Here is a 72,089-nt window from a genome sequence, read left to right as displayed (position 1 = left end):
TACTCATTGGAGTTATTGTTTCTAGAAACGGCTCCTGTCCCCCCAAACCTACCCCTCCTCCTGGGCGGTTACGTGTGTATAGTTGTGTGTGCGCGTGGATCTGTGTGTATGCTCGTAGGCGTGTGTGTATGTGTGTAAAGGTATGTGTGTGAAGGAATGTGCGAGCGAGCGTGTGTATAGGACTTGGATTCCACCGACCAGGAGAAGTGGTTTCCGGGGGACAGTGCTCAGGACTAGAGGAGCCGTGCCTGCAGAGGACGGTGGGCGGTGGTGCTGCAGAGACCCCGGTCCAAGCTGAAAAAGGCACGGACATCAAAGACGGTCAAATGAGAAAAATATAGGTCAGTTAAATTAATTATTTTTAAACTGGGCGCAGATGAAAGCTCGAATTCTTCTGCTAATGTTATTAAATCCTTCTTTCGAGCTTAAGAAAAAAAGAAATTTAAATTTTTGGCATTTTGTATTCAAATTATGTTTTTCGCAATCACGAACGTGTGAGGCGTGTGTGTGTGTCTTTATGCGCGCTTTTGTATATATGTATGTATGTACACGTGGGTATGTGTGGTGTATGCCCGTGCGTGCGTGTGTGTGTGTGTGTGTGTGTGTGTGTGTAAGCATTCGTGTGTGTGTGTGTGTGGGCGTTCGTGTGTGTGTGTAAGCGTTCGTGTGTGTAGGCGTTCGTGTGTGTGTAAGCGTTTGTGTGTGTGTAGGCCTTCGTGTGTGTGTGTAAGCGTTCATGCGTGCAGGCGTGTGTGTGTCTGTATGTACACGTGTGTGTAGGATATGGACGCAACCTGGAAACTTTGCTCGCTAGAGGAGCAGCATCGGGAGGGACCGGTCGACGGTGATGCTGCAGAGGAAGGTGGGGAAAAATCAAAAGAATCATTCAACAGTCAAATAAAAGCAATTAAGCGATTTGTGATTACTCAATAAGTAATCGTGATTGCTCAAAAAACATAAAGCATAAATTCAGCATAATTTTCCTGGTCATTTAATCAAATGTGCCACCAGAGAAGGGGTTGGGGGGATCTTTAAGTATATTATTTCATTTTGGGAGGTGAGCTACTGTTCTTGTGGGGTGGACAGTGCTGATTTCATGCATTTTAAATTTACATGAAATAATACTCATCTTTTAAATGGAAAGGAGGGGGAGGGGAATTGGGGCATTATTTTATTTGGGGTGGGGGAAGTGTTGTAGCTTTGGGAGGAGCTGCGCTATCGCTCTTGGAGAATGGACACTATTGAATTTTAACCTTAACTTAGCATAAAATACAATTTCCACTTGAAATGTACGGAGTTGGGTTCGGGGGGAACTGCTTCGTTTTACGAGGAGTGGGGGGCTCTACAGCATTGGTGGGTTAGGTTAAACGCCTTTAATTTAATGCTTTTAAATGTAGTATGATATAATATTCTCACTTGCAATGCACTCTAAAAATTACGTAAAAGTACCTAAAATAGCAATTTTTAAATGCTCCCCCCCCATTCGAAAACCCGACACACAATAGGGTGGGACATTTTTCCTGTTCTTATTGGGAGGGTAATAAACATTTTGCAACTTGTTTATTTATTTATTTATTTATTTTATTTTATTTTTTTGGATGTTTGTGGGTATGAACCCCTATTTTTACTCTACTAAAATCCATTTTTGATCACGGTAATTGTTGAATAATGCTTTGATCAAAATTTGTAGCCCGAAGAAAATCATTGGGAAGAAAAATCAGTTGCCACTTTTTTTCTCGAATAAAAACAAAGTGCTGGCTTTCGTTTTAGCCTTTTCCTGTAATCGCGGGATTGAAATGTTTCCTTTTTGGTTTATTTTTCCGCAATCTCTCGGGTAACTTTACAGTTTTTTTTTTTTTTTTTTTTTGCTCAAGCCTGATTGTTGAACACGCGTCACTTGACCTTACTTTTATTTTACAAGTAGACCGTGCAAAGCCGGGTGACGCAACTAGTATAGTAATAAAATTGTTAATTGTCGGTGGGGTTACTTCTTTTCTGTTGTTAGAGTTTCAGTACTTTATGTACTACAGTAATCGAAACAAAATGCATATTATCATACTGTCGTATTTTCTTTGTATTACTCTATGAATATAGCAGGAGTTCCCAAACTTCTCCGATTCGTGCCACCCTCCACAGAATTAGAATGTTTTTGAGGCACCCTGCTTATTTCTTTTATACATCAATATATTGAAACTATGGGCTTTTTGTGGCACTCGTCACTTTCTCCCTCCGGTACCCCAGGATGCCGCGGCTCCCACTTTGGGAACCCCTGGAATATAGTATGAAGAAATGTGGGGACCCTATTTCTGCTTACATCTACCGTGTGTTGAAATTATATGTCCACCCGTAAAATCGAGTGTTATGTTGGTAAAAAAGGATTTATGTTGTGTACAAAGTACTATTTTATAAACTAAATTGCTTCATTCAATGTAAAATAATGCATGAAGAGTATACAAATAATAGAAATAAGAAGTTAAACAAAATTTACATGAAACAGCTGTTCCAAAAAGATAGGTCCATTGAGCCAAAATCAAATTAATGTTGAATTAATAAGAAATTTTTGTACTTTTTTTCTGAATAAGCTCATATTCGGCATGGTTTCTACATGTTTTTTCATAAAATGTGTTTCGATTTTGACCGGTCGGTGGAAATAGCCTTTTCCAAGTCTGCAATACTGTTGTACTGCACTCAGCCTGCATACACCGCTATTGCGAGTACACCCCACTGCCGTTTTCTACCGGATTCAGGTCGGGGCTGCAAGATGGCCAATCGAAAACCTGTACACGATTATCCAGAACCATTCGAAAGTAGACTTTGCAGTGTGCACAAAAGCATGATATTGTAGGAACATGAAGAATGGGCCCCCAATGTACTCTGATTGCGGAATAAAATACTGTTTAAGCATCTCTTGATAGCATTCAACCAATTGTCTACAAATGCTATATCAGTTTTTCCAGCACATCCGAATCCGGCTCATACCATAACGGAACCAGCACCAGTTTGCCTCTTCGAGAATATCTGTCTATCGTCACGCAGATCGTACCAGTAATACAGCCAGACATCTGGATCATCCAGGTTGAATTCATTTTCATCTCTGAATATCACACGATGTCAGTCTTTTTTCCAGGCCATCACTTCCTTTGCGAAACTCAATCCCTTTTCGTTGTGCTTTTTAGTCAATTTTGGAGCTGCTTTTATCTTTACGTAAACTAAATTTGCGAACTTCTTTGCTACTCTATGGACTGTAGATTTTGATATTGGAGGGTTTTGTTGTCTGCCTAAAATGGATAAGCTTATGGTTCCTGATATTAAGACCTTTACGACAGTCCTTCTATGTCGGCGTGTCACTTTTAAAGGGCGGCCAGATGATTTTTTACTGCCATAAGCATTTTTAACTCGTAAAAAATTGTTTCCACATTATGCGATCTATTTAAAAGCAAACCTATTTCTCTATTCCATTTTCCACACTTTTTAAATGCTTCAATTTTTCCTTGCTCAACCAGCGAAAGACTGCAACGACAGCCCATTTCGTTTGCTTACAACGTGATGCTTAAATCCGTTTAAATACCTCGACAGCAGCCAGCCTAATCTCGCAGTAAGACTAAGCAACGAGATTTCTGCAATTGTTTTTTGGAAATAAACGTGGTTAGAGCAAAATTTCTGAAGGTAAACCTATCTTTTCAAAACGGTCTAAAAATGAAAATTTGCAAAAAAATAAAAATGAATAATTTATTTTTTGAAATTTCTTTATAAATAGTTATAACTACAAATTAATTATCTGTTACAAAAAGTGATTCTTATTCTCAATTAAGAGTCAAAACTTTGAAAAATGCGGGTGAACCTATCATTTCGATACGCACTGTATATTCTGCTATAGTTTACGCTATTCTATAATCTATATTCTGCAGGTTGAAATTATATTTCAGTTAAATATTGGCATAAATTTGATCACAACCAAAGCATTAAAAAAAAGGAAAACATTTGATATTAGCTGCGAAAGGTACTATAAATAAAAGGGATTTAAGATCCCTTTCTTGAACAGAAAAGGCTTTATCGAGATTTTGTCTCAGTTAGTCTTTAAAAAAAGTTCGGGAGAATGTATCCCCAACTGAACACGATCAAAGAAAATAGAAAATACTTGCCTAATTGTAAGATAAAGCAGAAAAAAGCGAATTAAAAAAAGCAGTTGTAAATAGAAAACTAATAACAAAAGTATTAAGTAAAAGAAATAGAAAATACACAATTGTGTAAGATGAATTAATAAAAAAAGAAAATTATAGCATTTTACCTTGCGTGAACGTAACGTGTTATTAAAGTAAAGGATAGACTTATTACTCATGGAATATTTGCATAGATTTTTCTTTCGCAATCTTCTCTAAGCCATTTTTTGTAAACATTATTTTTCTTGACAAATGTTAATAAAAAATTGGAATGACAAAGAAATGATATTTTTCGAAACAGAATAGAAAGATAATCCGTAAAGAAGGACTAGGTTTTTGTTTTTATCAATAATTAAATTATTGATCAAAATCTAAATCTAAACAAGAAGATGTTTTGTTATTTATATGCTCGGTGCATAAAAAATATCTTGCGTGACCATGCAGCTACCGCAAGTTAATTAGCATTCTAATAATTTAGTAAGATGAGAAAGTTATAAAAAAAAAATAATTTTTAACTATTAAAGGTGAAACAAAAATGGACATGTGATATATGGCCTTGTTCTTAGTACACATTATCAGAATTTTGTTTTTTGGCCATTCTTACTTAAAATCAATTTTTGGGATTAGTGATAAAACATAAGCTAAATTTTACAAACAATAAATAAAGAAACGAAACGCTAGAATACTTCTATTTATTTATTTATGTATTTATTTATTTTTGTTATTTATATGAACCCTTCAAAAGTGATTTTTCATTAATCTCCTTTGAATTTTGCTCGAACTAGCAAGTTGAGATACTTTAAATATGATTATATATTGTAAGAAAAATAAATGTTCTAACATTGTTTGAAATTAATTTCCTGAAAATAAATGAATTTTTCTAGTAAGATCATGACTAGTTGGTTTACCATTAAAAAAATTGGGAGGGTGGGGGGTGTCTTATGCTTCAGAAAAATGTTAGTTCTCAATTTTGCAGTAATTTTTTTCCAGTTATTTAAAATATATATATACTATTAGTATTTTATTGGCCTCAAACTTACAATCCAAACTAGTTTTCAACTCGATATTTAAGAAATATAAAAATAGCGCGATGTATCCAACTAAGCATTGAAACGTTGTCCGGGAACAGTAGTCAGCACCAAAAATGCATCCGACTCAAAGATAGCTGTTTCCAAAGTATTTTGCCTCGCTAAACACGAAAATCATCATACAATGTTCAGATTAGCTCCAGTTTTCAAGATACAGAGCCAGCTAAGGCTGAAATCTCATTAATGCTCTGTTTTCCCGGCAGATAGAAGCACCCCCCACGGGACTGACTGTCTTAACTTAGACCCATGTTTGAGATAGAAATTCTCACTACATCAAATCGAAGTGGACTTCAGGAAATTTAAACTCTGGAAAAAGAAATGCCCAAAATCAGCCTCCAGTAGATCCACCCACTTCTGCTTAAATCCCATGCGCATTCTGCTAGGAATAATGAACAACTGTGTGAAAGTTGTGAACAAGGATGGTTTTCTAATACCTTAGAGGGAAATTTCCAAGATATATTAAAACTAAATTTAAGGAGAGAATTTTTAACGGCCCGTCAAATACGCGTAATTATGAAAATCATTGTTTAAAAAAAATAATAGTAATAATAAGGGAGATAAAAAAAACACCTAGGAAGCCTTTAAGGGTGTATTAAAAGTATTTCTAAGCAGCGGTTAAGACGAGAACTCAAAACTGTTGGTCAAAAAATGCCCACGGAAGTTCTGAGACCGTTGATGAATGATATGCCTCTGAAACTCAATTTTTTCTTTTTCTCCAGGATAATTTGTTTAAAAACTGTGAAGCTATGAGTGATGGGCGTGAGGAAGGGTTTTGCCAAGATATCCTTTCAATGGATCGCAGATATCAGAGTCATTGGGATGATTTAATAAAGGTCATCAAATGTTGCTGAACTATTGCAGGAGGTTTGACGTATAAAAAGCAATCGAAAATGAAGCGTTTACTGCAATAGGCCAAAATCAACCACTAATTTCGGAAAAATTAACATTGTTTAATAATACAAGACCTATTTAATAACCTTTATTGCACAGGATTTTCTTTTCCTTTTAATCTTACCTTCAAATCAATGTGTGGTTGTTTCTTATCTTTCTCCAATGGACTTTAGTGTATATTGAAACCGAGAGCTAATAAAAAAAAATCCACTACCATACTCGTTTTCTCGACCCAAAATTAGTACGAATCGACTATTTAAAACCAAGATGCAGACAAAAAGTTGCTTTTTGTTGACTTGTGTAATAAGTAACGTTTATTTTGGAAGGTTTCTTTTGAATAAAGAAATGTTTCTCTTCAAATACTCATTGCAAGTTTAGTACAAAAAGCAAACGCATTAGGTTTAACATAAAAGTCAGTACATTTTACTTTGGTTCCCCAGTAATTTACAAGCTCAAGATAAATATTTGTAACTTTACGTAGCTTAAAGCTTAAAAAATGCAATTAAAAATAAATTATTATCACATTTAAATTTCACATGTTTTGTTTTTCAGGCAAAGCGATGCATTAAACGAGGCGTAAATACAGCATTCTGAGAAAACGATTTGGCTGCTTTCCTAAAATAACCCCCACCTACATGCTTCATTACTATAATGGTGTAAGACATCAATACTTCTGGCGAAAAACTTTGCGGTTTGTCGTTTTCAGGAATACGTTTTCTTTTGACAATTTTGTGCGAAACGTAGGCTGCAGCATTTCATTCACGACCATAAACTAGTCTCGTGCTGTGTGATAAAACTAATTCTTTTACTGGCAAAATTCTTGAAGATGTGTGATTTTGAAAGATCGTTTGATGTGGAACTTCAAACGATATAAAGATGGAATAATCAAACTGATACAGTAATTTCGAAATTCTGTGGTGACAAAATATTTATTTCTGTAATCAATGGTAAAGGGACATTCTCATAAAAAATGTCTGACACTTTTAATTTTTTTACCTATTTTAAAAGAACGTATTTCTTTAAAAAGGTGAAAAGTGTCCTTTGCATCACAGAAAAAAAATCTTAGCCAATTCGTTGACGTATTTATTTATTTAGTTTAGCTAATCAACTTCAAAATTTTATATTAAAGAAATGTTCCTTGTTATTCAAATCTACTGCTTGTTTCCCTTATACCAGTGCGCTATAGTTTAGCGAAAAATTTGCGTATATTTAATACATCAATAAGTAAAACGTTTAATAACTCGTAATGGGGTGGTTTCTTTCAGTCAAAAGTACTACTTTTAGCCATTAAAATGGATAGAATGAGCAAAAAAAATTTCTTGGACCCAGAAAATACTTTTATTTTCCCCAACAGTTTTTTTTTAATTAATTTTTTAAAATGTCTGATTTTTCAAACAAGGCGTGGTCTTTATGACGTCACAAATGATGCAATTTGGCGCTACGTTTCCGCGTTATGATAATCAAGCAGCAAATTAAAATTGCGCTCTACGCTTGCTATCAACCCTATCGTTACCAATACACGTAAGTAAAGATGCGAATTATATATTTTGTTCTGCGAATGGGCAACATTGCATGGCATTTCCTCATTTGTGATATCACACGACAGAAGTGTAAACAATGAAAGCGCACAGATTTAAGCAATTTTTTAAAAATATTAAACTTAAATAAAGTCTTTAAAAATGGCCAGATCCTATGTTTTTAAGCATGTTCTTTCAGAAAAAAAAAATACTTTTAAAATTTTGGAACCGACCCCATTACCACAAACAGAATATCTAAAACTATGCGTGAATGCATTTGATAGCAATGTGACATTGTCTTTTTTTTTTTTTTTTTTTAATTAAAAGAGATACACATCGTTTGTGCTTAGAAATAGTTGTGAAAGTTTAGATCTCCAATAACCAGTTTTAGTGTACAGGAAACTTAGCTTCTTTAGTTTTGGACGAAACTTCTTGTTTAAAATGCGCTTGGGCAAAACAACAAACAACAAACCATGCAACAATATGCGTATGTAGATTTACGCACTATTTTCTTAAGGAGACTAGATTGTTTGTTCTTTGCATTGTGTTATAGTGGCGGCATCTAGAACTACATAAGCAAACTAAACTGACTTAAAATGCACCTGTTGCTCTTTCGTTTTTGTAGTTTATAAAAACAATATGAATTACAAAACTAAAGCCTAATTTAAATTAGTTGCTGCTTTGGTACAAAGTTTCTGAACATCTGAAAGTTCTTAAATGTTCCAATTGGAAAACGGAAACGGTTCGATTAAATTTTCAAAAATTTTCATGAATTATACTTTTTGCTTTTCGCGTGTGTAAATTCAACTCATAATACAAAGGAGAAGATTTTGAAGAGAAAATGTCATTGTTTTGGGCAATAAAGTTAAATTTTATAAATAAGGAAATGTAAAAAACATTTTTTCAAGCATTCGCCTTTTAAATCTTTTTTATGTCTATAATACACGTTTAGTTTACAAAAATACTAGTAAAAATTGAAAAGATTTCAAATATATTTGAGTCTTTAAATTAATATTAGTATTTGCACTTAATGTTATAAATCAGTGATGAATTTTTTTTTAATAGTATAACTGCGCCTAGTATTAAGATGAATCTCACACGTCAGAATACATATAAGTTTTTAAAATGGTTGAAAATTGTCTGGAAAATATGGGAAATTACACTGTTTTTTTTTTTTTTTCGTCGTTCCTTGATGCCATAATGTAAGTAATTAATTTGAAGCTTACATCCGTTTTTCAGAAGCATCATTTTAAAAATTCACCTTTAAATTTGTAACATTGGGACTAATATCTTCTGTCAAGAAAACCTAGATAGTTCGAGGGGGGGAAATCAGTGGTGATGGAGTGAAAAAGCGATTTGATTATAAGGTAATGCACTAGTAGTGGCCACAGTTAAGCATATTTTATGTCTTTTTTAAACTGTGGGTCTATAATATTAATTTCAATTTTTTAGCTCAATGAACGTATTATAGCCCAACTATTCCTGAATCGTCCCTTTTTCTAAAAACGCCAGAATTTAAATTTTTTCAATTCTTTATCCATTTTTTCCCAAACTTCAAATTTGATCCAATAGTAGCCACTCCGAAATCTGAGATTTTCAGTAGTGGCCATCTGACATCCTTTCCTTAGAATTCACAGTACTCACTTTAAATTCAAATAACTGATGGATAAAATTGATTCAATATGATAGTTACATTAAGTACCAATACAATTAATCACATTTTTATTGTACATTTCATCTTCAAAGTACATGCGTACTTAGGATAAAATAAAAAGTTTTTAGTAGAAAATTTGTATTTGTATTTTTTGTACGCTAATGTAAAAAATAAAGTAAAAGAAAATGAATGTACTTATATAAGCATTCTACATATGAACTTTGGTAAGTATGAACTGAATAATTATTATCACTACAAAATCTTTACTAATAAAAAAGCTGAAAGTCTGTCTGTATATCTGGATCTCGGTTTGTCTTGATGTCATTGACGCGCATAGCGCCTAGACCGTTCGGCCGATTTTTCATGAAATTTGGAACAAAGTTAGTTTGTAGCATGGGGGTGTGCACCTCGAAGCGATTTTTCGAATATTCGATTTTAATCGTTTTCTATTCCAATTTTAAGGACATTTTCCCGAGCAAAATTATAAGATGGATGAATAAATTACCAAGTCATCATAACGTGGAACCGTAAAATGGGCAAGCCAATTGGCGAGAAAGTCACCGTACATTATTTGTAAATACATAGTCGAACCAAAAGACCTTTTAACTTTTCTGCTACGGGCAAACCCGTGCGGGTACCACTAGTTCATTAGAAAATAGTAAGTACACAATTCAATGTAATTCTAGGACAAGTTGTTTCCCACAACTTACCAAGGTATATCATGGATATAGGAAATTGGTAGCATAAGTTTTCAATACTACTAAAGGCAGGGTGTCCATGCAGCTAGAAAGTCATGGATTTCGGCTATGATCAAAAATGGTCAAGGAAAATCATGATTTTCGGCAAAAAGTGCTCAAAAATCATGGAAATTGACAATTGGTCATGGATTTTGAGTTCAAGAACATGCGTATTTATCGAATTCTACACATTAGTTTAAACTTACGCATCTTGGCCATTTTTTACGCTATTACGTGTTAATCCCAATTTTTCACACATTTCTAAAGCTGATTGCATCCGCTTCTTTAATACTCGATCAGTTTTCTTTTCCTTGTGATTTTACCTTTTGGATATTTATAATTATGTATTTAGCTTTATTTTTAACCCTTCTTATATGTCTTATTGTGTAGCTGAGGACTTTTAGACTTCTAATTTTGCCAATCGCATTCGATGCAAAAATTTTAAGTCATCCATGTTGATTCAAGAGACTCTTAAAAATTATCATTAATTCTCAGCTATGTCTTAAGTTAATGAAGATTTTAAAAAATAAAATTGGTCTCAAGAATTAATTACGGACGTTCTGTACATAAATAAAATACAGAAATCAGGGAATTTTCGAAGGTAAAATTTTTAAAAAGTTCGTAAATATTACATATTTCACAACTTCGGAAATTTTACAACATTTGTAACCCCATCACAAAACTTTGGCGGTAAATATTTGGTATTGTCTGGTAAATTATTTTTTAAGTTCTTTAATATTCTATTTTTTTCTGATTATGTATGCTATTTATTGCAAACATGATTTTAGTAACTACTAAATTATTGCTAGTCACAGATAATTTAGAAAACTACTAGTAGTACCATGCTCCTATTTTTTATTCGGTAAGCTTTGAAGTTTTATACGGTAAACTGATAATTTCCCCCTTCCCAAAAATTTGAATTTTGAGCGTCCCTGACTATTAGCAGTCATAAATAATATGAATCAATAGATTATAAATTGCAGAACACATACTTACTGACATGATTTAGACTACCAAAGAGAAAAATTGTTCCATAAACAAGTGTTATAACTGGGAATTTTATGTATCATGGCTTTTTCTAATTTTACTGTGTGTGACTTACTTCTAATAAGTGTTTTACCTTAAAAAAATCTGTGTTTTCAAGAAATGATTGCTTAAATCTAAGAAATTAAAAATTATCTGCTTTGCTTAGAAAAGGGATAACTTCGATCAAGCATAATGCACTTCCCCCTTCATTTTTTTGCCTGCTCAGCTAGCAGGTTGCAATCTCTCTCTCGGTTTAAGTAGAATGTTTCTCCTCTTTTTGTACTAGAGCGCCAAATTCCTGTGTGGTTTTTTTTTTACCAACAAGCTATTTAATAATCCCCCCCCCCGTGATATGCGCCCCTAGGCCAGGGCGTATGGCCCTAAGGGGATGGCCTGGTGAGTAATCCGGACCTGTTCATAGAACAGGTAAACGCACTAGCAGTCGCCACAGTGAAGCATATTTTTGTGACTTTGTTTAAACTGTGGGCCTACACTATCAATTACCATATTTGAACTCAATGAGCATATTATAGCCCTTCTCTTCCTTGATCGTTCCATTTTTTAAAAATGCCAGAATGTTAATTTATTCCATTTTTTCAAACCTCAAATTTGATCTATCAGTGACCATTATATAATGTACATGAGTCAGTAGTGGCCATATTGCTGTTTAGAAGTGACCACCGGGTTGCCACTACTAGATCACACAATAATATTATGTCAGAAATGAGGCAGGTTTTCATGTAAAGAGATTACAACCTATTAAAATTAAAATTGAGTACATTTATGAAAAACCTTCCTGATTCAGTGGTGGCCACTCGGTGGCTACTTTTGAATTTCCCAACTTTTTTGGTACCAGTAGTGGCAAGGTAAACTGTCAGCCAAAAAAGCAACTATTTCAAGTTGAAAACGCTCCAAACATGATCTTTCACATTTCATAACATGGTTACAGCTCTAAAAATATTATTTTTGAGCATTGTTCTATTCATAATACGACATAATGTTTATATACCTCGTTACGGAGAAGCGTTAGAAGACATCTGAAAAAACATCGACAATCCAGGCGACCCTATTAAATAATTGATAACAATTTTCCATGATGCTCCACCTACTCCTCCTTCAACTGCTCACTACACTATAGCCTGAGATCTACCTCCAGCAAGTTTGAATCCGCTGCGACCCCTAGAATCCTTATTTTAAAAGTATAAACCTTAAAGTGGCTACTACTGAAGCAGTGGCCACTACTGGTGCATTTACCTTATGCCCTGAAAAAAAAAAATGCAGTGATAGTAGAAAATCCGTGGCTACGGATCGGAGTCGTGGTGTCAGTGTTTAACTCATTTTGGTATAAAGGGGCTGGAATCGGTAGTCGAAGGTTTAAAATTACAAGAGTTGGAGTCAAGAGTCGAAGGTTTAAAATTACAAGAGTCGGAGTCGAGAGTCGGAGGTTAAAATTTACAAGGTTCGGAGTCTCATTTTACAGCAAAGTCCGCAACTCTGCTAGTGCTTGCGGAGTCAGAATCAGGCAGATTAAGGGGTAAAGGAATCGGAGTCGAATGCTCTAAAAGTCCTGAAGTCGAGTCAGAACCGGTCATTTTCCCTCCGACGCCACTGGCCTGAAAAAATCCCTAGGAAACTAATCTTCCTTAAACTCTTTTAGTAGTAATACATATTCTTCTTAAGCAGGGCGTTGAACACGTTACTTTAAAAGCTTTACCGTTCTGGAAACATTTATGTAAGTCTGAGCTACCTAGATAAATCACTGATTTTTTTTTTGTTACTAGGTGGCACTGGCAGTTGTTGTTGGGTTGTCATGGGCAGTTTCTCAGTTTTTTTTTTAATGTTCTATGTCATGGCGTTCGATTAGTAACATTGGACACATTAAAGGTGAGTTTCGCACGAACCACGATGCCCCATTGGCTTTAGATTTGACACCACTGGTGATGCGATCTGGTGTGCATATAATTATTTTATTTCAGTATTTTTATTTGTATTAATCTTAGTAACGTACTTTTTTTCCAAGAGCATTACAAAAGTTTAACAGAGATGGCTGTTCAGAGCGTAGTAGTTTTGCTGCGGGAACCTGCGTTCTAACCACATCTTACACGTTATGTCTGAAATTTGCATTTACAGCAACATCTTTTTGTTAAAACCAAGTACTTTGGGCTGAAAATGTTTCAAAAAGCACAACATCAGTTAGCATAAATAAATTGTCAAAATAAGCTAACCGGTTTTTTGGGCGAACAAATATCTAATGCTTTTAATCTTTTAATGTCGAAGTATTAAATCATGTTTTTTATATTTTTTTGAAAATGATCTAATAAGTTTTTTTTTCCTTTTTCTTTTTTTTTCAGAGAGAACAAAAATATAAACTTTGTGCGATGGTTTATTTGTTAGTGACTTTTAAAAAGAAAGAATATTTGTGGTACTTTTTGATTGATGATACAAAGTCGGGAAAGTCAAGTCATTACTTTTGAAAGAAAATAACAAATTCGTGATAAAAGTCAAAATCAATAAAAAATATAGATGTACTTAATCTTTTTTTGCAAGGAAAAAAAATAAAATCCTATTTTCTTTTAAGAATTTCATTAAAATCTAAAGTATATTGAAAAAAAAAAAAAAACTTCAACAATAGTATCCAGTTTAGCAATTTTCTGGAACAATACTGTACTGATACACGGATTCATTCATTTATTTATTTTTGGTGTAAAGAAGCTACTTTTGGTGATCCCCACAGCCATATATGCGTCTATATTTGACTGCAAAGTTTCCAACTCAGGACCCTCCTCTTTCGAATGAAAACCCTGAAATAAATTGGTAGGAGTGTCATTTGTATACGAAAAGAAGTTCGGAATATTCGGAAATTGAATTTTATTTCACTCTTCTCCACCTGCTTATTTTTCAACGCTTATCCTCCGCTCATCTAAGAATTTCTTTTCATTTTTTTCTATTACGTAAGCCGTTGAAACTTTCGGTACATGCTGAACCGGCTTATCGTGGTCGTTTCGTTTGTATGTCATTATTTGAGAAGCTTGTGTGAATACTAGTAAGTCACAAGACAGTAGATTTATTTTTAAATTGACTGTCGTTTTCTCCTGTTTTTCCTTCACAAATAAAAACCAACAGCAACGAAAAAACTTTGGACTCTGTGTCCGTCAAAGATTTTGCTGCCGGATGAGTACTTCTTTTATTCCTTTTTTTTATAGAGTATTAATAGTAGGAAATGAATTAAAAAGTACATAAATAAAACTTTGCTTAGGTGTTAAAACCCTGTTCAAAAAGGATTTAAATGTTAAAAATAACATAAAGAATTACAGTAATAATTACACAGAAATAATAAATATTGCTGAAAAATCATAGAAAAAAAACGAAAATTAATCCCGGAAGAATCACAAAAGACATCGAATAAGGTATTACTACTATTCAATATTATGAGGTTTTTTTTTTTTTTTTTTTTTGAGTTAGAGAAATATTTTAACGTGGACAAGCAAAATCGTCTGAGTACCGGTCAGGGTCAGGGCCGGTTCCGCTAGACCACCTGTTGAGAATTACTGATTTAAATCACTCAATTCCCTCTCATTATAGGTAAATTCTGCAAATTAAAATTTAAGTACTATTTATTTGTTTGCTTGTCAAAAAGATATATAATTTCGTTTTCTTATGTAAATATTCGCTTGGATTTATCAACATGCTTCTTTAACTTTGAGATATCCTTTACTCCTTATGTATGCATTAAACGTATGTATACACTGACATTTTACTGCGAATTTCTATTGGGGTTGTTTCCTTCAGCCAAAAGTACTCTTTTTAGTCACTGAAATTGATAGAATAAGCAAAATAGATAACACGGACCCATAAAATACTTTCATTTTCCCAACAGTTATTTTTTAATTATTTTTTTTAAATGTCCGATTTTTCAAACAAGGCTTGGCCTTTATGACGTCACAAATGATGCACTTAGGCGCATATTTCTACTGTGTTTCCACGTTATGATAATCAAGAAGCGAATTAAATATTGCGCTCTACGCTTGCTATCAACCATATCGTTGCCAGTACAAGTGAGTAAAGATGTGAATTAAATATAGTGGACTGTGAATGGCAGCACTGAATGGCATTTTATCATTTGTGATGTCATCGGCAGAAGCGTAAACAATAAAAGCGCACCAATTAAAGTTTTTTTTAATATTAAAATTAGTCAAATGATTTAAAAAATGGTTAGATCTTATGTTTTTAAATATGTTCTTTCAGAAAAAAAATACTTTCAAAATTTAGGAAACGACCACATTCTCAATATTATTACTTGTCTTTTTTCAAAACTAAATAAAATTGTTTTATTAATTGGGGGGAGGGGGTGAGGTTTCTCAGTCTATTATCTGGTACTCTTCTAAATAAATAAACTACTTAGCATACGATTTTTTGAGATAAAATATAGTTTTTAGTTTTAAAATGATAACGTTTTTGCAATTAGCATTTTAAGTATTAATTGAGATCAACTATTCCTAATTGCAGTAATTTTTTATGTTATGGCATGTTTTGATTTTAAATGTTTAGTACATTTTGTATAGTGCACCCGGAGAAAAGTGAAGTAATTCATTTGGTTTACCTATTGATTCATTTATTAATCGGCTTGCGAATTCCATCTTAAGAGTATTTTATTTATTATTTTTTTTAATCTGGACAAAGTGAATGGGGACCTGATGGTTGACACCTTCAATTTTCCTCAAACTTTTAGGATAATTTACTAGTATTGTGATAAGAAAAAGGTAAGTTTCTTTCCTCTCTAATTTGACTTGTTGGCCCTCGAGTGGATGTCTAAGTGGTCGTGAGAAAAAAAAGCTAAATATATGTGTTTTGCTTCAAAAGCAATGAGTGAACAAAGCCAATTCTTTTAAATAAGTTTACTGCTTGATACTAGGTACATTTTAGTATAAATAATTTGGTGACTCACTCATGGCTTTGAAGGCGAAGGTCAATTGAAAATGCGACTTTTTAAACATTTTTTGCCTTGTTCGGGGCAGAATATCTGCTAAAGCTGTGAGTAACCCTCGGAAATAAGTATATGATTAACTACTCACTTCAGTATAGTACTAAGAAAAATATGAAAAAGGTTTCGTTTCTCTTGGCTTTAGTAGTTAAATGGTCTCAAAGTCGATGATTTTTTTTTAAAAATGGCGAAGTTCAGAGGTCAATAACTTTGTTCGCAACGATTCAACATTTTTGGGACACAGCTGTAGTCATAGTCCGATTGGTGTAGTTTATGGTCCAGGTTAGAAAGCCATGGCTTTCAATTTTTTCAGTTACGCGGTCTCAAAGTTGATAATTTGAAACAAAAAGAATCAAAGTTTTAAGTCAATTACTCTAAAACGTCTGAGTCAATAACTTTGAGCAAGAGCGTTAATTATGCTCTACGTGGTGTAATTTTAGACTCATGTCAGAAAACCATGAGATCTAATCATCTTACGTAATTAATCGGTCTCAAAAATGACGATTTCAATATGAAAGAGCGTTTTTTCACGAGTTTATATGCGCGCTACTCAAAATTTTATAAGCTCAAACTCACATAAATACTAGAACGGATCAACAGACAAATGTACTTTAAGCTCCCAAAATTCCAAGCTTCCAGCGTAATAAAATTTTCTGTAACCTTTCTCTCAACGTGGCAATTCTTCTCACAAAGCTGATCCGTCATTTTGCAGCACTATATTTTGGAGGTCCTAGATCCTCAGGATTCGGATCTTGGAAGCTGAGCATTTGCATTGTTTAGCTTCAGTGACATATCTACACCTCTATGAGATTTATTCCATTCGGGGATGATCGAGCTGGGACAGTTTAAAAAATTTAGATCAGTTGACGTGGAATTACTCTGGTACAACATTGCGACATTTCACATGCATCTTTTGTTATTTTTGACTTTACAATGATCATAAATCAATGCTATTGTTTAGGAAGAGGATTACAATTGGGTAAGAGTTGAGTTCATACTGAGACACACACATACATTTATACAAGCCTACATAATAGGTAGATAGCTGATATAACATTTTGCATATATTTCGAACTCAGATTAGAAATTCAAACATCATTTTTTTTTGCTTTACAATGCATTTGTGTTAAATTTATCTTATGAGACTCAAATTTCATAAATTTATAAAGTGTAGCAAATAATAATAAAGGCTACGGATCCTTGTTCTAATTATAATCGATGGCCAAATATTAGGATTTCAACTGTATTCAGTGTAGTTTCAATGTTCCCGAAAAATTCTCAGGTTCTTAAGAAAATGAAGAAAACTCAGCATAGAGAAAGATAACGGCTCAAAGAAAAAATCTAAAGGATGAATTATTTATTATTCAAGTCGGTCTAATACATCTTCGGAAATGATCTTCGTCTGAAACCTTTATAATGGAGAAGATGCAAAAATAAAAAATGACTACGGCAGAAAATTTGGATGTTATAAAAAAAAGAAAAAAGCGATTCATTCATGAGAGACGTATAGAAGAGTATTTATTGTACACATAATATAGTTAGCTTTTAAGTTTAAGTTTTTACTCGATGCCTTAGATCATTTTTGGTTAATTAATTTAAATGAGAAATTGGCAGTTTTAGATATTTTTAAAAATGATGAGTCACAGTCATTGCTAGACTCTAAAAATTTTATTTATTTTTGTGTTTAACTTTTTTTATTTCATTTCATTGTATCGTACTTTTAGGTATTGTTTAGGAGTATTGTTAGGAGCTTTTTTTTTGTTTAATGAGAAAGTATTGACTATAGGGTTTGTTCCAAAAGAAATGAGCCTTTTTCAAAAAAAAAAAAAAAAATAGGTTGATTGATTAAATATGTAATACAACTTAATACTCTTCAAAATAGTCAACTCCTGAATCTATATGCCTTTACCAATAAAGTTTTCCATGCATCGTAGGCCCTCTGGAACTCGTTCTTGGGAATGATGTTAAGACACATCGTCGTGGTGTTTTGAATGTTGTCCAGGGTCTCCAGATGCTTTCTTTTCAGCTCTCTTTCCTTCCTTGGGAACAAGAAGTCTGCCGAGGCTACTTAACGAGTGCTCGCGACATCGTGGCTATAGGGAGGTGCTGTGGCACCGTTGAAACACCGATACGGGTTAGAAAGTGTGAATTGGAAGCCTCCAAGTCTTTTGAAACAATTCGATGAACATCCGTTTTCGACAAATTTAATTGTTCTGACATCAACCGAACACATTCGGTGGCCTTTGTTCACCAAATCTCACATACGAGTGACATTATCGTCCACTCACGATGTTGATGAACGCCCAGAACGGGTCTCAAAGGTCAGTTCTTGCCGACTTTCCTTGAACCTTGTGCCACTTTTCAGTAAGTTACCGCCCTATAGCCAGGGCAAAGGCAGAAACACACATTAAATATACTGCCAGCTCAATAATTCCAGCCCAGGACTGCAGTTTCAGGCTTTATTAGCACTCATCAGCCCTGCATAGGAAGTGACTGAGCTGGAGGTGGAAAACCTCTTAAGGAAGCCAAGAGTGCCAAACAAACTGGTAGCTAATACAGAATTAGCTCTGACCAGACAAGTGACCGAAGCAATGGTTCGGTTCAACTCGAAGATTGAAGGCAAGGCATGGTATATTCAGTAAGTTACCGGGCCCTATAGCCAGGGCTAAGGCAGAAATACATGAGATACACCACCAGCTCATTCAATTCCGGCCGAAGACTGCAGTTTCGTAAGTATTAGCAACTCATCAGCCGGCATAGGAGTGACTGAGCTGGAGGTGGAAAACCTCTTAAGGAGGCCAAGAGCTTACATATCATTACCAAAAATATGATCAAGCAGGTATCTTCCATCTATTACATATGAGGCAGTGAGAAGCAAGGGGATGCAAGTGGCAAAATTAAAAATTTGTAGATAACCAGTACAAATGGTTGGTGAACCTCTACTCTATCTTGAGGCAAGAGATGGTAATAGTAGACCTGGTAGTTGCTTCTATACAGCATGATTTAGAAAAGAAAATCAGTGAAAGCCTACCTAGGATCTTATCTTTAAACGCGTTTTATTCAAAACTTGAAAATGTCCACTTACATCCCTTTGTTTTTCACTGCCTCATATATGACACCAGCTGTTCGTTCTGTGATGGTGGATGAACCTTTTGCTTCAAATAATAGCAATTTAACGATACAAGATTTCTTTCCTTCTGAAACCAGATTCATCGAATACTGATGGAGGATCAGCGCATAACTCGTACCAGAAGTTTTAACAATTTGTTATTCCATCTTTACTGTTCATACCATTAGGTGTAAAAGATGGTTTGAGCTTACACATCTTTACAGATAGTAACTACTCTCGTAACAGAAGCTAAAGACATAACTGTATACCTCCTTTGCAAAGAAATGCCACAAATTTGTTTGCCTTCAATATCCTTTGATGTTACTACCTGAATGTTAAAGGTCTCATCGCAACTCATCTTATCATCAACGAGCAATAACACTACCAACTTGAGATGGAAGAAACTTCAGGGGGTTTTAGAAACGAATTGTGATTTCCGAAGTAGAAGACAAAAAGGTGGAAATATTTAGCATTCTATTGTTGTATTGCTCATTGCTCTCATCAAGACTTGTTCTATCGTTGAATCACTACAGGTTCTAGACCACCTGAATTGGTCACTGCGTTAGATCGTTGGATAGCTGATGTTTTAGCTGATGTTTGATGTGATCAATTTTTTTTATCGCATAATGTACTCAAAAGTTTCAGATAGTGTTGCAAGTATATATCTGCATATTTAGCATAATTCACATAACCAGCTGCGTAAAGAAGAGGTAGCTCGGTGTTTGCCAATGAGACCCCCCACCGACTTAGAGGGTGCAAAATTGCAGCATTGCCAGTCTCACTATTGGCAATTTCGGTTTGTCTCCCCTTACGGTGATGGCAAAAGATTTTAGAAAAGTTGAAGTAAGTAAATCAAGAAGAAGTAGGGAAACTTTGGTCAATTTGGAATTTTGTTTTCCAGCGCCCTAAACAGTTTAATAACTCCAATCACAAATAATTTGGTTACTGAGCTCGCTTAGATCTTTTAGAATTATCATTCTGACATTACCATATCATTGTGTGGCATTTTGTACTTCGGAAAAGTTTAAATCAGGGAAATTTTTTCGTGAACTTCACTGCAATAGTTGATTTTAGAATGTAAATTCAGGATCCCCCCCCCCCAAAAAAAGCGATGACGCACCCCTTAAGTGTGACGGAGTGTCCATCCAGAATAAAAGCCCTCAAAAAAGAAAGAAATTCCCCTTGAAAAAACTGCCTTAAAAATTTCAATGACGCAAAGGTGCTCCATGACCCCTCCCCCCATTCCCCCGCCCCGCCTGTGCACCCCTGTTAATTAAATTTTTTTTCTGTGAGAGTTTATTATTTTACAATTATAGAGTGGTTTCTGCGAGGTTTGAGAATTTTTTTTTAAGTAATAGGAATTATTTTAATATAAATAGAGGATTATTTCGTCCCCCCCTTCCCCCCAAAATCCGACGCGCAAAGTGCAGGGAGTTTTAACCCCTTCTTGCTAGAAGGGTAAGAAGTAAATTTAAACAGGTTTCACCTTTTTTTTTTTTTTTTTTTGATGTTTGGGTTTGGTCATTTTTTGGCCTAATTTTACTGTACTATTTGCACCGGTTTCGCAAATATACGGTGTACAGTCGCGTGGCCAAAAAAAAAAGAGGCTCATTGGTTTTGTAAAACTATGAAATGATGGACCCGCCTGTTCTACGTTTTTGAACAGGGATAACAGAGTAAAAGCAGGATCGGGACTTCGAACCTTAATAAGAATAAAATGCAGTTGAAGAAAAATTAGTTACACTGATTATTGAAACATAAACAACAACCAAGTATTTTTTTGGTTACACTAAGTGGCATATAATTGCATACTTTTGCGTTTTCAGCTACATCATTATATAGGTTTACTAAATAACTGTGTGAACAAGAACCTTTATATAAGGACGAATTTATGAACTTTTTAGAACAGCGGCAAACTTTATAAAAGAAGGAACACGCATGAATTGAGTCAGACTTCTGGTTTAAAACATATATTCACTTAAGAAACACTTCGTAAACGGCATAAAATACATAAGTTGTATAACGCCTCCATTTTTTTTTTTTTTTTAACTGACAAATTTCCATATTGTAATTGAAAAAGATACTTTCTGACAAAAAACTTTAAGCACCGCTGAGAATAGAATAGCTGCTACTTAATAAAATCACTTTTCTGCTACAGCTACTTATCTGCTGCATTGAAAAGTCGCATATTCAAGCATTGTACATTTTATTTTTCTGAACCAAAAAAAGGGGGGGGGGGAATAAACCAATAAACCGAAAAAGCGAAGGCAAAAACAATAATACATAAATGTTATGAACCAATTTTTTTAACAAGAAAATATTTTCAAAATATTTACACAACATTTACAGTGTAAATTATAACCTAGTGTCTGAAACATATCTTGTTTGATTTCGAACCGTTAGTTTTTTAATAGGATATAAAAACCCTTATAAACTAGAGAAACTTTATTATTAGTGTTCAGTTTTGTTAATAGATGGCGCAACTAAGTGCCGCTTCGAAAATTTTTCAATACGAGGAAAAACAAGATTTGAAATAGCTCTTTTCCTTTGAAATATTTAACTTTTCTGTCCTAGAAGATGGAAGTAAAAAAAATCACTTATTTGACTTTAGTTTGATTAATCTGAGGGAAAAAAAAGCCTACGGATTAGAAAGGTTATGCAAAAAGTAAAAATATTTAAAGAAAATTATGAAATTGCATTCATTTCAATTGCATCAATTGCATAAATTCATCTTTTCGCAATGTCTTAATAAATCTTAATTTATTCAAAATTGAAATGAAAATGGCAGTTAAAAGTCTTAATCCTTTTACAAAAATAAAATCATCTCTCATTCTGCTGCGATAAATTCGAAAGAAATTTAGCTTCAATAGGTCTTTAATTTAATTAACAAAAATTTCATTCTTTAAATTTTATTGCAAGATTTTCTTTTGTTTTTGTCTTTTAACGATATTTTGCTTCAAAATCTACTTCTCCCTTTTTTTTAGTAATACAACGTTTTTAACTCAAAACTCTTTCAGGCGTTATAAAAGAAGAAAAAAAAAACATACTTAAAAAAATATAATAATAATTTGAATTTTGACATCTTAAATTCAAATTATGTTTCTCGCAATTATGAATTGCAAAAGGACCCCACTCATTACGTTTCATGTTTCTACAAACTGCTCTTGTCGCAATCATAATTAAAAAAAAAAAAAAAAAAAAAAACAGAATTTGAATTTAGTGTGTTAAAATTCAAATAAATGCCAGGAGCTGCATGCTAAATGTTTGTTGTATGGTAAATGTTGTGTGTAGGATGTTAGATGTCGTGTGCTGGATGCTGGATGTTGAGTGTTGGAAGCTGATTTTGTACAAAGATGATGTGTGTTCATGTGGATTGTATGCCGAAGCTACAAGCTAAATGTTGTTTGCTGTATGGTAAATGTTGTGTGCAGGATGCTAGATGTCGTGTGCAGGATGCTAGATGTCGTGTGCTGGATGCTGGATGTCGTGTGCAGGATGCTAGATGTCGTGTGCTGGATGCTGGATGTTGAGTATTGGATGCTGATTTTGTACAAAGATGATGTGTGTTTATGTGGGTTGTATGCCGGAGTTATATGCTAAATGCTGTTTGCTGTATGGTAAATATTGTGTGCTGGATGCTAGATGTCGTATGCTGGATGTTTAGTGTTGGATGCTGGTTTTGTGCAAAGAGGATGTGCGTGCCGGTGGACCAGAGGAAGTTGCATTTTATGCATAAACAAATAAAATCAAAGGAAAATCGAATAAGGACACGTCAAAACAATAAACAGTCGAGATTGCTTACAAAGAAAAAATACAGAAAAGAAGGAAAAGAAAAAAAAATGGGGGGGGGGAGACAGTAAAAGGGCAGATTAGAAATTGCCAAAACATATTTAAGAACATAAAACGCAGTTCTTCAAATTACGACAGGTAAATGAATGCATGCATAAGTACCGTTTTATTGCCATCATTTTAAATTGGTTTAGTTTCTTATGTTCATGTTAGTCTTAATTGTTTTTTTTTAATTTAGCTGCAGTTTTATGACCTTATTGAAAAACTTACAATACAGAATTTATTTATTATCAATGTATAAATAACTAAAAATAAACAGCACTGAAGCTGTAAAAAATCTGACTTTTCGTAACTTAACAGCAAATTACATTCAAAAGGAAGTAATTGTAACTTTGGTTTTTTGTGATTCAACCTTATGGTTTTGACGATTATGAACAGGAGTAAAGGATACCTATGAGTTGCATTTATCGGGCACAATTAAACCAAAATAGCTTTGTTTATTAAATGCACTCATATTTTATACATAATTTTTAAACTAGAAATCACTCGATAGTAAAGCCGTTGATATAATTTTAGAAATACAGCGCAATTAATTATTATTAAATGCATTTACCACGCATAATTATTCTTGATGATTTAACTCTTTCCATTTTTAGAAAAAAAAAGAAAAAAAAACGTTCCTAGCCGGATAATTTGATAATTCATAGCACATAAAACACATATAAAAAAGCTATTCTTCTGGTTCCACTGTATTGTTTTAGGCTTGACTGAACATTACCTTTATAGAGAAGAGATAAGGGGTTGGTAGTTAAACCTCTGAAACTTTGTCTGAGCGGCTGTTATAGTGGAATTGATATAGCTCACAGCATTCAAGTTTTTAATTGAACATGATTATTTATCTATTTACTTATTTATTTATCTATCGATCGATTTATCTATCTAGTTATCATTTTATTCATTTTTTTTATTATCTTGTACATAATTTTCTGCAATAAAATTTAATCGAAGTCTTTTAAATTCATCTCTGTGGCATAGCAGAGACTCTAAAGCGCGCTACTATAAACGATATTGACCATAAGTACTGAGTTCCTTATGAAAAAGCTTTAATAATGAACGAGAGTCCCTTTAAATCACTACCTAATTGTACCCTCGAAAAATTTCTCTACCAGTTATAAAATTACATAAAATATTATAATATAAGTTGTGCACTTTCAAAAACTTCAGAAATAGCTCCCGAAGACTAACCTCATTATGTATTTTATGATTCAATGAGCTAAGTACTATACAGCTGCCTTTTTATATAAAGTAAAGGGTGAAAACATATTTCATTATATTACCGGAAGAGTTCAAAACGTTTTTAATACACTGAAAAATTTGAAGCGGCTTCAAATTAACTAAACTTGCTTAACGTTAATTGAATGACTTATTTTTTTATTTTGAAATAAGTAGGGAAATGGGCGGCAAAGTGAAATATTTAAGATGACTTACTTTTTTCAAAAAGAGAAAATAAGATACTTATTTTTAAAATTACTGTACATTTAGAAAAAAAAAAAAAACGATGTTTGACGTAGTAAATTTTGAAACATTTTTTATTTTTGACAATTTAGTATTTTCAAAAAATATATATGAATAAATGAAGTGGAAATTTTCCTCTTTTTTATGGGTAAGAATGAAAAACTAAATATTTAATAAATGAAATATTTTCTATTCGATTATTAATAAATAAATGAAAAAATTGACGGAAAATTAAAGTAATTATTCAACTAATACCTGGAAAAAATAAATGAGTTAATGCAATCTATATATATAAAAATGAATGTTTGTCTGTATGTCATCCATGAACTCAAAAACTACCCGGCAGATTTGGCTGAATTTTTCACCGTTTGTTATTTTTGGTACTGGGAATGTTTATAGACCAGTTCGAAAAAAATCCGATCGATAGTTCCTTTTTTATTCCAATTTAAGTCACAATCCATTGGAGAAATTCGAATAAAATTATCGACTGCAGAAATTAATTCGCGCGAAAGATCTCATTGATAAGAAGTTAGCTGTTGCCATTTTTCTTGAGTTTGAACAAATAAATTCTTTCTTTATTGTTTTATGGCTTTTCATGCAACGGGGGGATTTAAAACTTTTTCTATTTGATATTTTTAGCGATTGATTGATCTTGAAAACTGCGTGAGTACAAAATTTGAGTATAGTCACGGCTTCACTTGATACCTGGACCGATTATTATGAAAATTGCTATATATATGTATTTTTCCACGGAGAAGGTGCATAATATGCTCATTGAAGCCACTCGCCACCAGGTGGCACTGCAGAGTAGCAACTTCTGCCCCGTTCAACCGATTGTCATGAAAATCAGTATAATGATGTATTTTTTGTTGGCGTAGCAACGCGCGTCGGGTACAGCTAGTAGTTAATAAATAAGAGAAGATAAATGAATGAATGCTGAAAAATTGAATTATTAAATGAAGGGTTGTAAATGAAACAACCGATTAAGGAATACGTAAGTAAAATAATAAATGATTGAATAAGTAAGCAAAATGAACTAATTCACTAAGCCCTAAACAATTATATCCGTTTGTACTTGACTGTCATTGTGAAAATATTAATTAAAACCCAAATCGGCTTAGTGTGAAATAAATAGATTCTGCTCTGACTTTTAGTAATTCTCTTAAAATTGCTTGTATTATTCTTGTGCTGTGCTTTGATCTTTAGAGCTAACTTTTTCCTGACTGAAATAGACTACATGTGTGACTAATTAGTTAAAATATTACCATACAGGAGGTGCTAAAAACGACCGTAAATATTTCACCATTTCCCTTTGCACCGCTATTTCGCTTTGCCCCACATTCTCTCTACATGTCTTGAACTAATTATTTTTTTTAAATATTTCTTCTATAAGTTTCGTTTGCATTTTCTCCCCATACCTTTTAAAAAACACTTAGGAAAAATAATTTCTGTACTTATACCGACTTCTTCGTGACAAAGGCTTTTTATTACATATCTGAATCAGAGTAATTACTCAAGTCTTCTTTTAATCTATTCATAATTTAATTTTAAAAGATACATAAAAAACCATAGCTTCAAATCCAACTGTTAAAAACCTTACAAGTACCTTAACATCAAAGTATTAAAATTTCCGACCTTTCCAGAAAAACATTGAGCTCAATTTCCGAGATTTATTCCTCGAATTACATTTGACATTTAAACTGCCTTTTGAAAAGGAGCTTATACCTACTTGACTCAAACTGTAATTATTTTACAATGTTTGCTTTTTCCTCTAGAAGCTCTCAAAGGCTCTTAAAAGATTAACTTGAATGATGACACTATCTCTTAAAGCCCACACGCTTTTATTGTCAGCTTCGCTAATCGATTACATCTAGGAATATTGCGTAGCGAAGAAGAGAATGAATTTGAAAAGAAATTCGTATCTCTTTTCAAGATCGAAATGAATATAATGGTACAAACTGTTTATATTTTATGTAAATCGATGGAATAAGCAGCATTTCCGATGCATTCGAAACAAGCAATTTCAGCCGTGATGCCAGCTTTATTTTCTTACTTCCTTAGAAATGAAAGTTTTAGTAAAAGTCTTGCTCGATTTTATATCTTATTTATTTCTTTTCTGGAATTCATTTCAAGTAGATATATAGTTTAAAATTTTCTGTTTTGCTCATAAGCAACTACAGCATTATAATTCATTCTTTGTTATTCCTTTTCTTAGTTTCACAACAAATTGTTATTAAATGATAAGTTGATGTGAAATTTAAGATGGATAAGTGTAAAAGATAAATGTTAAAATAAATTCGTTCCTCCATAGTAGACTGAAATGAAAATAATGGGAAAAATTTTATATGTTACTTAAATAAAATTAATGAGTATCATTTTCAATGCATTCGTAGAAAACTGTATTTCAGCCCTGATGGCAGTTCTCTTCTAATTCGTTAGAAACTGAAGTTGTATTTGCTTAGTTTTATTTTTTATTAAAGACTAGTTATTTTTGGAATGGCATTTCACGTCGATATGCAGTTCAGATACTTAAATTGTGTGCATAAACAACAATGAAGTTCATTATTACATGATAATTTGTTGTGAAATCAAGAATGCAAACATAATATCACCGAAAATAATACGCTGAAAACAAATCCTATCGCAAACAAGTGTTTTGGTTACTTAGCACCAATTTTTCTGCAAAAAAGAACGTTTGACGACAAAAACATTTGAGGGAAGTATTTACAATTTAAAAAAAATAACCTGTACAACACCGAAAAATGTGCCGGAACTTGTAATTGATATTTTTTCTACGTAACTGTGTTTTTATCTTTGTAAGCTATCATACAAATTTAAATATTTTATTTTTATGGACAACTGTATTTCACCTCAAACATTTTTCACACGCGTGGATCCAATGTAAGAAATGTGACTGACACCGTTCAAAAACAAAAAAAAAAAAAAAATAATTTGAATTTTGACATCTTGAATTCAAATTATGTTTTTCGCAATCACAAGTGTGTGTATGTAGGCGTGTGTGTCTGTGTGTGGGGGTATGTGTGTTTGTGTGTAGGGGTATGTGTATGTGTGTGTAGGCATGTGTGTTTGTCTGTGTGCTGGCATAAGTGTGTGGGTAGTTGTGTGTATGTGTGTGGGGGGGTATGTGTATGCGTGTGTGTGGGGGGTATGTGTATGTGTGTGTAGGCATATGTGTTTGTGTCAGTGTGCAGGCATGAATGTGTGGGTAGTTGTGTGTATGTGTGTGTATGTGTGTGTGTAGTTGTGTATGTATGCGCGTATGTGTAGGACATGAGCCGGCCGACGGTGACAGGGTGCGGAGGGTGGCGGTGGGAAAATAAAGTGATAGGACATCAAAACAGTCAAATGAGAACAATAAGCAATCGTGATTGCTCAAAAAAAAAAAATCCAAAACAAAATGTTAACAAAAGTAACCCACGGTCATTTTGATCGTCGTCGGCCTTTCGAAATTTACATAAAAAAAAAGAAAAATTGATGATTTTTTTTAGTGGATGAGGTTTATCAATATTAAAAAAAAATTTAAAAAAAAACACATCAAAGGAATGAGATAAACCAAAAATCTTTGAGTGTATTTTAAATTCTTTTACTGTCAAAATGACCGATCTGTCGTTCTAGAGTTAAAGAAGACTTTAATATGGGGAGGCTCAGTTGGGCCAACATAAATGTGTTTGTTCTGATCAGAACTTTACTCCTTTGTAGTAATGTGGACTGTGACATGTCTCTGGATTGGATTCCAAATAAAGCCACATGACGCATAAACAGTAATTTAAAACTCAGAAGAACTTTTTTAAAGTTTCAAAGTGATCTTATAAACATGATAATTCGCTTTTAACTTTTACTATTTATTCACGCCACTTTAAAGAAATCTTTGAAAGACAAATATTTTTGAAGATATCCCTCGGAAAACTATATTCATAAACTCATATTTTTACGTCGACGTGCAGTTTTATTTTGGCTTTATAAAGAAGCTTGAGAATGTCAGGATATTTTATGAGAAGGATTTAAATGGTAATCAAAGATATGCACCAGAGGTTCAATGGGTATGTTTTATTTATTTCTTCCTGTATGACCAGAGACTCCTTGATCCTTATATTTGCAGTAATAAAAGGCAACGAATTTCAGTACTCTCGGTGATAAATTTATGGGTTTTTGTATAAAAATACGATTTAGTTAGAAAGAAAACGTTCCAGAACTGTGAATTGATCGCTTTCCTGCTTTTATTTAGCTCTAAAGGTGGAACAAAATGATTTTAGCTGTAAACTATTACTTATAATAACGTTAGCCGTACAAACTTTTGAAATAATTATAATTTTAGAATGTATATGCTTGCGATTGTTTTTAAACTAGAAATTGCGTCTTTTTAATACCTTTTAGTTTAATACCTTTTATAGTGGAATCGAAATGATTTGAAATAATTGGAACTGGACCATATTCAGAGTAAAGCATTCTTTAGATAGGGCCTTAAAACCTGTACCTAAAAGGTAAAAAGTATTATTTATCCATTATTTTTGAAATGAAAATTTAAACATCATCTTACTTAAGTTTTGCATTTAATTTTTAAAAAATCATTTCAAAGCTCATAGATGACTATATTCGGTAGTACAAATCTGCAAAAGGAAAAAAAAATCTTGGGTAACTTTGCTTTTGTTGCTTATTGTCCTTTAGATGCAGAAGTAAAACTTAAATTACACAGTATTGTGGCAATTAATTGGGAAATGCATTTTTTGTCAAATACATCAGTTTTATTCAAGTTTTTTATTAATACATTTGAAACTAATACTTAATTTGACCTCCCCGAGACGTAATACAATCGCAGACACGTTTTGGCCTGGAATGCACTAGACTGGCCTATATAGTTTTAATTTCTACGTCTTTATAACATACGTCAACAGCAGAAGAAATGAGCTTTTCCATCGTAGTACTGTCAAACTTATGAAGTCGTTTTTTTAACGACAGCCAGCATTTTTTCTGTCGGATTTAAGTCCGGTGAGTTTCCGGGCCAATCCTGTACAGTAAGTTTGTTTTTAGAGCCGAAATTGGCAATTTGCTTCGGTGTGTGACATCGCGCCCCGTCTTGCTGAAAAACGCCATCTCCGTTTGCCAAAGCTTAGACATGGTTGGAAGCACATTTTGGGGTCAATATCGATTCGTAGCTGGCACTGTTAATCATTCCTTCTACGGGAACAAGGTTTTCTGTCCCTGAAACGTAGAAACAACCTCAAAACATCTTTTTGGGTGAATACTTGGGTGCTTGATTGATGTGGTGCAAACGAAGAGGTTCTCCTTTGCTCCTTCTCACGAACTTGGATCAAAATATTTGAACTACAAAATGTGATTCGTCAGGAAATAAAACCTTCTCAGTGCTTTTCATTCCATGTTTTATATTTCCGTTCCCATTCTAACCTTTTATTCTTCATGCGAGGCGTGAGAAGCTGCTTCTCGTACGGTTGACGTGCTTTCCGCTCATGTTCTAAAAGCCTGTATCTCACTGTTGAAGGTGCAATATCAACACCAGCTGCCACCATGGACTTGGACAGATCAAAACTAGTTAATCGAGGATTCATAACATTCATTCGATGTAAACTTATGTCGTCAGGACCCGAAATTGATCTTTTTCGGCCGCATTTTCCAATATGGTTGGTTCCAGCATTTCATGTTGTCCTAAACCGCTGCCATGTCCTAACGACACTTGATTTATTCACTCCACATATTTTTCCTATTTGTTCTAACGTTTTAGAAGTGTTTAATCTAAGTGCAATCACTTTAGCACATGTTTAAAGGCTGATATCCGTAACTCTAATTACTCCCACAACAAGCGAGCAACTAACATTGCCAACTTCTAGCCACTTAGAGGAAGAATTTGTATGCCTGCTACTTACCTGGTGTGTGCAAACAGCTTCTAGACAGACATTGGACTGCCATTTAAACTCTGAGCTGAATTTGCGTGCTTATTCGTTCGCTTACGTGCAATAAAGCGAAAAAATAACATTTCCCAATTAACTGCCACAATACTGTATAATAACGTGTGGTTTTACTTGTGAATTAATGTTTTTGCTTGTGATTACAAATTCGGTTTTATTTAGTTGGTCTAAACACTACCAAATCGTAGGCCGAAAAGGTGTTTAAAACAGAGGAATATAATGAAGTTACCGTTTTAGGCCATGCTTATTTACGTGAGCCCAGTAAAACAGGTGGGAACGATGGTTTAAGCGGATATGATTTTTCTGAGGTTTTGCCGTAGCTTGGTTTCGAGACAGATATACAGTGTGGCTCTTATAAGTTGATGTCTGACGTTGGATGTGCTTCTTTATGTTTACGTTGAAGGCGGAGAAACTGGTAGACCGGCCCTACGATGATAATTATTTTCGCAACACAAACCGCCAACCCCACTTTGACAAATGACATTGTTGAAGTTTCAGAACATTAGAAGTCAAACTACGAAAGTCAGATTATATTATTCTTTTCGATAAAAACACTTAACATGTGCTGTTCAAACCAATATTGTTTTTTACATTATCTAATTTGGAATAGACGTGTTATTTTCAGACATTCATTTTATATTGTATATTTCACGGCAATAATATTGTAGCTCTTTTTTTTTTTTTTTTTTTGTCTTCGTTGTCTTATTACAAGATCGAAAAAAGCCGGTTTTTTAAATACTGTAGTTCAAACTATTGAAAATTTACTGTATATCAAGTCAGAGACACACATGGTTTATCTTTAAATTTTCATTATTCGCATACTTAGCTTTTGGGACGAAAAAACACGGCACGCATAAAACTTAATTACATACTTAATTCTGGTAATTAGAGGAAAAACAATAGCAGAAACTGTATTTTTTAGCATTCTTTATTTAAGCTCAATTTTTCGATAAATGTTTTATTCATCTACATTACAAATGAATACAATTTCAAATCTGATATGTTTTTCTCTTTTCTTACACGACTTGAAAATATATAAAGATCATTATCAGCTAACCGAAACAGATAAAAATGAATTATTCTAATGTAATTTCTAAGCAAATTAAGCAAAAAAAAAATATTTTTTTTTCCGTCTTAATTTCTAACATTGGAAGCAAAACTTTGTATGAAAGAAGTACAAAGAAACAAACGAAGGGCATAGCAATTAAAACAAAACATGCGATTTAGAACAATGAAAAACAAGAAAGCTTGGAATACCATGAATTGTAAACATGTTTAATATCCCCTAAATTACCTGTTATCGAAACGTGCAGCAGCGTTCAAGTAAACAAAGTAAATCTTTTCAGAAAAATATCGAAAAAAAAGGTCAGTTACACGACTGGATAATGGGGACATAATCTCAGAATAACGCACGTGTGGAGCTTCCCCCAACGCGTGCAGTCCAGAAAGCAGGAAGCAAGTCAAACCTTTCATTATGTTTTTGATATTTAAATCGCAGTTCGAACTGGATTTGCATTCAATAGTTTAATGAAATCGATTACGTCCAAACGACCCTGAATATCACGAAAATTGTTAGCTTAGCCTTTAAGAAAGGAATTATTACGTAACTATCTCTCACTGCTATTGGATGTGGTTTCTTCATTTGCTTCAAGAGTTTTGAATATTTATGAGATATATTTTTATCGAAATGTGGTTCTGTGCTTGAGCTGTTAGAGAAAATGTTCTCGCTTCGGTATGTAGCCGTTGTTGTGCATTTTGCTTTGGTTGGAATATGTTTAAGAACGTTTTGTATGTTTTCACCACCATGTTTAATTTCATATTACACAGTATTTAGTCAAGTGATACTTTTTTTGATGATTGCCAACTTTACGTACGAAATTTGGAACCATTTGTATTTTACAAGAAGGATTAAACCAAAAGATAAGGCTGTTCTCATAACAGGTTGGTTTTCAAGAATCGTATATGCTTTTTTAGCTTTGTTTTTGAGAAAAAAATATTTATCTGCCTATATCGTGTGTGTATTGCTTTGCTTTTACTGTATAATATTTGCACATGTTGGTACAAAAAATAATCAAATGTGTGTATTTAATGAATATACGTTGTTCTACATACTAGTTAAATTTTATTTCTTTGTTCTTTACTTATTATATTAAAAATCTTGAATAGTGTATTTTGGTGAATAAGAATAGGAATGTGTGTGTGTGTTTAATGCCTAATTATAGATCTTGAACAAAGAAATCATCATTGTTATTATCATTATTAATATTATTATTATTATTATTTAAAAAAAAATTATTATTATTTTTTGTCTTTTATATTTTAGATTTATGCATATTCATGATGGTTTGATTTAGTGACTTATACATTAAAAAAAAAACATTTTAAGGTATCAAAAGACATATTGAATTTTTTAAAACAATTATATACTTATTTTCTCTTTTTAATTAAAAATCAAGTTTCTCGAGTTTCTTCAAACGTTATTTCTAATCCTAAATTATTTACTCATTACCATTGCAGTCTGTTGCCAAACATAAATTTGAACACAATTTAACTTTACATTATAATTAAATCATACTTGTAAATAATTCTTAAACTAACTAAGTAAAAATCCCGCTACAAGGGCCTTCAAGGAACCGTAAATTTTGCTCGTTGTGGTAGAATGTTCGTTGTAATGGAATTCAAACTAGGAAGAGAAAGTTGAAACGAGACTGAAAGTTTATTTCGTTTTAACAGATATTTTGTTGTAATGGTATTTGCTGCAACGGGATTTCTCTGTATATTTAAAATTTAGAGTTTACTTTCGAGACGTAATGCCTAAAGCGGAGGTTATCTCTATTTCTTCATTCATTCAACTTTGGATTCAGTTCAGTTATCAATGGATGTGCAATGCTACTACTTCATCTGGAAATAATCTCCTGGTGAGTTTATACAGAAAAACGTTGCATTCACTTCACGTATCAATGAGGAAGGATTTGTTAAATAACCTTGACGCAATGCAATGAGCACTAGAAATGTTGTCGTGCGGTAGCTAAAAAAAATTCCGTCAAAATTTGTGCTTGTATCCAAGGGTCATTTATTAGACTAATAATGAAGCCAGGAACAAGTAATGTTTTATTCAAGCAAAATTTATTACGAAAATAGCACCAATAAAAGCAAAAATAAAAATAGTGCTAGAATAGTGATGAAACAATATTTCAAATGCTACTTGAACGGTGTTATGCAAAAGTGGGTCAGATCACCAAGCAGTGCTTTTGAGTATATTGAGTTTAAAGTTGAACCCCACGTTCAATGCCTAGTTTCATGGAAGTTTGATGGCATTTTGGTAATTAGATGACTTAGAAATACAGAATTTGGTTCAAAACTTTTTTCAACCTATAGTATGTAAGTCTATCAGCCAAACAATGTGAATATGTCACTTTTTTAATTTGTGTTAGTAAACTCATTCTTGCATAACATCGTCCACTTACAGTTAGAGTTTAACTACTTGAGGTACGATTTCTTTCAGAGGGCAGTACAGTACGAATGAACTTTGTAAATTTCTAAAAACAAATGTTATATTCTTATTTTATTTCAGCTTCTTTCTTATTATTTTCCTTTGTGATAACGAAATTCTAAAGAAGCATAGGGTAAAGTCATCCAATATGACGGCACTTCCTACTATGCGGTACCCGTGTACCTTTTTTTTCCACGAGATTTCAACATATATTGATAATTATGTCGGAATTTGTTGTGTAAGACTTGATGTTATGTAGTGTGAGCAGAATCACAGGTCTAAGCTGCGCTTGTGGAGGTTATACTGCCATGAAAAGGTAAAGAGCAGTATCTGTATTTTTTTAATTCTTATGTATTTTTATTTTACATTTTTTTCATTTGTTATACTTAACCGTTATTGAATTAACCTGCTTATATGGTTTCTGCTGAAACTAAAGCCCGAAGAAAACATCAAATTCCAGCACTCCACTATTGTTAGTGGGAATTGATACCAAAGTGTATTTCTTGAATATTCAATTTTACCAGGGGAGAGGGATGGTCGAAGGGTGTGTGTTAACACAAATTTTATTGAAAAAAAAAATACGCAAACCTATATGTTTATCTGTTACTTTCAAAGCTGGGAAGGGGGAGCAATAAATCTCACCAGACACTCTTGGATGGTCTCTCTTCAAATACTACCTTTTACCTTTCCATAGGTATTGCACTTGTTTCACAACCCCGAAATGTTTTGTACTGCAATTTATTTCTTATTTCAATTTGTTAGGTTTCACAAGAAACAGCTATTTCCAACATGTCTTAAAAGATACATTTGCCTTGTTTGAACAACAATGAGCATATTTTCTATATATCAACTATTATTTTATTTGTTCACTTTGGTGTCCTATAAGAAGAGTTTTTCTGGTTGTGCGTGAGCTATGGATGTAGAACAAACTTCCCCAAATGTAATTTTCGTTTTCCTTTAAAATTTGATTAATATAATATTTTTGTTTCCTCGCAGATATAAATTTTTCATATGAGTATGTTACTATACTCTGAATTGAAATTTTAGTTTCACTTTGCTTGTTTGCCTCATTTTATCTGTAATATATTCATAACAGTTGTATGGTTTCTTATAGGAGACCACTGCTTTTGCAAAGACTAATTGATTTAAAGAAATAATTTGAGTAAAAATTAAGCAAATTAATTTAGCAACTGCACTTTTATTTCAGATGACTTAAGTGTTCATTGATATTTTCAATATATATATATATATATATATATATCATTAATTATTTGCTAAAACTATTTTGTTTATACTTGAATGAATAAACAGTAGCATTGCTCCAAACCAGCTAAGTGGTATGTACTAAAAGTGAAGGCAGATTGAAGCTAAGGAGAATTTCAAAGCTTATTCTCATTGCCTTTAATTGTCTTATTTTAAGGATGTGACAGTGGTTTTGGACAGCTTTTAGCCAAAAGATTGGACCATCTTGGATTTACTGTTTTCGCAAGTTGCCTTGAACCTAGCGGTAAAGGAGCAACTTTTTTGAAAGAGAACTGTTCTGAAAATCTGGTAGCATTTAATCTGGACGTTAGGAATGATAACAGTGTAACCAATGCAGTGAAGTTCATCAAAAAGCATCTGGAATCTTCGGGGAAAGGTAATTATTTAATATTGAATATTTCTACGTTTTTTTTTATAGTGAAACACACATGTTAAAAATAATGACATCAAAAATAAACAAATTAAAAAAACTTTTCTAAAAGTAGCATTTCTATCAGTTAATTTTTCAATGTGATAATTACTTTAAATGCTAATGAACAACAGTTATATACCAACAGCCTAATTTTCTTACTGCTAAATATTTTATTCAGAGTACTATATGTCTAGTTGTCCTGAAAGATATTGTATGTACGTTATACTGCTATAATTGAAACTCTAGCGACTTGTCCGCTAAACCAACAGAAATCAAAATTTTACACATAGTTTTTTGAAGGTAATGTCTGGAGATTTATATAATTCTGAACATCGGAGTATTCATAGTCTGAGAGACATTCGTAACTTTCGGATTGCATTGCTCACTTTTTCCTTGCAAAAAAAAAAAAGAAATGTTTCGCTGTTATGTACTCAATGCTAACAACTAAGATTTTATGAAGATAAATTACGAAGGTGGTAAGGTATTAAAATATACATTATTGGAGAGTTAAATTTTCATTGAAAATTAAAGAAAACACAAAAAACAAAGCCTATCCAGTCTCATATTTAAATTTTTATTCACATTCATTTCCTTAAAATTCCAAACAAATATTTACTCAAATATGTTCTTTGCAGATTTGTGGGCAATCGTCAATAATGCCGGAGTTATTTCTGGATTTACATCGGAATTAAGTTCAATGAGCGATTTTATCTTCTGCACAGAAGTAAACACTTTGGGTCCAGTTAGAGTCACTAAAGCATTTTTACCTCTGCTCAGGAAATCTCGAGGGAGAGTAATTAACCTTAACAGTATGGCAGGCAAGTCATGTGATATTGCTTATTTTACTTTATACTTTTTGCTTCTGACAAATAAACAAGCATTTTAGAAAATTCAATATCTGTTGTACGGGAAAATTGTAGCAAAAGTAATTAATTTGAAATTTTTTTTTGATCACTGAAATAAAACTTTGTTTTAGCAATCAAGGGTGTTCTAAAGTTAAATTAAGTATGTCAGTGTGTTGAAGAAAATTTCGTTTTAATAAAAATGAGTTGTAATATGTGATGGTGCTATGGTTCTTTTATTCAGCAATAAAAAGATATACTATGAAAAAAAGCGGAAAAGAAACTAAACATCAGATAAAAATTAAATGAAAATAAAATGGGGATTACTTTATGTCTTTTGGGAAAAATTTTAAATTTTCTTTATACATTATAGTTTTTTTTTTCGTATCATATTTACATTAAAAACCCCCTACTCACCCAAAAATAGTAATATTTGAAGAATAAGCAAAACTAACGTTTGTATACATTAGCATCTAACTAAACAGGCTAGACATTTCAAAAAAAAAAAAAAAAGGTTAAAATAGCGCAAATTCTAGTTACAAGTTTTGATTCGAAGAAAATGTTAATTTACAAGAAATACTGATTTCACAGGAAGTCGTTATATTGCAACTCGTTCTGGTAATTTTTGACTGAAAACGAAAGCAAGGTTTTTGGATGTTCTTCACTCTAATGTCTTTGGTTTGAAACCATATTGCCAATCCTAATATATCAATATTGTTTCAGATATACAGACATTATGTTTCTAAGATAGGTTTGTTGTAACAATATAGGGGAGACTGGGGTAGTTGCCAGCCATTTAAAGTAAGCGTATAAGGGAATATGGAGCAAAGTGAAAAGGAGAAATATTTACTGTGCGTTTAACGAGGGTAAAAAAAGATTGCTCACTCATTAGAACTTATTAAACAGCACCACAGAATGCTTTACTGGCATTTCGGAATGTTCTAAAGAAGAACTCGATGCTGAAGGTGTAACTCCAAATGAATCTGTTTAAATTTCCACAATATGATCTGAATGCTTTCTTATTCGCAGCTGAAGGTACATCTTGACTGCGTTTTGAAGTTTGGTATTGAAGCATAACAAAATAATTTCTTCCCTCAACGTTTACTTTATACTAGTCACCAAAATTACGAGTTAATACTAACAAGCACGTACAAGTTATAAACAATAATTATATAATAATACCAACCTATGCGCATATTACATTGATTACCTATACATTAATGGTAACGTATAAATAAGTAATACCTTTAAGTAACTTTGTGTAATATTAACTAATGCATTAATTATAAATAGCTAATTATAATATACTAAACTAAGTGTGGATTAGTTCTGAAATAACCTTTTTTCAGCAGCAGTAAGTCAGCAGACGAACTTATAAGTCCATTCAAACCACAGAACCAGCGAACTATGAACGTAGAACAATGAGTGAAAGTTACAGTTAAGTGTACTGTTGCAGAACTGAGATACATAACTAGTTATTTACTTAGCAAATGTATTTATCAGTAATTTAAAATACGACTAATGAAGCTGAAACATTTTGACTACTGACAAAAAGGAGCGTGGTCGCTTGTTTACAAACTGTGTGATCTAATTGCTCGAGGATTAAAAATAATCTTAATGTCGGCAATCAGTGCCAGTCATTCTTGAGCACAGAATTAAAAAACTTAAAAATGTCGATTTTTTGAAAATTGAAAGGTTTAATGTCCCTTTAGTTATGATTTACAGTGAATACGTCTATGTTTACCTTACATAACTTAAAGCAGTTAACTAGACCACACAGTATTGCCTTCGAAGACAATAAAAGGAACAACTCGGGCTATGGAACGGAGGAATATTTGCACTATTTTTAAAAGTGACGACTGATTTTACTCTTATTTTTTCTTACGATAACAAGAAGTCAGAACTGTTTCCATGAATGCCTTGCTTAATATAAAGTAGATTAAAAAAAAGTCACTTTTGTTGGGATTCATAAAGTAAAACTTAGAATGAATCGAAACAAAAACATTTATTATTCATAATACCCGAAAAAATGCAAGTATTTTTGGCATAAGATTTTTAAAAAAAAAGTTAGTTACGTGAGTGATATGGAGATGGGACCCATTATAATATTTGGCAAAGTCCCATGAATTGAATTGGTATCGCCTAATTTTAATATAATTGATAAAAATGGATTTTAATTCTGATTATGTCTTTACATTTGATTGCAGTAAAATAAAATATTTTTCTTTAAAATTTCTTTAGGAAGAGCAGCTCTATTTATAGAAAGTCCTTATTCTGTTAGTAAGTATGCTTCAGTAGCATTTACGGAGTGTTTAAGACAAGAACTGGATATGTGTGGAATAGAAGTTATTTCCGTTGAACCAGAATTCTTTCGGTAAGTTTTGTATACCAGCCCACGCTTAGTAATGAAATTAACGGTTACTGTTCTGTGTTTTCGCTAAAAAACATTACATTAAAACAAACCATGCCTGCACTTGACTCTTGCGGGCCTTGACAATTAATGTCTTTTCTGTGTTAACCCCATTCAACTAGAAGCCTAAGATGATCTGCTCTTGAAATTCTAGAAAAATGTGAAACTTCATATGCCGCTTATTTTGACTGCGAGAGGCGCTGAACCTAATTCTGAGCATCCACCAATCAATGGACAGCTTGATTCTAAGATTGGAAAACAGAGATTGCATGCAGCGCCCTCTTTATTGCCATGAATTTCAGTGATTGTCACGGCTTTTAAGCGTAAAAAAATCAAGTGCGGCCATGAACAAACATATTAAGGATATGGAGTGGCGCTTCTTCAGATTTATTAGTCAAACGAGCATTTACAAAACCTGTAACAATGGACATATTTTTAATGCGGTCACACGGTGACAGTTTAGAACCAAAAGTTAGAATCCCCACACTGTGTACTATTTTATATTCTGTGAAATTATCATGATGTAATATAATTAAAGTTTTTTTATGCCTTTCATAATATTATAACATAGTTAAATAAGTTTAGTGGACAATGTTCTTTAAAAACTCAAGTTATATTTTTGACTGATTTTCCTAAAGCTGCTTAACGCATTTCATACGATCGGTTTTTTTTTCAAAATATAAACACAATGTTTATATTTTTTAATAGTCGTAAAGTTCTTTAACATGAAGTTTGTTTAGTTTTAGTACGATTTCGACGTACTTGACTATATAATTTGAAGAAATATTTATTATTTTATATATATATATATATATATATATATATATATATATATATATATATATATATATATATATATATATATATATATATTAATAATTCATTAATTTTTATATGATATGAGGTTATTGTTTGTATTTCGTTTTTTAAAGATGAACTAAGTAAAATACCAATCGCTAATTTTGTTTTCTTCTCACATTAAGCAATTAAAGTAGATGTTTTACATCAAAGAAAAATGTAAAATGTTTTAAAAAAAAACAGGTTTTACAGAATATATAACCTTTTTTTTATAAAAATAAATGATTACATCAGTATGTATTTAAGTGATGGCAGGGAACAAAAATAGATATATTTTCAAGGGATAAGACCCTATTAATTGCTTTTTTTTCTCCGTTAGAAAAAATGTCTGATTACTTTTTTACTTGAATAATTGAGTCCTTTGCCAGTTAATGCTGCTTAAATTTTTTCTGTATAAGACTGAGATCGATTTTTTTTTTTTTTGCATCAAGATTTGCGACATTAAATGTCATGTTAGTAATTATAGTGTTCGCTATTATTAAAAAAAATAATGCTAGCAATGAATTGCAGCTCTTTAAATGATTGTTGTTCGTTTGAAGTAGCAGTCTAAAAAAATGATTAAATTGAGTAAAGAAAATAATGAACTTCACAAAACCATTGGTGTAACACATATTTAAAGTTCACAGGAACTAATCACCAATATATTTAAATCATATCAAAAATTAAGAATGTGAATAATTAGAAAAAGTAAAAGCATATGAGATAATAATGGTAGCTAATAGGAAATGGATTTTCACCTATCTTGACCTTCGACTCATTGCTCCCTACTACATTTATTACACTATGTGACCAAAAATATTGGGATACTTTCAAAAATTTGCATTTTAAAGTATTTCTCGAGAAATAAAATAGCAATTGCTTTGTAACTTTTGTCACATAAAAGGTATGATCTAGCTGTCATTTTCCATTGAAAGTTATATCACCCATGCCTTTAGGGGACCAGCAACAAATTTAGGAGAACAAAAATATTTTTTGACCATCGTTCATCGTAAATAGCTCAGAATAAGCTATAAATTTCAGAAATTAGGAACTTTACTATGTACAATCATTTTACGTATTTTCGAGAAATTGTCACTGATTTTCATGAAGATATAAGCATTTCTTTCAGAAGTACGAATCTTATTTGAAGGTTTTTGGCTCGTAACAATTAAAGTTTTCCATCAAAGCTTACCAAATTTTCAAAAAACTTGGCAGTAAATAAGAGAAGTATGATATTAAAACTTGAAATTAAAATGTTGAAAATATGATGATATATGAACTTTTAAAGCATTTAATTTTTCTCTGCGCATGCGCGAAAGATAGCAATTCATAACTTTTATAATCCATACCCCAAGTATAGATTTTCCAACTCATAAAAAAATTTTAGTTCAATATCTTAAAAATTCAAAATATTATCAGCGTTCTAATAGCTAAATTTGAATAGCTCTTGGGCCGACTACGAACTGGCAAAACTCGTTAAGGATCGTTCGCAAACGATCTGTTTTTATTAGGAATCTCACTGAGTGATTGCAAGAAAATGTTGCAAACTTGCAAACGACTCCTAACGAGTCGTCACCTGTCCAAGATCTATTCGTATTCGGCTCATTATAGCGCTGATAACTTTCTGATTTTTTAAGATATTGAACTGAAATTTTATTACGAGTTAGAGAATCTAGTTGGGGTTTGGATTACGAAAGTTATAAACTGCTATCTTTCGCGCATGTGCAGAGAAAAATTAATTGCTTTAAACGTTCATTTACCATTAAATTTTCAACATTTTTAATTTCAAATTTTAATATTATACTTTTCTTATTTTCTGTCAAGTTTTCTCAAAGTTTGGTGAACTTTGATGGAAAAATTAACGTGTTACAAGCCAAAAACCTTTAAAAAAATCGCATTTCTGAGAGAAATGCTTATATCTTCATAAATATCAGTGATATTATTTCGAAAGTACGTAAAATAATTGTACATAGTAAGGTAACAAATTTCTGAAATTTACAGCATATTCTCAGCCGTTTACGATGTACAATGATCAATTTTTTTCCTCAATTAATTGCTGGTCCCTTAACCGCATGGAGGCAATAACTTTTAATAGCAAATGGCAGCTAAAACATAGCTTTTATGCGAGAAAAGTTATAAAGCAATTGGTCTTTTATTTCACGAGAAATCCTTAAAAATGTGAATTTTTGAAAGCATCCCAATACTTTTGGTCATGTAGTGTCAATTCCCGATTATCCGTGGAATTGGGTTGCACCAGTTCCGCGGATAACAAAAATCGCGGATAAAGCGCAAAAAAGCTGAAATAAAGGACAAATAAGGTACAAATTGTCCTTGCTCAAAACTTAGCTGATTGATGCGTAATACTTTCTACGAACAGTAAAGATATATACAACACAGTAAAAATGTTTTGTATTTTTGCACAACAGAAATTAATATTCATAAAAAATAAGTGTGCGATAAATAAAACACAAAATAAATGAAAAAATAAAAAATTAAATAAAATAATAACAACTGAGTTTAAATTTACAATTTTTTGACAGAGAACAACTATTGGTATTTTGCAGTAAGTTACCGCCCTAAGCCAGGGCTAAGACAGAAATGCATAAAATACACCGTCAGCTCAGTTATTCATCCGAGGACTGCAGCTTCGTGCTTTTTAGCACTCATCAGCCCGGAATAAGAGTAACTGAGCTGGAGGCGGAAAACCAGTCCTTCTCAGTTATTCCAGTCCTCGGATGGAATAACTGAACTGACGGTGTGTATTAAGTATTGGTATTTGCTATTTGATGAGAAAATACATGTTCCTTTTTGTTGATTGACCAGCGGATAATCGAGAGTTTACTGTACATATTTTTTTCTGCTTTGATTATATAGAAAAAAAAGGCTTCCATCTCTCTTCTTCTCCCCTTTAAATAATAGACGCTGCAGAAAATAAAAAACGTCCTTTTAAAAAAATATGTAAAGTAAAAACTTTGGGTAAAAATAACGAACCGATAAAAAACTTTTTTCAGCAGTTTACTATGCAGTTGTTCCACAAGAATCCTTGCTTCAGAACCATCGATGTGCCTTTCTTCCACCTTCAGCATATTAAACTCAGTTTTTAAAACTATTTTGTTAAGCCCTGGATCGCGCAAGATTGTCATTGCTGTATCTCAGGAATAAATTCAACAATTAAAGTCGGAAAGGGAGTTAAAAAGGTTCTTTTTTTTATTGGCTGACAATTTAAAGCAGCCTTTCATGATCAGAAAAAGAAGCATCGTTCGCATTCAAATCAGTTTAGACTAGTCACATGAGAACAGGGCTTCCTACAAAAGCTGTACGCGATTAAAAGCTTTGGTTTGGATATATGAATCAAGACACAAAATCCAATATTTTTATGTAGCGACGTTAAAAAAAAAAAAAAAAGCCTACACATTAGGGTGTCCCGAAAAATTTTTTTTCCGTTTTTCTTAATGCAAGACCTCTCAAAATTTGCGAAATCGATCGTAAATTACAAAAATAATTTAAAAAATAGAATAAAACTATATCTTCAGGGCTCTACCGATCGTCAAAGTTTTGAAAAATTGTCATTTTTATGGCAACTGAAAAAGAAGTACTGTGAATAAAGTTATTAATTTACTGTGAAATAAAAGCTCGACAGCTGAAATAAAAAGATCGTGATTCGTAATATCAACACGAACAGAAAAAAAAAAAAAAAAAAAACATATGGTGATTACTACTGTAAATGCCTATATGGGAATAACCCCCATTTCCGTATTTGGACAAAAGCTTCAATTCCAATCGTAACTAAGGAACGAGTAATTCAATTATTAAAATTCTATTTCGAAAAGTACGTCACTTTGAAACGATACCCCAGAAGCAAACGAAGTGATAGTTTTGAAAATAAACTGAAGTGCTTTTTAGAGTCATCTGAGAAGCTCTTCGACGTTGCGGCTTGTAAGTGCCCTGTATTTGAGTCTTGTTCGTGTTTAAAACCTAATAAAGTTCCCATCAATGAGAGAAATTTCTTGTTGGATCAAAGAAATGACAGGAAAATGGTGATAAGAGGTGTCGATAAGAAAGAAACAGCTAGATTAATGAAACAACAGCAGAGAAAACTTGAAAGGGCTGCAAAAAAGTCTTCTACTGAAAATAACGATTCTTTCTCAGCAAATTTTGATGACAATTCGATGCGTGAATTTTCTCCAGAAGCGTATCCCATAACAGAGACGAATACGGCCTCTACAGGGACACCATCAACTTCAACGACAAATAGGAATACACTGATCTTGCCAACAGTTGCTAAGGTCTGTGATAGATACGGTTTGTCGACGCGATCTGCTGCTGCTGTTGCTTCTGCAGTTTTAGCTGATGTCGGCTTGGTTTCAAAAGAAGATTTAACTCTAGTTGTTGATGAAAACAAAATCCACAGAGCTGTAGCTAAAGCTCGAAAAGAAGCTTCCAAAGATATTGGAAGTATTGTTATAAAAAGCATATGGACGTAAAGACAAGACTCTGATAAATGAGAAAATAGGAGCTCGTTACCATCGCAAAGAAATTTTAGAAGAGCACATCTTAATTTTAGCAGAGCCCGGATCAATTTATTTGGGACACACAACGCCAAGTCGTGGCATTGCAAAGGCAATTCTAACCTCGTTTACAGCTCTATTAGAAGGTCAATGCTTGAATTTAGAAGACGTGATTTGCGTTGGATGTGACGGAACTGCAATAAACACCGGTTGGAAGGGTGGCGTGATTCAATATTTAGAGGAGTATTTGGAAAGACCATTGCAATGGTGTGTGTGTATGCTTCATGCTAGCGAATTACCCCTTCGTCATTTATTCTTGACCCTAGATGGTTGCACTTTGGGTCCTAAAGGATATTCCGAACCTATTGGAAAACAGTTAGCTGGTTGTGAAAATAAAATGACATTGTCTTTTTGCGCGGTGGATGGTAATTTGCCTAATTTGCCGAAAAATGTGGTTGATGAACTAAGCACGGATCAAAAATATCTTTATGAGATTTGTCAAACTGTATCAACTGGTTTCTGTAGTCCTGAGCTGACAAATCGCCAACCTGGAAAAATGGCGCACTCGAGATGGCTTACTTCTGCTAATCGTATACTCAGACCTTATGTAAGTACTCTTAATCCAACAGAAAATTTGCGATTACTTGTTAACTACGTGGTTAAAGTGTACGCTCCAGTTTGGTTCTTAATCAAGCAAAAGTCATCTTTTAAGGAAGCAGCCAAACATATTTTTCAAATGATTGTGTACTCTCGATTTTTACCCGAAAACTTGAAATCTGTTGTGTATTCTGTTTTCGAAAGAAATGCTTTTTTTTGCGCACCCAGAAAACCTGCTGGTCAGTATGTTGTTTGATGATAGGGAGCACATTCGGGAGTTAGCATTACGAAGAATTAAAAAAAACTAGAGAGGTTGAAAGTAGCACTAAACGCAGAATATTTAAAACACCAAAAATTAACTTCTCTGCTAAAGATTATACGGAAATAATTGTCTGGTAAGAGTGTCAGGTTACAGCACCACCGGTTCTTCGACATATTTCTAACGAGAACCTTCAAATTATGGCAAAAGATAATAGCTTGGAAATCGTTGACTTTCCTTGCCACTCACAATCTGTGGAAAGATGTGTTAAACTAATAACACAGGCTTCACAAAGTGTTACTAACGCTACTTCTAGAGATGGCTTCGTTAGAACCAGGTTGCAATCTCGCGCAGAAATGCCAAATTTTGGACACAAAAATAAGTTTAAATTCTAAACTTTTGTCATTATTTATAAACTGTAGTTTGTTTATTTTGTTTTCTTGTGCTTTGTTTCATTAGTTTCTTAAATAAAATGCTTTCTAAACTTTATTTTTGTATTTTTTAAATCATATCGTTTAGGTCTGTCAAAAATGTAAAATATGCAAAACTTCAAAGAGCGGTAGAGCCCTCAAGATGACACGCAATTCCATTTTTTTTACCTTTTTCGAGATCTGTGAAAAATTTCGCAAATTTTGACACCTCTTGTGATAGTGTAGCTCAAAATTTTTTTTTCCTCATATATGGACGGGACACCCTACTACACATGCATGCGCGCCTATACACACACAACTATACACACGTAAACACCCAGGAGAAGGGGAAGGTTTGGGGGGACAGGAGCAATTTCTAGAAACAATAGCTCCAATGAGTAGAGTCCTGTCGCAACTCGTGATTGCGAAATTCTAATTTGAATTAAAAATATGAGAATTCGAATTATTATTATTATTATTATTTTCTTTTGTGCGTGTTAACTAATGTATTTAGTATGTGCTTGAACTAATATTTAAATGTAAGGATATAAGGTTCAAGTAGATAATAAAATATTTACAAATTATAATGAAAATATCTAATCATTTCTTTTAAATAAAGGGCCGGCAAAAAAAATCTTTACATGTGGTTGGCAATTAAAAACCTGACATGAAAACTTCTTGTCATGATTTTAACTGGCATGCCAAAACTGAAACTGGCCAAAGTGACTTGGCCAAAAACTGAATACTCGACTACAATCTAAGCCGAATATTCGGTATTCGGCTAAATCACTGGTGAGCATGCCAAGCAAGACATGACAATCAAATTGCATGTCATGTTTTGAATTGAGAACCACATGTAAAGATACTTTCTACCGGCACATGCCTTGAGTAATTTCTAATCTCCAAGTGGAAAAACTACATGTTGAAACTTACTGTAAAATCATTTATGCCACTCTGTGTGGCTACTAACACGCATACATAACAACTTTATTCTTGTTTTAGGACCCCAATGACTAACCGTGATACCATAGGAAATCAAATTGACAAAGTGTATGCCACCTTGAGTGAGGAAATCAGAACTGCATATGGCATTAAATACCTCAACTATGCAAAGCTGTTCGCCACGTTTATATTCGGTAATTCCTCAGGAAATGTTCATGTAGTAATTGATGCATTAGAATCAGCTGTATGCCTGAAACATCCTGCTGCTGTTTACAAGCCATGCCGAAATATAATATCTAAAGTTATTTTCTATACCATAGAACGGATACCGAATGGCCTTAAATATTTTTGTGCTAAGATACTTTTTGAAGTATACATGTTTGTAACGCAATTTTTGATAAATAATAATGATAAATAAATTTTATTTAAAAAATGAACTCCGTTATTGCTAATAAGCCACTTTTATTTTGAGAGTTGATGAGTATAGATAGTATTGTTGTGAAAGTTCTATTGAAAATAGCAGGCTAACATGAAATTTCGTTAATAATCTGGCTTCTTTTTACGGTCAATCAAAAATAGTCATAGGAAGATTTTTTTGTCTAATGTATATGAAGAGAATAAGTATGCTTTCCACATTTCGAAGGTCAAATGTATCGAATGTCCATGTTTCGAATGTTCATGTTATGTTTTGTATGAATGTCTTTCATGTTTTCTTTTAAAAAGGCCATTGTTAACTTAGGTTTAAGCCTTAAATCTTGCAAATTTCTACTTACTGTAAAATTCTAGACGATTACAACAAACAGAAATGTAGATACAGCCCCTCTAAAAGTAAACGACTACAAGTTTGAGACTGTCAAGCAGTTTAAATACCTGGGAACAATGATCTTAAGCTGCAAAGACCTAAAGATTGAAATTAAAAACAAGTTAGCCAAGTCTACTAATTGCTTCTATGGCCATAAAAACCAATTCAAACTGAAATACATCAGCATTAAAACTAAAATTATTTCCTATAAAGCATTGATAAGACCCGTTGTCCTGTATGGGGGTGAATGTTGGGCTCTCAACAGGACCGAAGGAGACCTCTTATTGATTTTTGCGAGGAAAGATTTAATTGAAATTTTGAAACAATAAAATTAGACAGCTGTCGGAGAAAAGCTTATAACCATGAATTTTACAAAAAGAATGGTGAACCTAACGTCATAAAGGTTATAAAGGCGGCTCGCATTATGTGGCTGGACCACATATTTCGATATGAAGATGCGTTACCCTCAAAAAGAATCACCATCTCCAACATTGAAGGAAAATGCCAAAGAGAAAGACTCCTGACCATTGGCTGGGTGAGTTAGAAAGAGATTTAAAAGTAATAGGAGTAAACCGATGAAGGGCCATTGCACGGGACAGGGTGTGACCAGAGGGTCCCGGGTTCGATCTTCGCTGGTCGAAGATTCACCATCTTCATTAATGGTGACTGGGGGACGTTAAATATGTTCGTGGTCACAAAGTCCCGAAATTGAAACGATACCTCTGGGGTGTTGGACCAGGAATTGCTCGGTTTCTGGTCTGGTTCAAAAAATTAGAACTGTCTTTAAGGTCCCATCCAACAGGTTAAGCCACAAATAGTGGCAGGTACAGGGGACTCTGGAGTAAAAAGAGAGAATGCACGGGATAGGGCTAGGTGGGAAAAACTTGAAGGGTCAATCTTTGCGAGCAACAAGCTGTAGTAACAGCGAAGAAGAAAAAAGCTAAACTTTTTCCATAAATTCATTTTTTGAAAAATACACTTAAGATAACGATTTTTCACATTGTCATTGTACAACAGGGTTTTCATTACAACGACCAGGACACCTTTACGAAATGTTTTTGAGGTGTACATACATTGCACATCTGCTAAAAGTATACTTTTTAACGGCTTAAAATAATAAATAGAATTAATAAGGGGTAAGTAGAAAAGTACACGAAGTTTACTACTGTCAAAAGGAACGCACCGTGATGCAGTTCCAGAACTGATTTTCTGGTAACATAAATTTTCCTTTCACAAAAAATTGGTCAAGACTCAGCACTCGATAATTTCTCTTAGGCAGGTTGGAATGGACAATTCAGAAAGTGATCCTTACAAATATATATATTTTTTATAATTACGTGCTAATGATAATTGACAAATTACGGTTCCCTCAGAATTATTTCAGATGGCCCCTAAAGTGAATGAGTATTTGTGCAAAAACTGGCACAAACTAAAACATTATTTTGAAAGAAGTAAGGAAATAATAAAAAGGATTCGAAAAAAAGCTAGATTAGTGGATGGAAATTTACTAAACGACATTCGTTTACGTTTAAACAATTTCAAGTATCTACACTGTAAAAAATAATTGTTGTTTTTACGTAATATGCTACTTTTTCCGACAGTTTAATACTGCTCTAGTAAATGACAGAGAAAAACTGTAAAACTGTTTTACATTGCGCAAAACAATGCGCAAATGGTGTTTCTTTTTATACGGGAAGTTTCAAAGAGAAACTAACGAATTCAACATACCGACTGCCATGTTTGTTGATTTTTTGTTGACGGAGGCAGGACAGCTAAGTAATTATTCAAGTTACAGGCAAGTAAGTTATATTTATTCATTCCCTTTCCCTTAAAATGTAACTTTTTTATCATCTGTAATTTGTGTAAAATAACCGCGTTTATTTTGACATCGTAATTCGTACCCCAATATTCGTTGATGTTGGCTTTGCAATTTGTTTTATCTGCAAAGTTGTAGTGATTGCTTTTTAGCAAAAATCCGAGTAGTTATTGTGATTTTCAATATTTTGTATCGCCTATGATAGTTTTGAAACACTTTCTGAAACTCTAATTAGATTTAAAAAGCAGTTGACTCCTTTCTTGATCGTATGTAAAGTTGTTTGAACATTAGACTTGGTTTACGATTGTATTTTGTGTTTTTTGGAAGTCAGTACTTAACATTTAAATCCTTATGTTTTCTAGTAAATTTTTATAATATCGCGGTTAGCTTCTTTCTTTTTGTTATTTTTTTTTCTTATTTTCAGTTTCAAACTCTTTAACAGTTTGTATTTAACCATTTTAATGATAAACTTTACAATAACAAGCTTCAGATAGCGTCAGTAACTTTTATATATCTAAACATTATTCGATGAATGAAAAATAAATAAGCAAATAAAAAAACGAATAACGTGACAGAGAGATATTCAAACAAAATCAAGTTTTCAGACATTGTTTGTATGTGTAATGCTGAATAATTAGCTCAGCAGAACGCTCTGGAAGTATATTATTCTAAAATATGAACGACTCAAAATACTCTGGACTATTATTTATCTATCAAAATTTACATTATAAAAAAGAATAATCAATGAAGCACTCCAAAAAACTGATAAAAAAGAAGAATCTGAAGATAAAAACACAAAAATTAAAAGCTTCATATTTGCGTTAGCAGGAAATCAAAATTTTACTTCAGATTTAATGCACTAGTACTATTGAAACTTCTGAACATAACAATAGTTTTAGAAGCTATTTTCAGAGGCATCTGGATTAGAGGTCAAAGAAGTTCTCTATGACCTCCCAAAAAATGCCATAGAGGGCAGATTTTGTTTGACGATTCGGCAAATTTGGGGACATAATTGTTACGTTGCAATTTTGAATGCTCGAATCTGTTTCATTAGATATACTCAGAACTGCCAACTGCTACGAAAAAATCGTAATTTCTACAAACTACAGCCTCGAACTACGAAGCTACGAAAACACCTCCAAAAATTACGATTTTCTTCTTTTTTTATAACCCTAAAATATTTCCATTAACACAGATACTGTCCACATTAGTAATCGTTTAGTTAATAATGCTTTTGTGCTAACTAATGTTCCACATTTTCGCTTAAAAATAAACAAAAATAATTTGTCATACTAAATGCTTAAATAATTAAAAATTAAATACTAATGTTCTTTTTCAAATTTAACTGCAACTTGTCCTAATGCAAATCCTAGCATATCCTCGTATTTTTTGCCGCTCTTCTTCATTTGCACACTCCCTCAAAAAAGAAAAAAAAAAAGAAAAAAAAATGGAAATTTGAATTTTTTGGCATTTTAAATTCAAATTATGTTTTTCGCAATAACGAGCGTGTGAGGCGTGCTTTAATTTAAATTTAAACGTGATATCCTATGGAAAACGCAAACAAATTATCTCATCAAAAACAACCCTGTTGTAAAAATTTCCTCGCCAAGAAAACCTTTAACTTTTCCGCACAAAATAGAAGGCCTTCATCCTAAACCCCAAAACTCTCAGCCTTAAAAAGTTATGATATCTAGTTAACCGACCAAGTATCTGCCAAACTATCATCCTCCCTGTTCTCTTTCATCACATCTACTTCCGTTAGAACCTCCTCCCACCTTCAACTCTTTAGAAATATGGATAGATCCTTTAAATTATTTATGCTGTTTGGCGAAAAGCTGTTCAAAATGAAGTGGTTGCTTGGAAAGCAAAAAGCTTCCCAAAGTCAACTTTTGAATAATTGTTAGATCTTAGATCTGTTCTAGCCTTGCAAATTGCAGTCAGAGATTAACAAACCCTATAAGCTAAGAGTAAGTACACAAGAATTTAGGGGAAATTAGTGATTTTCAAACTTCAATTACTCCGGCCCATGATGTCCTTGGAAGTTGAATTTTCGTATATGTACTCAATGGCCCCCCAAGAATATGTTTACCAAAAATCATTACCACAGCTCCCCGGGAAGGTACAATTTGGGGGGGTAAAAACGAGGAGAAGGGGGTTAAATGGCACAAAAGACACATCAATAGGGCACAAGGAATGTGTGTGCGAAATTTCAACTTGATTCGTCTTTTCGTCTGGGCTGTAGCCCTGTCAATGAAAGTGAAAACTTTTTTGAACTGCGATTTTCTAACTTGAGTTCCTCCTCCCCCTGATTGACCTGGGGATCGTATTTTGGTTTATGTCGTCAGGAGCTACTAGAGATTGAGTATACTAAAAATCAACCCCGGGGGTCTTCATGGGACTGTGATACAGAGGCGTGAAAAAAAACCCAGAAATCCCCAACTTGTTCTGTCGTGTAAACTGTTCCTTAGTCCCTTTTTTCTTTCGTTTTTCTTGGCGGTGGATTTGCTTTTGTTGGCTGACGTTTGGTTCTCTTGGCGGAGAGGACGTTCCCGCGTCCCTTGATCATTTAAAAATGAATAAAAGAAAACACTCCTTCTGATAAACTAAATCAAAATGATGAAAATTGCAATGGGATTACCATTGAAATATAACTTACAAAACAGCACATTTATTCTAATATTTTTAAAGTTTCATATCAAGCTCCAACGAACCATACATTTCTCCCCACGTATCATCTAATCTCACTGAATAAATTATGTCCTCATTGAATGTCCTTTTTTAAACGACGTTTGATGTCATCATTGTGCACTCAACGAATGCCGTTCAGCTGTGTTTTTATTACTTATTACAGGAAACTCCCGATTATCTTAGGAATAGGGTGGCACGATAACCACGGAAAATCCCATTAATAGGTAGAAAACGATACTTACGTGCATAATAGCTTAAAAATATTATTAGCACTCACACGTACATTCAAATTATAACTAAAAATATTTCTACGTTGCATCTACTAACATTGAATTTAAAAAAAATGTAAAATCTAAAAGCGAACATGAACACAATCATTAAATTTTTTTAAAAAATGTGAAAAAATCCGTAGATTTTTTCAAACAGCGGATAATTCGAGCGCTCTATAATCGGGCGTTTTTTGCAGGGGAGACCGGGGTTAGTTGTTACGCGGGGTAAGTTGTTACATTCGAATTTAAAAATAACCGCCAGGAGAAACTGACTTTCCTTGCAGTAGATGATAGCACTCACCCATCTGCATTCCCTGACAATCACTGGAGTGCTTGCAGTCAGTAGCATGGAGAGTGCTCAAGGAAAACGGTTTTTTGAGTCTGGAAGTAATTTTTCTTTCCCCTGTTATTTTTCTACTTGTGACGAAGTCGTTGCAGATAACGAATTTATTTCTATACCACGTGAAAGCCTACATTTTCAGGTAAGTGCTAATATATTTAAAAGTTTTTTACAAAGATATAATACCAGTAATATGTGCCAAGAATTGAAGTGGCGTCGTATATGGCAAGTTGTTACAATTTTGTTGGGGTTAGTTGTTACAAGTAACAACTTGCCCCACGCAAGTTTTAATTTAATATTATGTTTTCTTTTTAAATGTGATATGGCGGGGGTTTATAAAAACAAGACGGACAGCGGCAAAACACCTAAAGAATCATACCTGGATGTGGCTAAAGAAGTAATTGCAGGTAGTTCATAACGATAGGCAGCCGATGAACTTCATGACACTAGAGAAATTCTGCAGTAAGATGAAAAATGCTAGTGGTGGTAAGTAGTATTTCTGATATGTTTTGTTGCATGATTTAATTCATATAAAGTACTGTAGTTGGATGACGATAGTAATAATAATAATTATTCTGATCTCTTTCATTCTATGATTTAATTTATTGTTAATATGCATGGTTGAATAAATAATAATAATAATTACAACAATGATAATAATAATAAATAGTGTATTATTCCAATGTATAAGTCTTTCTCCAACGCTGCTGGCAGTGCAGAAGTGCAGACAGCTCGCAAGCGGAAACAGTAGGTCAGCACCACTTTAACATATACACCAGTAAAAAATATTTTGCAAGCCGAAGCTGGGAAGCAAAAATCTGTGAAAAGGAAATTGTGTCTAACAGAGAAGTAATCTACAGACACAAAGGCAAAAAAAAAAAAAAAAAATGCAGAAAGGTGCGTCCAAATAGTGCGTCCTTCGGATGAAGATAATGAAGACTGGTTCTGCATAGAGTGCTATAAACCTTAGTGCTTAGAATCCAAAAAAAAAAAAAAAAATAAATAAATAAAATGCTTCAATGTCGTAATTGTGACAAATGGACACATGACCGATGTGCTAGGTTTGATAAATTATATGCTTGTGAAAATTGCAATTCGCGCGCGCTCGGACAATGATAATAATGATGATAGTTTATTAAAAAAAGTCATTAATGAAGTAAATCTGTAAAGTCAAAAAGTTTTTGATTTTTAACGTGGTTAAGAATTTTTTAAATTTAACAGAATAAACCACAAAATGTGCAAATTTCATTTCATTACTAAAATATATCTCATGTAACAACTAACCCCATATACTGTAACAACATGCTCCGTGGTGGGGTAAGTTGTTACAATCTACATCTATTCAAAAAACTTGAAATATTTTTGAGTAGTGGCTTCTAATCATTTTTTAAAAATATGTTATGAATGTTAAGCAATCTAGATGCATTTTAAAGTGTTACGCGTGTAAATAATTGAAATATTTTAGCGTAAAAAAATATTGAAAAAAATTGTAACAACTAACCCCGGTCTCCCCTGCTATTATTTATTTATTATTATTATTATTATTATTATTATTTATTTATTTATTATTATTTATTTATTTTTTAACTTTGGTAATCCGGTTATTTTTATCTATCAATGATAAACTTTCTTTGAAATAAGTTATAAATTTTCTTTTTAAACATTATTGAATTTTAAATTAAATTTTCTTTCCCTGACTCTTTTCTTAATTTTCATTTTGAGACGTAGGCAATAATTTCTGGCCTGTCCCATGCTAGGGTCTAAGCATAACTTGAGCTTTGAATAAATCACATCACTGGAAAATAATATAAGAAGAATGCAAATTTTTGCTTTTTGTTTTTTAAGCATTAGACTGAGAGTAAACATATTAAGCATATGGCTGTGAAAAATTGAAAAATGACCGATCGTTACCCGTACAATAAATCTCGATAAAATTGGCAAAACTCAAGTCTCAAAACGAACCAACGCATAGTTTCGGTTTAGCAGTGGACTTGCTAATAACATATATTAGTGCCTTGAAGCATTATCTTTTCATAATAAATCAAACATAATAGCTGCTTAGTTTGCTTAACTTTATTTGCGTTTTCGTAATGTTTTTAAAGTTTTGATGTGTTAATCCAAGGAAGTATTGATATGCAAATATTGAACCACAATTTGAAAATTGTAGTCGGTCTTCACGCAGGAAAAAAAAAGATAATGAAGAATATAGAAATGGGTTGTACCTATCTCTCTCTCTCTCTCTCTCTCTCTCTCTCTATATATATATATTATATATATATATATATATATATATATATATATATATATATATATATATATATATATATATATATATATATATATATATATAAATTCCTGGTATATATATAGGTCCTGATTTTTGAAGTTGCAGATATTTTACGCGACGCCCCCTCAATTTGTTCCATCGTACAAATAAATGATCCTTGCAAAATTTAAAGTGAATCCATGAATATTAACACGTGCCCCTAGGGCCTTCTTTTTTGAGTTTCGAAGAAAAAATTGCGGATTTTCTCATCTTTATGTAAAAATATTCTAACGTTTTATATTTAAAGTAATTTTGAACCGCAATAGGTGCTACCAGTTCCAGATCAAACATTCTCTCACTTTAATTTTGTAAAATTTAACATATTACAGAGAATAAAATGTACACCAATGGTCTTGGGTCAAGCGTACCGCTATTCTGCGCTTGTTCCAACCAAGCGGCAGCAGAACGTTTCTTCCCAGGGATGGACACAAAGGATTCTATAGTCCATTAATGAATGACCTAGGCCATTAATGAACGATCTTTGACAACAGCAAATTGCCTCCTCCAGGCTTTGCGGGTGTTGATTTACAGAATTCCCTGTGTATATAATAGGTGTGTCAAATAGAGTCGCAAGATTTCAATGCTATAAATATAAGTAATTGCAATTATATATTAATTCGCTATTCTTTAGTTATAAACATACCTAAATGCTTATGCAATTTTTAATTTTTAAAATATAAATTTCGAAAAATCCTCTATTACTGCTAACATAAAAATATACTGTATTTTCCATAGCTAAAATATAAATTAAAAAAAATATCCAGATCGGAACAATGTAGAAATCTATACTTTAATTTTCTTTTTTTTTTCAGTAATAGTCCTTTATTACCATCAAATTCTTGCGATTCACAAGATTTAGAAACCGAAATGGGTATCTATCCTAACCTGTTGAACTTTTGCTTTCTACAGCTGGCCTACCACAATGCAAAAAAGCTTGACAAATATTGATATCTGCTCGCCTTTCATCACTATTAGACAAATGCCATATTAGGGATAAAGATGTTGTTCAGTTATTTACAGCCTACGTAGATGCAGTAAATTTAAATCCAAACGACCTAGTGATCAATCGTATATTCCTTAAGTGAGCAAAAGAAAATCTTCGAGAGGTAAAATTAAATTTCATGAATTTAAATTTAGATTTTGTAGTTATTCATTGGGATACAAAGCTACATCCAGATGTAACTGGAAAAAGAACTCCGACAGGATTACCGTGATAGCTTCAGGTCCTAATATTGAACAGCTACTCGGAATTCCTTATATATTTCTTCAGTTGTATATGATATCTTAGATAATAGATCTTTATTGCTAACTGTTCTAGCTGTAGTGTTTGATACAACGACTTGCAATACCAACCGTATAAATTGTGCATGCAAGCATGCAATTTTTTAGAGCAAACACTGAATGGTGATGTATTACATTTGGATTGCCATCATCATGCACTTGAAATCGTACTGCAGAATGTGTCCTTAAAGAAGTTCTCGCCTTTCTTAGTTCTAAATCAGATATTCAATTATTTAAGCGCTTCAAAATTTTGTTGAAAGATCTCCATCATTCAGAACTTATAACATTTCAATCAAGTACACATACCACTTAAATTCTAAAAGACGAAGTGGATGACATATTATTGTTCTTAAAAAGCGGAATTGAGAAAGATTACAGAGAATTCTCATAAATTGTAACAATATTTCCTGGTGAATTTCCTCCTACAGGGATATGTTTTCGGAAACCTGGAACTTATCCCTGAGTCACATGGGTGGCAAAAGGAATTTTGTTTGAAAATTTTTATATTTAGGAAACAATTTAAATTGACCTTACATGAAAAGAAAGAACTTCAATGCTGTTTTACAAAGCTGCTTTACAATTAAATGCTGTATGAAGATATGGTTTCTCGCAGCAACCCAATCGAGGCTCCTTTGAATAATATAATATGTCTGAAAAACTGGCACTGACGAAATGACGACAAACATGCAGCAGAAGCAGTGATTGGAAAATTCATAAATCACTTATGGTATTTAGGGGATAAACTAGTAGCTTTGTCCGTATTGGATGAAGGAATTAAATTTGAAGATAGGAAAAGACTTGTCCAAAAAATGCTTGTGATAAGGAAGACGTGTCTGATGACTGTTTAACAAATTTCAGATAACAGTAGATGATTTAGAATACTTTCTTAGTAAAGATCTTCCTCTTTATAGAACCAATTACGAGTCAATAAAATTGTTTGATAAGTTGCAAATGCTAAAAGATTTTTTCCTATCTGATCCTGATTCACGGCAAAATGTTTAAGCTATTTAAAGGGAAGAGAGATTATTAAAATACTGAAAACTGAATGATACAACTGAAAGAGGAGCACAATATTAATCGAAGAATTTCACAACTAATTTACCAAATATGAGTCACAAAGCAATTTATTTTACAGACCGTCCAAGACTATCGGAAAAAAGATACACACTATCGAGATACATTGAGAAAAGCGTACGATTAAGAAAAGTTTATAAATCATTATTTCATTCTTATTCGAAGTAAAATCTTCAGATGATATAAAGTACTTAAAAAAGTTAATTTTAGTGCTACCTCACTGTAAAAAATGTTTGCAAACCTAGGAGAAACGATGTGCTGGGTCTGAAGTAAAAACTCGGAAGATTTGTGGGAAAATTATCAAAAGTGTTAAAGTTCAACGGCCTAGGGGCACGTGTTATTATTGACCGATCGAGTTCAAATTTTGCACACGTTACTTTTTATTATAGTGTCACAAAACTAGGGGGCGTCACTTGTTGAATTCCGAAAAAATATTTTTCCCATATATAAATAAGAAAAACCCTTTTATATATATATATATATATATATATATATATATATATATATATATATATATATATATATATATATACACACACACACTTAGAAACAGTTTGTTGTTAATCTTTTTCCATTCTTTCTTTAACTAATTTAGGTGTTTTAAATATTTTTCTCGTTGTAAATCGCATTCGTTATTACAGCATTGAACGCTTAATTATTATAAAAATAATTGACAAAAAAATCGTAGGACTTTTTTTATCACCTATGACAAAGAAACTTAAAATAAATTCTCCGCTTCCATCTGTATTAACACTACTAGCGTAAAAATATAACACGCAATAGCTTCTTCAAACGAGAAAGTCATTATGAGATAAAACCAACTTTTCAACGTTTCGTTGAAGGAGCATCAAGCAGGAACTACTTAGCTGAAAACTATGAAAAAATGCGTTGCATAAGATGAAATTTATGAGATTTTTTTATCATTTTAAGCGCTGACTATTGTGGAGTGGAAAGTTAGTTCTTTAAAATGTCAAGTAGAAATATCTTATAAGCGACAGAAACATTTTTAGTTGGCAAATTTTCAACAAAAGAAACGGCTTTTATGCTGTTGGTTCAAGCGAATATGTCCTGGAAAAACTTGAAAAATATTGCTGTTTAACATTGAAAAAATACTAAAAAACGAATAAATAATAATAGTAAGGCATTACTTCACTTGAAGTGCATTATGTTATTAGCTCTTCGTTCATAGCGAAAATTTTAACGGGTAAAAATGTTAAATAAAAAAATTAAACTACTGGAACACATGCCAAAGTTTTCGTTCATTACTTTTTCCTATTTTTATCAAAATGCTGTACTAGAGAAATTCAAAAACAGAAACATATCTATAAATCTTAAAAACTTCTCTTGATAGCTTAAAAGCAAATACTATACTTCAGTAATTGTTTTTACAAATCGTTTAACTGAAAACAACGATGTTGTTTTTAATCGAATGTTGTATGATGGAATTTTGGATGAAAATTTTCGAATAAAAAGCTCTAGTACCCAGTTAAATCCCGTGTGTGCCTGCTTAAAACTTTGTCAAGTAGGTATTAAAATTTATTTATGATCGAAATTTCGTTTTTTAACAATATTTTTCAAATATTTTATACGATACTAGATTAATTATAAACAAGATTTTCGTTTTAAATGTGCTTCATCAACCAGTAACATTTACAGATGCATTGCCTTTTTCTACATCTGTAATCATCTTCCTTTGATACATATTTTCTGTAGTGGGTTGAAAAGTGTTTGATGCTGTCGTGATAGAAAGAAGAGAGACGGAGTGTGGATCCAATTGCATACAAACTCTTCTACACTTGTTTCATCTAAAGCGTGGTGTTTCAAGTTCTTCTTTAAGTTTTCAAAAGATAGTTGCAATGCGATAAATTTGAAATGTACAGATAGCGTTCTAGGGGTGTCTAGTTAAATTTTCTCTCGTTCCCTCCCCCTCCCTCTCGTTACAGCTGCTATAATAGAGATAATAAATGCTGTTTAATGGAGAAAAAAGGCGTAACGTATCGGTTGTTGGCATCACTTGTTGTGATACACAGCTTTTCCTTCATCCAAAAAGCCACAGTTGTATCACGCATTCATTATTCTTCAATATAATAATGTCACGAATGACAACAATGTTTTCTCCAGAGATTCTTGTCCGCTGTCAACTTTCAAGAGGTTCATTTTCCACATCTTCTCTTCCTCCCACACATTTTTTTTAGCCCACTCATACACTCTACTCTGCGAAAAAATTCTTCCCCGAACTTTGCTTGAAGCCATTTCAATATTTCGAAAGGTTTTTTTTCTTTTTGGTCAGAAATTTTAAAATGATGTGTTTCGCAAGAGACGCGTGCACCTTTTGTTTACTAATGTGTTCTGAAGCAGTGCATCTCTCCACTCTGCTTTTATACACAAAAGCCCGTCTCTTCCACCACAGACATACAGACAAAGCCCTGCCACAGATTTATTACTAACTAGTGGTACCCGCACAGCTTTGTTCGTAGAAGAAAATTAAAATGTCATTCGGTTCGTCTGTATATTTACAAATAATAGATGGTGAATTTCTCGACAATTTGCTTGAACATGATACGGTTCCACATTTTGATAATTTGCCAGGTAAAAGTATCTTAAAATTGGAATAGAAAAAGAACAAAATCAAATTTTCGAAAAATCGCTTCTAGGTACAGACCCTAATGCTACAAACTAATTTAGTGCCAAATTTCATAAAAATCGGCCTAACGGTCTAGACGCTATGCGTGTCACAGAGATCCAGACAGATAGAGATCCAGATATATAGACAGAGAAACTTTCAGCTTTAATATTAATAAAGAAAATACAGTTACCATCAAATTTTGGTTTATATTCGATCCACCAACTCTACGTATGTGTTTTCGCGTGTGTGAAAGGGAGAAAGTTTAAAGTATACAGAGAATTTTATAAATAAATGTGTGGTACCCGCACGGCTTTGCTCGTAGTAGAAAATTTAACGGTCATTTGGTTCGCCTGTATATTTACAAATAATGGATGATGAATTTCTCGCCAATTTGCTATGTTCTCGCCAATTTGTTATCCTTGCCCATGTTACGGTTCCACGTTATGATAATTTGGTAATTTACTCGCCCATGTTAGGATAATTTGCTTTGTAAAACGTTCTTAAAATTGGAATAGAAAAAGGACAAAATCGAATTTTCGAAAAATCGCTTCTAGGTACAGACCCTAATGCTACAAACTAATTTAGTGCCAAATTTCATAAAAATCGGCCTAACGGTCTAGACGCTATGCGTGTCACAGAGATCCAGACAGATAGAGATCCAGATATATAGACAGAGAAACTTTCAGCTTTAATATTAATAAAGAAAATACAGTTACCATCAAATTTTGGTTTATATTCGATCCACCAACTCTACGTATGTGTTTTCGCGTGTGTGAAAGGGAGAAAGTTTAAAGTATACAGAGAATTTTATAAATAAATGTGTGGTACCCGCACGGCTTTGCCCGTAGTAGAAAATTTAACGGTCATTTGGTTCGCCTGTATATTTACAAATAATGGATGATGAATTTCTCGCCAATTTGCTATGTTCTCGCCAATTTGTTATCCTTGCCCATGTTACGGTTCCACGTTATGATAATTTGGTAATTTACTCGCCCATGTTAGGATAATTTGCTTTGTAAAACGTTCTTAAAATTGGAATAGAAAAAGGACAAAATCGAATTTTCGAAAAATCGCTTCCAGGTGCACACCCCCATGTTATAAACTAATTCTGTGCCAAATTTCATAAAAATTCGCCGAGCGGTCTAGGCGCTACGCAAAACGTCAAACAAAATATTTCGTCATTACCTTTTTTAATCATAGCTTTTTAATAAACTACGTGCGGGACAAAGTGAATATTCTTTCGTGGAATGACACAGTACAGAATTTTTTTTCAATGATTTAAACAATTGTTTCTCACTAAATGAGATATGTTTCCTTTCCATTGGAACCTTTAAACGCAAAATCTGAAATTTATTTTATTATTAATATATTAATACAGTAAAAACAGTAATTAATTCCGAAGCAAGTTACAAGAGGTTGACTTTGGGTGTCCCGCACGTGACGCATGCAAATACTTTAAATTTTAAATGACAAATTTTTTTTTAACATTATATAACTTCATCAGGAGTATCTTTGTATCAAATATAAAGATTAAACAAATTGCTTACTTTTGTTTAGTTAAAATATTAAGAAATATGCAAAATGTTAATGAAATTTAAAAATCTTTTTATCCCGCAAGTGACGATGGAATGGTCCTTATGCCTATACTTAGGAAGACATATCACCTTGAACTCTAATAAAGCTTATCCATAGTTTAAAATGTTTAGACATTGTTAAATTTTTTTTCTAATTTTACTTGGTTAAAGCTATAAAAATGTTTACTAGTTAAAATTAACTGTTTAATACATCATTAAAATTTCAAATTACTGTTTTTCAAGTAATTAATACAAAATAATAGACTAGACTTTTATCAAACAATAAGTTGCCAACGCAAATGCAAGAAGAATGAGAAAATAGCAGAAAATTTAATTTGTATTTAAATTGAAATTTTAATAAGAATAATTGAAAAATCAATATTACTCAGTTTTAATAACTTGCCGATGCATTTTCTTGTAGCATCCTTAGAATTAATCTTCTCGCGCTGGAATTAATTACTCAAGAAAACAAAATCGGGGATAATTATGTTTGGATAGAAGCAGTTAATGTAGAAATTATGTTTGCAGCGTTTTAAGACGTTACATTTACATAACTAGTTAAGTTTTACTTAGTTTCTAATTATCTAAAATTAAATTTTACTGTGTTAATGGGTGCATAAACCGTTACCTACATTCCAAGACATGAATTAAGTTTTAGAAAAAGTGCAGATTCTTCACTCGTTATACCTGTTAGCATTTCCGTACAATACATACCTGATGTATTTTAATGAGTATAAGAATTATATCGTTACATCAGTGCTGTACGTTTTGCTGAAAAAGAGTTTTTTTTGCAAAAAGTATGAAACATTTTGAAAAAACCTTACCTTCCTAAAGCTTGAATTGTTTTTTCCTTAATAACAGAAACAACTGAGCAAACCTGGTAAACCACATTTAAACAACTAGTATAGAAGGTAAATTAATCATGAAGCAAATGAAACCTTATAAAGTGTTAAGCCTTTCCACCAAAAACTCACTAATTTATCTGTTTACATTGTATTTTTGTTAACAATAGCGGAGACAGGGGCAGGTTTTCACGCGGGGCACGTTTTCGATTTGACTTTAACTCGTTAGCGAGCCGGTAGAGCGAAGCACCGACCAAACTATTTGAAAGGCAGCGCCACTAGACGACAACTACGAGAGTTTCAGTTGGATGGCTGTTCACATCGCTGCGTAACGTCAGTTTCACTTGTTTTTATACAGGTAAGTAAATTTTGATGACCTCATTTAAACTAAAAACAAACACATACATCTTAAGTTAAGATTTTGTCTGTTGCAATATTTTGAAATAGCATATTTAGGAGCTACCAGTGATGTGATAGTTTCTCCATAAAATTCTTTTTTTGACCGTCTACGTGAAGTTAAAGGGAAAACATGGCGAAGGGGCACGTTTTCGAACATCAAGCGAGGCATATTTTCGCATCGAAAATGTGCCCCGCCCCCTTCGATCGCTACTATTTATCGATATTATTGCTCTTATTATTAAATATATTATTTACTCTTAAAAGAAGCTATATATATTATTTACTACTAGCCGCCTGCGGCGACCAGCTGGTTCGCCTTCTTACGCCATTCACCTTTCTATACAAGCAGCCACCTGCGGCGGCTGTTTGGCTAACTTGTCATTTACCATTTTAATTCAAGTTTACCGTCTTTGGCGGCTGTTTAAATAAATTTGCAGCAGTATTAATCAGTCGATCTCTATCTTTTTTTGTGCCGTTCACATTTTTACGCCAAGATTGACGCCTTCGGCGGCTATCTACCTTTACGATCTATCTCTAAAATTTCTTATCCATCTCTATTTATTTTAACCTCCCAGCTCATTTCCTAATAAAAACAAAGATCACTCAAAAAAAAACCGCTTTTTTATTTAAGTAGAGAAAAAAAAAGTTATCTTCAAAATTCCCCGTAGTGTGCCAAAAGTAACAAAGTAAAGTAAGTGACAAAGGAAAAAAAATCTCGCTGTTTTTAGTGACTTAAATGCGTACAACTATGAAATGTAACGTAATATAGATACAACAAAACGTTCAGCTTGGGGGGGGGGGAGAATGAAAAAAGAAATAAATGCAATCCGTAAATAAAACAAAAAAAAAGGAAAGAAAAAAAGCAAGCGCTGCCGGAAAAACACGTGGTCATCACGTCATAAAATTAGAAATAAGCTATATAGTAAAAAAAAAGATTAACATTGTTTGCGATTAAGATTCCGTCGTAAATATCGAATCGAAATCCAAGTAGTGACGTCAGAGCCATAGAAGATTGAAGAACGCTTTTTTCGACTGATGCGTGGAAAGACATGATGTGTTTAACATTAAAAAAATTGTAAAAAAAAAACTATTGCGTATTTTTAAGAACTTTTTTCTTCTGAAGAGGGCGAAATGTTTTTACTATTACCAACTTAAATTTTAGAAATGAGGCTTTGATACTTCTCGCAGGATGATATTAGAAAAATATAAAACCCAGAAAAAATGCAAAATAAAGGTTTTTTCAAAAATTTATAAAAAATACAAAAATTGCTCTATTTTCAAAATTGTTTTGTTTATCATATTTAAAATTAAATTTCCGACCCTATAGTACAAAAAATATTTGTCTGGCGCGATTGGTTCGGAGTCTGTGAGGTTAAAAGTACTAAAAAGTGCTAAAAATCACATAAAACATTAAATAACTTTTTTCTAATTAAAATATCAAAAATCGAAGCCCGAGGTGCACAACTTCAGCAAAAACTTCACCTGTATACCAAATTTCATCTTTCTAGGCCTTACCGTTTTCCCGGGATGCGTGTCACACACACACACAAACATCTTATTTTATTATATGTATAGATAAATATATATTATTTACTCTTAAAAGAAGCATAAATAGCTAAATACACATGAACAGATAAGCTTCTTATTTGACAACTTATATTTTTTAACAAAAAACAGACAAAAAATAAATCACAATCTCAATCATTCATTAGAGATACACGTTAAAACAGAATGACTTGATTATTATGACTTGATATTGATCTGTGTGTTGGGTTTTCAGATTTGTCATGGTACGACACTACAAAAAGAAGTCTGAAAGAGGCAAGTACACCAGCCTATTTCACCGACAGACCTGCCCCAGTGCAGGCAGAGGTGTACAGGCCTATAACAGGGCAGCACGAAGAGGCTGATACTCAAGTTCTAACACAGCCAAACGTAGGTTCTCCCACCCCAGAAAAAGTGAGACCTCTGGAAAAAGCGGGTCCGAGAAAACAGACCGGCAAAGGAATAAAGAAGCGGAAGTTGGCCATTTTGACCGACACTCTGGTCAAAGAGCAGCTTAGACAGAAACAGCAACAAGCTAAGCAGAGAAAACAAATGAAAAATGAGAATGGAAAGAAAGATAAGAAAAATGTAAAAAAAGAGTTTATTTAAGAGACCGATTGGAAAACCTAACAAGCCCAAAGAAAATGAAGAATCAAGTGATGAAGAGGAAGAAGACTGTGCTTGCATTTACTGCTTAGAATTGTACAGTAAATCTAAGGTTAAAGATATATGGGTAAAGTGCACTCGTTGCAAAAGATGGGTCAACGAGTCTCGCATCAAAGAAATCCATATGTTCAGTATGCATTAATTGTGACAGTGACGATGACGTTTAGTGTTTTTAACAGTCCTACATGTATTGAAATCATTAAGTGGTGAAGTTGGTGATGAGTTTTTTGAAACGTAAATTTACTGAAAATCAATTAATAACCTACCTTGAAAATATTTTGTTTGATTTCCTAAATTATATCGATATAAGTTCATGCAAAAACTTGCCCCTGTCTATTAATAAGGTATGCGAAAACTTGCCCCGGTCACGGGGCACATTTTCGCACGTGACATAACGATACTTAAAACTATTTTTCTGTAAAACAAAGCTTAATTAACTGATGTAAGTAATTCCACGTTGTAGCCAAGGTTTCTCTGAATGGTGCAGTACAGTTTTTTCAAACTTAGGTAAATAAATAAAAAATAAAAATAATAATTTAAAAAAGGCGCGAAAACCTGCCCCGGTCTCCCCTACATGGTTAAGACTAAAATTACGATGATCTTCGTATACCTAGAAATACGGCGGGGGTCATTTTGACTCCTGAGAAGAAATCTGCATAGTTACTCGCATAATGTTGTATATTTGTACAAATTAGTGTAAAATAAACATCCGTAGAAATTAAGCTGTTTATTTAAAGGATACAGAGATTTTAAGGATGCACATTGAAACATCCAAAACAGTTTAAAAACCCTTAAAATAACCAGCGCTCTTTCATTTGCATTTCAGAAACTGACGACTAATGTTCTTTTTCATGTACAAAACATTATAAATGCTTGAAGTTCTTGCAATGCTATCTTCTAAGAGGCATTTATTAGGTTCTGTTATATTTCAACATCAGTAAATGTATAAGCATTTCTTTTTTTCTTAAAAAGGTTAAAATGATACCTGCCGACACTTTTAAATATAACCCTTTAGTTTGGTTTCAAAAAAAATCAATATTTTTGAAAGCTTTATATTAATAAACAGCATGATTATTTAGGAAAGTCAGGAAGCATTAACCGTTTTGGGAAAATACAGGGGAGTAGTTAGCAAAGGAACTTTGGTTTGGGTCAAAATGACCCCTGCCGTAATTCTATTGTTAAGTGCGCCAGTTGTCGGCCAATCTTTAAAATTCGGCAACGATGACATAAAATCTCTTCTAAATAGTACATATTTAGCTGAAAACTGATTGTGACGGATTCCCACGTTCATTTACATGGCCCAAATCATCACTCAATAGCTGTTACGTAATGGGCACTTTTCCTAAAATAAGTAATAAGTCATTTTAATTTTAATAGACTGCTCGTCATTCTTATTTACCACTAGTGGTACCCGCACGGCTTTGCTCGTAATAGAAAATTAAAAGGTCTTTTGGTTCGCCTGTATATTTACAAGTAATGTATGGTGAATTTCTCGCGAGTTGACTTCCCCATGTTACGGTTCCACGTTGTGATAACTCGGTAATTTACTCGTCCATCTTATGATAATTTTACTCGCGAAAATATTCGTAAGATAAGAATAAAAAGAGAACAAAATCGAATTTTTGAAAAATCGCTTCGAGGTGCGCAATCCCATGCTACAAACAAACTTTGTGCCAAATTTCATGAAAATCGGCCGAACGGTCTAGGCGCTAGGCGCGTCATAGAGGTCCAGACATCCAGACAGAGAGACTCTCAGCTTTATATTTAGTCTTCTACTTATTTCTTGATGAAGTAGAACATATTCATTAATTGATAATTAGTATCGCATTTTATTGTACTGCAAATTTCAGCGAGTTAAGTTTAATAGATTACATTACATAGTGTAACGTTTTATTTGAAAAAAAGCTCATTTTTGGATTAAGTTGTTTCTAAAGGGAATGGGTCAACCATTGGGTATTGGTTTCTTTTCTGCTTTCGATAATATGCCTTCGTAGGCCCAGTACTGGTTCTTTTCTTTTTCGTTATTTCACCCAGTAGTCGGTCACGGATCTTCTAATGTTTATAAAATATTAGATAAGTTAATTATAAAAATAAGGCAACAATTTACCTGTTTTGAGTTAAAATTCATTTTATAACGTTAGTTCTTCTGACTTTATTCAAAAACTTTAGTGCCCTAATTTGTCTTATTGTTACTTTTAAGAGCCAGTTTGACATTTTATCGATTAAAATGTTTATTTTTAATCAGAATTCGTGAAAAGAGGTTTTGTAAATTCAGTCGGCCATTGCATTAAGAATTTAAGTTTGAACACTCACACTGTAATTTCTAAAGATGACGAAGGTGGTTTAATTTTTTTGTTCTCGCAGTTAAGTGCCAATGCATAGAACAGTATTGATATTTTTTTTCTTTAGTAGCATAATAATCAGATTTTTCAGTTTGAACAAAGTGTTATAATCATAGGAAGAACTTCAGAGCTTTACCCCTAGACAAGGTACATGTGTGTAGATTTGTTCCTTATAAAATAAAACAAAAAATATTTATTGTCCTAATCTAGGGATCCTGCTCCCTAACTTGGAACGCTTAACCTTATGATTTTATCTTTTATTTATGCAGCAATACATAATAGCTTGTAACAATAATCATCATGGGGTTTTTTTCTTCTTTTTACAACCATAAAGAGAAAAAGAAAAAATAACAACAATAGATTGAAATAATTCAGTCTTACAAACTTTCAGACTGTAGAATGGGGTTTTAGATTGATTTTAGGGGCAAGTGACAAAAACATGCACCGATATCAATCATTCAATCATTTCATTTTTTTTTTGCAGAGTTTTTTTCAAGTTTATAGGTGAGGAATTAAAAGAGTTATGACACGTCCAATAATCCGGACATATGTTATAGAATTACATATTTCGGATAATAAAACGATGAAACATCAAACAAACTTGTTTGTAAAATATTCTCTAAACAATAATGAAACATAATATAAGCATTTGAAATGATTAATATAAGGTAAAATATTTTTTTAAGTCATAAAAAAAACACTTGCTTTTGCGACGAGAATCCGTGGTTGGGAAAATGAGCCAATTTCATTTCACCAATACGGAAATTGAGGATTTAATTTTCCTTACCCGTACTTGTCTTAAGTAATGTTCTTTTGTTTTTAATGGGAAATTTTATATTATGTTAGATGGTCTGGCTATGGGAAACCCACTTAGCCCCATTCTTAGTGATATCTACATGCATTATTTTGAGGTTAAGCTGTTCCAAAAACTGAGGTTTCAATTTTATGTTCGGTATGTTGATGATTGTTTTGTTCTAATGAACCAGAATCAGTTTGAGAGTGATGAGGTTTTATCTATTTTAAACTCCATTGATCCTCATATTCAGTTTTCTTGTGAGAAAGAACGGAATAATTGCATTTCACTTCTTGATGTACTTCTTTCTCGTACTGAAATTGGTTTTGAAACTACTGTTTATCGCAAACCTTTTGCTGTTTCTTTACCTCCTCATAGACTATCGTCTCATCCTCCAAATCAAAAATATTCTGCTTTCAATTCTTTTGTTTATCGCGCAATTAATATTTGTTCTTCGTCGGAACTTCTTAAAGTAGAACTTAATTATCTTAAAGCAGTGGCAATTGATAGAGACTATCCGCCAACTTTGTCTGATTCCATTTATAAAAAACTTTCAAATAAATCCCAAACTAATGTTCTTAACCGAACCTTCATCAGAAAGAATTTGGTTGTTTTGCCATTCTTTCCATCTGTAAGCTATCAGGTTGCTAAGATTCTAAAACGTTTCCAATTCCAGGTGGTGTTCTCTCCTATTAATAAACTTTCATTCTCTTCTCTTAAAGATCCTATTCACCCTCTTAATTGTTGTGGAATTTATAGAATTAATTGTAGTTGTGAACTTGCCTATATTGGACAGACTAGGCGTGCTTTAAAAAATCGCTTGAAAGAGTATCAAACTTATGTGAAAAAACAACAATTAAATAAGTCTAGTATTGCTCAACACTGTTGGGATTCGAATCACTCTTTTAATTTTAACTCTTATTAGATTATCCAAAAATGCCCCAATTCATCAGATCTTGACTTTTGGGAATCCTTTCATATTTTGAGGAACAGTTCTAACTTAGTTAACGATCTTAGTGCAGTTCCATATTTTTCTAACATTTGGCTCCCATATCTTTAATACTGTCCTTTCCCCATTCCCCCCCCCTCTTTTCCCATTCATTTTTATCTATCTTCCTTTGTTTATTTTTACCTTTTTGTCTTGATTGACACCCCCCCCCCCCCCATTTTCTTCTATTTATCTTTATTTTTCCTTTTTTCGAATATTTTTTGTTTCTGTTTATTTTATTTCATGGCTTTCCATTCAGCTTTCCTTTCTTGCGGTTCACGGTTACTGACAATTTCTTTTCTTTTTGTTTAAGCTTCGGCTTAATCTTTGTCCAATTGAATTCTTTCAATCTGGGTTCGTACCTAAGAGAAAGCTCTTGGCCTTTGCTTGCATTCCTATTGGTTCCGGATCGGTTTATAACTTTGTCATTGGTGTTTGGCTAATCCGCTGTTTTTTACTTTAAGCTGCATGCTTATCTGCTCTTGGCTTTTGTCGGATGTCTCTTAATCCATAAGCTCATTATTTTTTGCATTAAAAAAGGCGTTCCCTGTAACGCCGAAACACGTGTCTGCTGTAATTTACAAATTTGTGCTTCTGCTTACGTTGTTTTGTCTTACTTTACTGTTCAGCATAAAGGTATTTATTTACCCTATTTCTTTATTTGGCAATCCCAAAATCAAAAATTATTGTACGGATAATAATTAGCAGACTGTAAAGAGTCAACTACGAAAAAATAGAGTAATTTATTCAATTAGTAAATGATTAGCAGCTGTTTAAAGTTCAGGTCCGGTATACCGGACGCCACGTCTAAAAGGGTTAAACTATGTTAATCAGGTTATAAATTTCTATATTTATAATCTCGAAAGTTCTGTCTGAGGGAGCATTGACGTTCTAATTTTGAAATGACATCTTCTGCCTTCTTAGTCTACGTAATGTTTTATATGCTGTACTTAACACTTTCAGGGGCAGTGGTTGCGCTGTGAAACCACTAATTTATAAATTTTTTTCTCTCTTTTTTCCGAATTTTTTGAATCAAAATCGCTTGAGTCCTCTTCTTTTAAGTTCAATGAACAACATTAGATGGAAGAATAACACAAAAAATTTTTTTTCGTAGGCTCAATTTCTTGTTCAAATCATCAAATTTTCAATTTTTCGTTTACCCCAAAAATTGGAATTTTTTTCAGATTTTAAAATTTTTAATTAGCGCTGAAAGAGTGAATCATTTTTCTTCTTTTTTCCTGAGGTAGTCAATCATATTGTTCGAAAAGATTCAAATTCATTTTTACATGCATAAACATGTTTTTGTCCTTCCCCAGGAGGGGGGTGTGAATAAATGGGAACACCACCCCCAGTGAAAAAAATTCTGAAAAATTTTTTTTTAACTCAAAAGTCTATGTCTAGATGATCAAATAAACCCATTTTTGGTGTTTTTTCTTAAGATTTCTCAAAAATTAATGACGCGCCCCTGAAAGGGATCGTAAATACAAAAAAAAAAAAAAAAACTAGTCATCATTATAGAAGGTAATATTAGTAGTAGTTAGTGGTGGTTGTAATGAGTTACAGTAACAATATTAAGGTTTTTTTTTCCTTTAGTATTGCGATCATTGATGCAATAACACAGAACGTATATAAACCGCTTTCCAAATACAAAAAATATTCTGAGAAAAGTGTCAATTACTTTTTTCTTAGGAGAAAAGCACATATTTGTATCGAAATAAAAATAAAAAATCCATGAAAATCGATGTAATTTCTCTTGAGCAAAAGAATACGAAAGCATTGCATTGCGAATTCTTAAAAATTCTGAGCTGTGAAAGGCTTTTCATGTAGAAATCTTCGTACAAAAGAATGAATGTTTGCGAAGAAAGTATTTTTCTTTTTTGACCATCGGAGCGTAGAAGACTAATGCGAAGCACTCATGCATGAGTTAGAGATTGTTTCGAACTATTAACTGCGGCTATGTTTACTTCAGAAGATAAGCACTAAGGGGGGGGGGACTGGTGATGAAAGCTATACTGAAGTCAATGAAATGAAACGCTGAAAATAAAAAGATTTGGGTAAAAGCTCATATCGTCTCTTTGCTGCCGAAAATGATAATTCTATAGTTTCTTTACTTTGCTGATGGACAGGAAAGCACAAAAGTAAGGAAAAATGTGAACAAGCTTGGCAAAAATCCGGCTTTATTGAGTATGCTTATTGAATTTCTGGACATTTGTTCATTTTCTTTTTATTGTTATTTAAGCTCACGGAAATCAAATATACTTTTAATTTTATTTTTAACAATCATTACATTTAAGTCGTGAGTTTTTATTTGAATTATTGATTGAAACTTATGACTGAAGTTTTTTAACAAATTAGTACAATTCAAATAAAAACAAGAAGTTCTGTCTAGAACTAGACGAACCTACTTTCCCGTACACCCATACTACTTTCTATAGTACCTGATCAATATTCTCAAAAATAGCTAAAATCGCAAATGTTTTCAAACATATTTTCAAAGTACTTTAAGCTGAACTCTCGGAATAAAATATTCCTCACTCATCTAAAAAAAAATTAGATGTCAAAAAAAAAAAAAAAAAAAATAGCAGCAACTTTTAAACAAAGCAGCTAATACTCTTTTTTCCATTAAAAAAATCTTTAACAGCTTTCAAAACGAAAAAACAATAATTAAAATTAATAAGCTCATTAAAATAAACACATCATTTCAAAAAAAAATCTTTTCTTTTTCCCCTGTTGCCAAAAACAATTTTTAAATGAATTAATGCACTAACCAAAATAAATAAAAATAAAAAAATGTCAACTTAAAGAAATAATTTTCATTGTCAAAAAAAAAAAAAAAAAATCGTCTGCGCATATCTTTATGTAGAAACATAAATGACTTCGAGTTTATTCGCGGAAAAGTGAATACCTAAATTAAAACTTTAGCGTAAAAATAAAAAAAAGAAAAGTAAAATTAATTTGAATTTTGACATCTTGAATTCAAATTATGTTTTTCGCAATCACGAGTGTGTGTATGTAGGCGTGTATGTTTGTGTGCGGGGGGTATGTGTGTTTGTGTGCAGGGGGTATGTGTATGTGTGTGTAGGCATGTGTGTTTGTGTCTGTGTGCTGACATAAGTGTGTGGGTAGTTGTGTGCATGAATGTGTGTGTGCGTGGGGGCGGGGTATGTGTATGGGTGGGTAGTTGTGTGTATGTGTGTGTGTTTTTGTGTGTATATGTGTAGGTGTTTGTGTGTATGTATGCGCGTGTGTGTAGAAAATGGAGGCAACCTGGAGACGGCTTTCGCTATAGGAGCAGCATCGTGAGGAGCCGGTCGACGGTGATGGTGCGGAGGGTGG

The 72,089-nt window shown here is 32.9% G+C and overlaps 1 protein-coding gene across 1 annotated transcript; it reads left to right on the top strand.

Annotated features, from left to right (window-relative positions):
• The first annotated feature begins 31,815 nt into the window (after positions 1-31,815).
• LOC129226355 (retinol dehydrogenase 16-like) lies at positions 31,816-49,439 on the top strand. Its single transcript, XM_054860958.1, has 6 exons — positions 31,816-32,350; positions 35,323-35,541; positions 36,213-36,395; positions 38,661-38,793; positions 46,443-46,764; positions 49,425-49,439. Exons 1-6 carry the CDS (start codon positions 32,128-32,130, stop codon positions 49,437-49,439), a joined length of 1,095 nt encoding a protein of 364 aa, XP_054716933.1. The 5' UTR covers positions 31,816-32,127.
• Positions 49,440-72,089: the final 22,650 nt, after the last annotated feature.

The sequence above is a fragment of the Uloborus diversus genome, chromosome 7 (genome assembly GCF_026930045.1).
Source record: "Uloborus diversus isolate 005 chromosome 7, Udiv.v.3.1, whole genome shotgun sequence".
Classification (NCBI taxonomy): Eukaryota; Metazoa; Arthropoda; class Arachnida; order Araneae; family Uloboridae; genus Uloborus; species Uloborus diversus.
Note: the sequence above shows the minus strand (reverse complement) of the source record. Positions and strands in the feature narration are given on the sequence as shown.

Excerpts from the sequence above, each read along its gene's own strand:
- LOC129226355 (XM_054860958.1), top strand. The coding sequence starts at position 32,128 with ATGTTCTCGCTTCGGTATGTAGCCGTTGTTGTGCATTTTGCTTTGGTT. Across the intron at positions 32,351-35,322 it reads TAAGGCTGTTCTCATAACAG|GATGTGACAGTGGTTTTGGA; the intron begins GTTGGTTTTCAA and ends TCTTATTTTAAG. Across the intron at positions 35,542-36,212 it reads TCTGGAATCTTCGGGGAAAG|ATTTGTGGGCAATCGTCAAT; the intron begins GTAATTATTTAA and ends TGTTCTTTGCAG.